The 54,154-nt window shown below is 43.5% G+C and overlaps 1 protein-coding gene across 3 annotated transcripts; it reads left to right on the top strand.

Moving 5' to 3' along the window:
- The first annotated feature begins 4,449 nt into the window (after positions 1–4,449).
- On the top strand, positions 4,450–35,111 carry nadka (NAD kinase a). Of its 3 annotated transcripts, none has more exons than XM_041856226.1 (12): positions 4,450–4,792; positions 11,348–11,509; positions 20,784–20,867; positions 29,633–29,762; positions 30,038–30,143; positions 30,726–30,811; positions 30,977–31,079; positions 31,236–31,360; positions 31,965–32,064; positions 32,551–32,708; positions 33,068–33,150; positions 33,565–35,111. In XM_041856226.1, exons 2-12 carry the CDS (start codon positions 11,361–11,363, stop codon positions 33,710–33,712), a joined length of 1,272 nt encoding a protein of 423 aa, XP_041712160.1. In that variant the 5' UTR covers positions 4,450–4,792; positions 11,348–11,360; the 3' UTR covers positions 33,713–35,111. The 3 variants fall into 3 exon arrangements, with proteins under 3 accessions (XP_041712160.1, XP_041712159.1, XP_041712161.1); XM_041856225.1 differs by having other exon boundaries at positions 30,035–30,143; XM_041856227.2 differs by lacking the exons at positions 4,450–4,792; positions 11,348–11,509; positions 20,784–20,867 and adding an exon at positions 26,530–26,892 and having other exon boundaries at positions 30,035–30,143.
- The last annotated feature ends 19,043 nt before the right edge of the window (positions 35,112–54,154 follow it).

Raw genomic sequence — 54,154 nt, 5'->3', positions numbered from 1 at the left:
GAAACAGCCCTTATTTAAAGTGTTTCTAAAATCCCCTATGGGAAAAAAAAAACATTTACCGGTTTGACCGCTAGGTTTTATGGGTATTATGACACCTCCACTGTGGGGCTCTATAGGGATTAACCATAGCCAGGCGCCTGGATAGCCCAGGCCCTGAGATTGTGTGTGTTTGCCTTCAGGACGACACCGGTTGAGGCATTGCAGGTGGATAGTGGGGAACTATGGGTGAGGACGTGAGACGGTGTGTTTGGAGAGATGTATAGATACTCGGTTTTATTCGTTTTTAAGGATAAATAGGCCTCAGATGGTTCAAAGGATCCAGGCAGTGGTAAGGTGGGGTCAGGGAAGTATATAGAAAAACAAAAAGGTGTAATGGGTTCGATGTTAACTATTGGACCCGCTATATAGACGATTGCTTTATGATCTGGACGGGTTCCTAAATTAAATGAATTTCTTAATTACATTAACTCTAGAGTACAATCAATTTCCTTAACTATGGAAAATAACTAACTCTACATTTCTTAGATGTACTTGTTACAAAGAAGGGACAATCTCTAAGTACTACAGTTTACAGAAAACCTACAGATAACTATCAGCTGTCAACAGTATTTTTATCACCCTCTCCCCCTAAAAATTGGTTTACCAGTAAACCAACTTCATAGACTGCGTCGCATCTGTGACACAGAGCAAGAATATGATAGACAATCAAATTCTCTCCTTGAGCGTTTTCGCTTGAAAGGATACCCCGATACCTGGCTTGATAATCCTCAAAAACAAGTTAAGCTTGAACAGATGCCAGTTACTTAATAAATCCCAACAAAAACAGAATAAACTGTTTTCTGTAAACTATATACTTACTTTCAATGATAGCCATCATGGCATTAAGTCTATTGTCAATAAACATCGGCACATATCATCAGACTCCTCTTTAAATTCTGCCCCAAGTCCAATGGGTATATCCTCTGGCGTGTTGATGTTCTCCTTATCAATAGCCAGAATGATTTTGCAGTGCATGGTGATCGAACAGGTTTCCTGTTATATTCATCAGAGGTGTAGGGAGGGTGAAGTCTGTGAATCCCAAAAATAGTAATTATATAGATAATTAACAAAACATGCACATGACAGAATTCAAACCTTGGTTTATGTGGTGAATGTGAATGAAAAAAACTGTTTTGATAATAGTTTTCATACACATACCTTGTCCATAATGTAGAGGCCTATGAGATACTAATTGAGCAGGATGGTAAATGTGATCTGCATAACATACCAATAAAAATGGCTTTGTATGCCTCCTCTCTGTATACCTGCAGACACAAAAGTGAGATCAGATTTTGCATATCGTTTATGAGTTGGCCCCACATATTTATGAACGGCTGTGCCTGTCCTTTGTGGTGGGCTACCTCATGAATTGATATGATGTATTTGGGTGAGCGAACAACTGGGGCGGTTGATTTGTGAGTTGCCCTTCGTGCCCGCTCCCATACCCTATAATTATTTTTTTCTTTGTGACTCATTTGTATACAGGTAGACCAGAAAAGCCACATCCCTGATTGGCAGATGAGTGGCAACCCTGATTAGAAGCTCATCTGTTCTTTACAAATGTGGTTTTGTATTCAAATAAAATTGTACTTACACACTGAAGAAGTCTGTAAAGGCGAAACGTCTGTGTACGCTATCCCTGGTGCAGTGAAAATAATTAATGCGACATCTTTTTTGAGTGCGAACCCATTACACCTTTTTGTTTATCTGAATTTGCGGGTTTTACACACCAGCCAAGGTTCTTGGAGAGCGCGATAGTTCTCTTTTGATTAGGCAGGGGTGTATATCCCAGATTTCAATGTTAGATTATGTGTCGGTGTATGCAGCAGAGTTGATGGCTGTGATTATAGGTCTGAGATGGGTGGAGGTGAAACCACTCAGAGTGGTGATCTGCTCTGATTCCGCTGCAGTGTTGAGTAGTGTGAAGACGGGCAGGTCGGATAGGGGGGACTTGTTTGTGGAGATGATGGTGCTGTTAATGGGATTGGAGAGGATGGTAGTGGTGGGAAGCTTTTGCTGGGTTCCCGCCCATGTCGGTGTGGAGGTAAAGGAGAAGGCCCATGTGGTGGGTAAGAGTGCTGTAAGGAGAGGGAGGGGTAGATATTCAGGTCCGGCTGGGCCGCAGGGAAGTCAAGTCCTTTATCCGGGCAGAAGGGCTCTATCTTTGGCAAACGGAGTGAGATGCTAGTAGTAAGGGGAGGCAATTTTATAATGTGCACTGGTCAGTAAAGGAGAAGGTGGGGAGTATGGGATGTAGGAGAGAGGAAGTTCTGTGGACTAGACTACGGTTTGGGCACACAGGTTTGAATGGCACGTTGTGGATGATAAGGAGACATGAAACATGTCTGTGTGATGAGTGTTTAGTGGAGGAAACAGTGGAGCATGTGTTGATATTTTGTGAACTGTATGACATGGATAGGGAGATATTGTGTGAAAGGGTTTGAGAGGCTGGTTTGGGTGGTGTAGTGGGGGAGGGAAGAGGCGTCTAGGGCTCTATTTCACTTAGAGGAACAGGACTAATGAAGATAATTTAATGTAGGTAGGCTGTAACTGGCCTCACACTCCAGTACAGTAGGTGGCAGTGTATGCACCTTAAAAGTTGGATGAGATCCACCAACCAAATCCCGAAGAAGAACCACGGCCAGTAGATGGCGATAGGATTGGTGTTAGTGACAGGCAAGTTTTAGTCACAGGCTGGTAGAACAGACAGCTGTTGTAAAGATGGCAGATGGTGTTGGAGAGGTTGCAGAGGGATAAATGTTTGGAGAATGGGAGTGATTGGAGAAGGTGGAGGAAAAGGAAATAAGGAAGAAAGTGGAGCATATTATGAGTAAACATGGAGTGGGGGATTACACAGGCCTTCTGAAAGATCAGGTGAAGGAGAAGATGATGGACAAGAAAAAAAAGGAGTACAGTGGAAATGGGTATGAGGGAATTTTGAATGAGGAATTTCACAGAACTTTTGGAAGAACTTGAGGAAATTGAATGACGAGAGTGAGGCTGAATTAGATGTGGTGGCAGGTGCAATGATGACTGTTGAGAAGAAGATGAGTGTAGAGGGAAGCAGTGTGGCGAGGAAGGTTGGCGTCAAGTGCAAAAAGAGGGATACGTGTTCCAGTAGCTCAGCGATGGAACCTGACGAGAGTGTGGATGAAGTTCCTGCAGTGTGGACCACTGAGTTCGGGCCTCAGTCCGAGGATGTAAAGGATGATTCTGGCCCAGTGGGAGTAAGATTTGTGGAGAGAATGGATCCTTGCATTTTGGCTGATCCATATGTGGTAGTAGATTGGGTGGAGAAGAGGTTGGGGACTGTTGAGTTGGTGAGGGTAACTAGGAGTGGACTAGTGATGATTTATTGTGTTTCTTCAGCCCAGAGGGAGCGGGCGCTCCGGATCACACGATTAGGGACAAGAAATGTGACTTGCTTTGCTCTCCGGAGCAGGGCACCATTGAAAGGAGTGATAACGGGGGTGGCATTAAATGTTAAGGAAGATCAGTTGAAAGTGAAGATTGCCGGTGTCTGTGACGCTCGCTGTTTGGTCCGGTGTAGAGCGTGGGGAAACGGAGAAGACGTTGTCTGTCCTGTTGAGTTTTGATGTAGAGTCTTTGCCAGATAAGGTTAAGGTAGGAAGTGTTATCCCGTGAGAGCGTTTGTTCGTAAAATACTTATGTGTTTTAGGTGTCAGATTTATGGGCATGTTGCAGCAGTATGTAGGAGGGAGAATCCTAGATGTGTGCAGGAGGGCATGAGACAAAGAAATGTGTAGTTTCGGTGGAGAAAGGTATATGTGTTAGTTGTAGGGGTGAACATGGGGCTGGAGATGGAGGTGTCCTGTGAGAGAAAGGCAGGTTGAGGTTGCTACGGTCAGAGTAGTACAGAAAGTGTTGTATACTGAAGCAGTGAAGAGAGTGGTAGAGGAAGATGGGTACAGGGTGAGGGATCCTGAGAGGATTCCTGTGAGTAGGCAGAGATTAATAGAGAGTGATGGGAAGAATATGTGCTTCAGTAAGGTAGGTTTCTTGGCATTCATAGCTATGGTTGTCAATTGCACTGCAGAAGTGGATCGAAAGTCACTGAAAATAGAGGTTGTGATGGCAGCGGCAGAGAAATACTTGGGATTGCGACGTTTTACTTCAGAACAGTTGCAGGAGGTGTTGAGTGGTAGTGTTCTGTCCTCCCAGACCGTTGGTCTGGAGTAGGATTAGATAGGGTAAATAGTGGAATGGGGTGTTGTTGTTTTTTGAGAGGGCTGATAGTTGGCAGGGTAACCTTTCCTTTTCCCCAATTGTATAGTACCATATCATAAATAATTTAATATAGGTAGGCCGTAAATGGCCTCACACTCCAGTACAGTAGGTGGCATTGTATGCACGTTAAATAGGATGCGATCAGCCAACACAATCCCGAAGAAGAAGTCACAGGCTGCTGCGGGGATGCAGCTTGATACTATTGAACGTTAGACAGTTTGAAAGTCTGTCTGACAGTCAGGAAGACGAAGGCTGTCTATCTAGTTATATAGCGAAACTGGTTATCTAGCTGACCGTATTTGTAGCTTGGCAAGTCATATACCGTATAAGTGAAGTACTAGAGGCAGTTCGAGGGAACACTAATGGAGAAGCTGTGATCCAACGGGACACACTCTTCCCACGCCACTTCGATACAAAGTGATTTTCGTAGCAGGTTAAGAGAGCATTTTCTGCAGTGCGGCCCCAATTCTTCGTGGCAAATCATAACGGCTTGCTAGCGCATACGGTGAGCTACATTGAAGGCGTTGATGTAAAGTAGCTAGCGTGTTTGCTGGCTAGTCATCAGATACGCTAGCTAGCGCTTAAAAGTTAGCTTGGACAGCTAGTCCGGCTTTCTCTGTTGTGTTGAAGCTGATTAGCTAGCTAGCTAGCTAGCTAGCAAAAATGTTTAGCCTGACATATCACTAGATAGTTAGCTTGATGGCTAGTTAGGTAGCATGCTTCGCTAGCTAGCATACGTAGCTAGCTAGCTACTTGTTGTGTTGCTGTTAATTGAACTAACGTTTAGCTGACTAGGGGTTGTGGGCCGACGCCGAAAACAGTGGTTGCTCGATCTACGTCGAAGATTATTGTTTTGTAATTGACAATTAAATATTCTTATGATTACTGTACAATTTGTTGCCACCTTCAATTCTTGCACATTTTCTCAGAAAAAGTAGCTATATTTCAACACTGTCCGCTCAGGCAAAAACGTGCAAACTGCTAAACTTGAAACCAATCAGAACTCCCGTACGTACCTCTGATGATGAAGGCAGCCAATGGCCTGCTTCTATCTAGCTAAGACGTAAATACAGTCTCGCATGAAATCGTGATCCGTATGTCTGCGGTCAGTGTGTTAAGTCAGAGGAACTAACTACTATAGTAACTAAAGCTCCCAAAGACTGAAGTAAGATAAATATCAGTTTGAGTGCACTTGAAATATTCAGCATGCAATACGAATGGTCTTGATGTGCCTGCTTAGGAAGCTTGTGTTTCATTAGCTATCTCTCTCAGTGAATTCCATTTTGAATCATGTTTTGGCATGATTGTTTCATTTTACATTTTACATTTACGTCATTTAGCAGACACTCTTATCCAGAGCAACTTACAGTTAGTGAGTGCATACATTTTTTTTCTCCAATTAACTAGTTGCAGGCTTAAAGAAACGTTAAATCATATAATTTTCATAAGTCCAAACAATAATGTAGGGGGGGGGTGGGGGAAGAAGGATTACTTTTATACTATTCCAGGTATTCCTTACAGGTAGGGTTTCAAGTGTCTCCAGGAAGGTGGTCAGTGACTCCGCTGTCGTGGGGGAGCTTGTTCCACCATTGGGGTGCCAGAGCAGCGAATAGCTTTGACTGGGCTGAGCGGGAACTGTGCTTCCGTAGAGGTAGGGGAGCTAGCAGGCCAGAGGTGGATGAACGTAGTGCCCTTGTTTGGGTGTAGGGTCTGATCCTGAAGGTAAGGAGGTGCCGTTCCCCTCACAGCTCCGTAGGCAAGCACCATGGTCTTGTAGTAGAGCCTCAACTGGAAGCCAGTGGCGTGTGCGGAGGAGCGGGGTGACATGAGAGAACTTGGGAAGGTTGAACACCAGACGGGCTGCAGCGTTCTGGATAAGTTGTAGGAGTTTAATGGCACAGGCAGGGAGCCCAGCCAACAGCGAGTTGCAGTAATCCAGACGGGAGATGACAAGTGCCTGGATTAGGACCTGTGCCGCTTTCTGTGTAAGGTAGGGTCGTACTCTGCGAATGTTGTAGAGCATGAACCTGCAGGATCGGGTCACCGCTTTGATGTTAGCGGAGAACGACATGGTGTTGTCCAGGGTCACGCCAAGGTTCTTTGCACTCTGCGAGGAGGACACAATGGAGTTGTCAACCGTGATGGCGAGATCATGGAGCGGGCAGTCCTTCCCCGGGAGGAAGAGCAGCTCCGTCTTGCCGAGGTTCAGCTTGAGGTGGTGATCCGTCATCCACACTGATATGTCTGCCAGACATGCAGAGATGCGATTCGCCACCTGGTTATCAGAAGGGGGAAAGGAGAAAATAAATGAATTGTGTGTCGTCTGCGTAGCAATGATAGGAGAGACCATGTGAGGATATGACAGAGCCAAGTGACTTGGTGTATAGAGAATAGGAGAGGGCCTAGAACTGAGCCCTGGGGGACACCAGTGGTGAGAGCACGTGGTGCGGACACAGATTCTCGCCACGCCACCTGGTAGGAGCGACCTGTCAAGTAGGACGCAATCCAAGAGTGAGCAGCGCCGGAGAGGGTGGAGAGGAGAATCTGATGGTTCACAGTATCAAAGGCAGCGGATAGGTCTAGAAGGATAAGAGCAGAGGAGAGCGTTAGCTTTAGCAGTGTGGAGAGCCTCCGTGACACAGAGAAGAGCAGTCTCAGTTGAATGACCAGTCTTGAAACCTGACTGGTTTGGATCAAGAAGGTCATTCTGAGAGAGATTGCACGCTCAAGAGTTTTGGAGAGAAAAGAAAGAAGGGATACTGGTCTGTAGTTGTTGACATCTGAGGGATCGAGTGTAGGTTTTTTGAGGAGGGGTGCAACTCTCGCTCTCTTGAAGACGCAAGGGACATGGCCAGCGGTCAAGGATGAGTTGATGAGCGAGGTGAGGTAAGGGAGAAGCTCTCCGGAAATGGTCTGGAGAAGAGAGGAGGGGATAGGGTCAAGCGGGCAGGTTGTTGGGCGGCCGGCCGTCACAAGTTGTAAGATTTCATCTGGAGAGAGAGGGGAGAAAGAAGTCAAAGCATAGGGTAGGGCAGTGTGAGCAGGACCAGCGGTGTCATTTGACTTAATAAATGAGGATCGGATGTCGTCAACCTTCTTTTCAAAATGGTTGACGAAGTCATCCACAGAGAGGGAGGAGGGAGGGGGAGGAGGATTCAGCAGGGAGGAGAAGGTGGCAAAGAGCTTCCTAGGGTTAGAGGCAGAGGCTTGAAATTTATTGGTAGAAAGTGGCTTTAGCAGCGGAAACAGAGGAAGAGAATGTAGAGAGGAGGGAGTGAAAAGATGACAGGTCCGCAGGGAGTCTAGTTTTCCTCCATTTCCGCTCTGCTGCAGAGAGACGAGAGCCATGAGAAAATGAGTTCTGATCAGTCATGTAAATATAAGTCCTGAAAACAAATCTGCTCCCTATTTTTTAAAAAATAAAGGGAAAAAAAGATGGATAACAAGCTACGAAGGAAAAATAATGGAGTTTTGGTGCAGGGTACAGCCAACTAGCGCAAAAATAATATATTATATATCGTACTGTTGCGATTAGTTATTTTTGAAGTCTGTTCGATTATTTAAAAACAAATCACTGTTTTCGATTTTCGGTTTCGGTCATAAAAAAATAAAAAAACATTAAATGCACTATGCATTATGTGGGTTGGACGCTGTAACACAAAATAAATCAAAAGTCCAATGATGGTAGTGACTGCCCATTTCTGCATATCACTTATTAACCATTTATTTATTCACATTACTTTAATAAAATATTTCAGCTGTGTATATTACATTTGTTTTATTTGATGACTTTATTATTTAATTCCACTAATATAGCACTAATATATCATAAAAAATTATATCCCGATATGTAACTATAGATTTTTTATATCACTACCCAATACCATGGTGGGCATGCATAATGTTGGATGCATTGGAATATAAGGTATGGAGAATGTTAAAGAGCCAATAGAATTATAGAAAAAGCAGTTGGGAAATGAATGTTTGACATTTGGTTTTACTTTAACTTTTCTACTAACCTTCTAAGAGTTGATGGTGCCAAAATCTTGCCAATCCATTCATTATTCTACTAACTATGACTGAGCGTGAGACAAGATTTATACAGATACATTCAAAGGAAGAACAAAATCACAAATAGTGTTTCACCATTTATTGAATATGGAGACAAATAGCAAAGGTGTCTCAGGCAGCATTTGAAATATGTAAATATAGTGTAATCTACCAATCAATGTATAACAAGTGCAGTGGAGGGCACAATCTTACAATGTTGCAGTCCAGAAATGAGTGTAACCATCTATGCCAAAAGCCTGCGTCGCTGATGGAGACTGTAGAACTGTCATCTTTAGGAGTGTTTGTACATTTGTTTTAGTAAATTTTAGTCATTTAGCAGACGCTCTTATCCAGAGCGACTTACAGGAGCAATTAGGGTTAAGTGCCTTGCTCAAGGGCACATCGACAGATTTTTCACCTAGTTGGCTCGGGGATTAGAACCAGCGACCTTTCGGTTACTGGCACAACGCTCTTAACCACTAAGCTACCTGCCGCCCTAGTGTGCCTAGGCCCCATAGGCATATCGAAATGAACCCACCCTGGTCACCGATGTAGCTGGTAGATGTAGAGAGAGACAAGTTCCTTAGCAGAATGCAATCTAAAACTTGTGTGGTCCAAAGACGAAAACTCTACCATCTATGACAAAAGCCTGGGGGGGACAATATAATTCTCACCACTGCGTGTAACAATAGTAAAATCTGTTTGTCACCTGTCAGACTGATTCTACATTGAATTCGAGATGCTCAAAAACAAGCTTGTATATCTGTAGTTTGTGTTCAACTCTAAAATGCACTATACTGTGTAAGACAAAACCCACAAAGAAAGACAACCGGCAAATGCATATGTGGTCCCAATGTCTAAATGGGGATGGCAGAGTTAGTTCAAACTGCAGTAGGATGGTTCCCCTCACAGGTGAATGAATCAGCCCATGCTTGATGAATAGCACTTGGTTGATCTCTGGGAGCAGGACACAGGAGAGCTGAATAGATGATGTGAGACAAGAATAATTCAAAGAAATCATCACAGCAAAGGAATGTAGTTTGTGAGCTAGAAAATGTACATCCTGACAGTCTGAGGCAGGGTGCTCTGCAATCATCCTCCAACTATTGACTGGGATAATGTGGCATTTCTTATTTGTCAGTATGAATGAAATTAGTGGGTCCTGTCTTGATGACCGTATTAGCTTTACCTTACTTGTCCTATAGATTTTTGTAGTCTTAAATTATTACTTGGAATAAACTGATAGCTAAAATGCTCCTTGTTCCGGAATGACATGATAGCTAGTGATAAAGCTATCTGCTCCTGCTAGCTAGCAACAGATCTACTTGTTGTAATTAGCTAGCTAACTAGCAAGCTAGCTATGTTACTAAGGTTGCTGCGTTCTAAGTTGGGAGTCATTTTACAGCTTGCGTTAATGGTATCACGATTCTGTAACTACAACTAAATAAAATACTTTACCTGATAGCAGTTTGTTGGACGGATATCTCTCGAGCCGTCACCAGCTATCTACTGCCTTAGGTACGGATAACGTGATTGGTAGACATGATCAGCAGCAATAGGACCATGGATAGTACACAAGTTGTGATTGGTTTACAGTTTAGTACTCGGCAGTGTTTGTCTGTCCATTTAGCAAACATAAAAGTTAAGTATTGCAAGATTTGACATTGCCAACCAACAGAAGTGTTCATTTACATTTACATTTTTGTCATTTAGCAGACGCTCTTATCCAGAGCGACTTACAGTTAGTGAGTGCATACATTTTTCATACTGGCCCCCCGTGGGAAATGAACCCACAACCCATGTGGTTCCCATGACGAGCTGCACTAGTACTAACCAAGCTACTTGTCAGACCAGCAGTGGTTACTCTTTTGGAAAAGCGAGCTAGCTAACTTAGCTATAACAGCTAGCTAGTTAGTTAGCAAGGTAGCTATATCTCGCTGTTAGTACATCAGTAGCTAGCTAGCAAGTAAACAACGATGAGTTGACTGTCTTGCAATCACACTTCGTGTTATATGTAACTAGCTAGCTATCTAGCTAATGTAATGCTGAAAGAATGATAAACACAATATGATATGTAGCTAGTTAGCTAGTAATACTTCATGGGTAATGTAATCTGCACAGTCAGTGTTTCTATGCAATTTCTTGAGCCTCCATACATACAGATGCAAGTCCAAGGTCTTTTCAAAAGTTTGTCATATGAGGGCCTCCCGAGTGGCACAGCATTGCAGTGCTTGAGGCGTCACTACAGACCTGGATTCGATCCCAGGCTGTGTCACAGCCGGCCGTGACCGGGAGACCCATGAGGTGGCGCACAATTGGCCCAGCGTCATCCGGGATAGGGGAGGGTTTGGCCGGCTGGGATTTCCTTGTCCCATCGCGCTCTAGTGACTCCTTGTGGCGGGCCGGGTGCCTGCAAGCTGACTTCGGTCGTCAGCTGGACAGTGTTTCCTCCGACACATTGGTGCGGCTGGCCTCCGGGTTAAGTGAGTAGTGTGTCAAGAAGCAGTGCGGCTTGGCAGGGTCGTGTTTCGGAGGACGCATGGCTCTCGACCTTTGCCTCTCCCGAGTCCGTAGGGGAGTTGCAGCGATGGGACAAGACTGTAACTACCAATTTGGATTTCACGAAATTGGGGAGAAAAAGGGGTAAAAGTAAAAAATAAACAAGTTTGTCATATGCCACTGACTAGCTAGATACTTTGTAGGCTAAATATTGCACATACATACTTTAATGTTACCAAAAATACGAAATGCATAAGTTTATCTTGCATGAGTACCAGGTACTCTAACCTTGCATTCTAAGTTAGCCACTGTATCATTTGGAGTTTATGTAAACAGTAGCCCAAAGCTGAACCTTAAAGACTCATATCATATAAGGTTAAACTCTGGGCTATGTAAACGGTTAAAGAGACACTCTTCAGCTTTTGAAGGCAACCTGTGACCCTGCCTTGTTGACTTTGTAGACCCGAAGCCTCCATTTTTGTCCCCTCTTGGCCTTTGTGTTTCCTATCAGACTGTGAGCTGAGATGGAAACTGGAGAGCAGGTTGGAGTGGAGGCTGTCCCCTACTGCTGTTCTGACTTCGATGGTGGGGAGACCCCCGCCCGTGGCCTGGCCATCCGCACCAAAAAGACCCGCAGCCTGAGCACCTCGTCTGCCACTGCTTGCGACTACAGGTACCGTATTATTACCCCGTTTTCAAATAATGTAACTGTGGCACTATGCCACCTTGTGGATTGGCTGCGCCACTATGTAATAAAAAAAACAATATATACTAAACAAAAATATAATCGCAACATGTAAATTGTTGGTCCCATGTTTCATGAGCTGAAATAAAAGATCCCAGAAATGTTCCATATGCACAAAAAGCTTATTTCTCTCAAATTTTGTGCACAAATTTGTTTACATCCCTGTTAGTGAGATTTTCTCCTTTGCCAAGATAATCCATACACCTGACAGGTGTGGCATATGAAGAAGCTGATTAAACAGCATGCTCATTACACAGGTGCACCTTGTGCTGGGGACAATAAAAGGCCACTCTAAAATGTCCAGTTTTGTCAAACAACACGATGCCACAGATGTCTCAAGTTTTGAGGGAGAGTGCAATTGGCATTCTGACTGCAGGAACGTCCACCAGAGCTGTTGCCAGAGAATTGAATGTTCATTTCTCTACCATAAGCCACCTCCAACGTTGTTTTAGAGAATTTGGCAGTACGTCCAACCGGCCTCACAACCGCAGATCACGCCAGCCCAGGACCTCCACATCCGGCTTCTTCGCCTGCGAGATCGTCTGAGACCAGCCTACCGGACAGCTGATGAAACTGAGGAGTATTTCTGTCTGAAATAAAGCCCTTTTGTGGGGAAAAACTAATTATGATTGGCTGGGCCTGGCTCCCCAGTGGGTGGGCCTATGCCCCCCCAGGCCCACCCATGGCTGCACCCCTCCCTAGTCATGTGAAATCCATAGATTAGGGCCTAATTTATTTATTTCAATTGACTGATTTCCTTATATGAACTGTAACTCAGTAAAATCGTTGAAATTGTTGCATGTTGCGTTTATATTTTTGTTCTGTGTATATATATTTTTGCACGTTTTGTTATAATTTTAGGCCAGGCACCACATCCCTATATATATGTGTGTGTGTGTGTGTGTGTGTGTGTGTATACAGTGGGGGAAAAAGTATTTAGTCAGCCACCAATTGTGCAAGTTCTCCCACTTAAAAAGAAGAGAGAGGCCTGTAATTTTCATCATAGGTACACATCAACTATGACAGACAAAATGAGAATTTTTTTTCCAGAAAATCACATTGTAGGATTTTTAATGAATTTATTTGCAAATTATGGTGGAAAATAAGTATTTGGTCAATAACAAAAGTTTCTCAATACTTTGTTATATACCCTTTGTTGGCAATGACACAGGTCAAATGTTTTCTGTAAGTCTTCACAAGGTTTTCACACACTGTTGCTGGTATTTTGGCCCATTCCTCCATGCAGATCTCCTCTAGAGCAGTGATGTTTTGGGGCTGTCGCTGGGCAACACGGACTTTCAACTCCCTCCAAAGATTTTCTATGGGGTTGAGATCTGGAGACTGGCTAGGCCACTCCAGGACCTTGAAATGCTTCTTACGAAGCCACTCCTTCGTTGCCTGGGCGGTGTGTTTGGTATCATTGTCATGCTGAAAGACCCAGCCACGTTTAATCTTCAATGCCCTTGCTGATGGAAGGAGGTTTTCACTCAAAATCTCACGATACATGGCCCCATTCATTCTTTCCTTTACACGGATCAGTCGTCCTGGTCCCTTTGCAGAAAAACAGCCCCAAAGCATGATGTTTCCACCCCCATGCTTCACAGTAGGTATGGTGTTCTTTGGATGCAACTCAGCATTATTTGTGCTCCAAACACGACGAGTTGAGTTTTTACCAAAAAGTTATATTTTGGTTTCATCTGACCATATGACATTCTCCCAATCCTCTTCTGGGTCATCCAAATGCACTCTAGCAAACTTCAGACGGGCCTGGACATGTACTGGCTTAATCAGGGGACACGTCTGGCACTGCAGGATTTGAGTCCCTGGCGGCGTAGTGTGTTACTGATGGTAGGCTTTGTTACTTTGGTCCCAGCGGGGTGAGATCTTGCGTGGAGCCCCAGATCGAGGGAGATTATCAGTGGTCTTGTATGTCTTCCATTTCCTAATAATTGCTCCCACAGTTGATTTCTTCAAACCAAGCTGCTTACCTATTGCAGATTCAGTCTTCCCAGTCTGGTGCAGGTCTACAATTTTGTTTCTGGTGTCCTTTGACAGCTCTTTGGTCTTGGCCATAGTGGAGTTTGGAGTGTGACTGTTTGAGGTTGTGGACAGGTGTCTTTTATACTGATAACAAGTTCAAACAGGTTCCATTAATACAGGTAACGAGTGGAGGACAGAGGAGCCTCTTAAAGAAGAAGTTACAGGTCTGTGAGAGCCAGAAATCTTGCTTGTTTGTAGGTGACCAAATACTTATTTTCCACCATAATTTGCAAATAAATTCATAAAAAATCCTATCCAAAAATTTTTTTTTCTCAATTTGTCTGTCATAGTTGACGTGTACCTATGATGAAAATTACAGGCCTCTCTCGTCTTTTTAAGTGGGAGAACTTGCACAATTGGTGGCTGACTAAATACTTTGTTTCCCCACTGTATGTGTGTGTGTGTATATATATTATGTATGTATGTATGTATGTGTGTAGACACAGTGGGGGGGAAAAGTATTTGATCCCCTGCTGATTTTGTAATTTTGCCCACTGACAAAGAAATGATCAGTCTATAATTTTATTGGTAGGTTTATTTGAACAGTGAGAGACAGAATAACAACAACAAAATCCAGAAAAATGCATGTCAAAAATGTTATAACTTGATTTGAATTTTAATGAGGGAAATAAGTATTTGACCCCCTCTCAATCAGAAAGATTTCTGGCTCCCAGGTGTCTTTTATACAGGTAACGAGCTGAGATTAGGAGCACACTTTTAAAGGGATTCCAAACTCTCCACCATGGCCAAGACCAAAGAGCTCTCCAAGGATGTCGGGGCCGAGATTGTAGACCTACACAAGGCTGGAATGGGCTACAAGACCATCGCCAAGCAGCTTGGTGAGAAGGTGACAACAGTTTATTCGCAACTGGAAGAAACACAAAATAACTGTCAATCTCCCTCGGCCTGGGGCTCCATGCAAGATCTCACCTTGTGGAGTTGCAATGATCATGAGAACGGTGAGGAATCAGCCCAGAACTACACGGGAGGATCTTGTCAATGATCTCAATGCAGCTGGAACCATAGTCACCAAGAAAACAATTGGTAACACACTACGCCGTGAAGGACTGAAATCCTGCTGTGCCCGCAAGGTCCCCCTGCTCAAGAAAGAACATATACAGGGCCGTCTGAAGTTTGCCAATGAACATCTGAATGATTCAGAGGAGAACTAGGTGAAAGTGTTGTGGTCAGATGAGACCAAAATGGAGCTCTTTGGCATCAACTCAACTCGCCATGTTTGGAGGAGGAGGAATGCTGCCTATGACCCCAAGAACACCATCCCCACCGTCAAACATGGAGGTGGAAACATTATGCTTTGGGGGTGTTTTTCTGCTAAGGGGACAGGACAACTTCACCACATCAAAGGGACGATGGACGGGGCCATGTACCGTCAAATCTTGGGTGAGAACCTCCTTCCCTCAGCCAGGGCATTGAAAATGGGTCGTGGATGGGTATTCCAGCATGACAATGACCCAAAACACACGGCCAAGGCAACAAAGGAGTGGCTCAAGAAGAAGCACGTTAAGGTCCTGGAGTGGCCTAGCCAGTCTCCAGACCTTAATCCCATAGGGAGCTGAAGGGTAGAGTTGCCAAACGTCAGCCTCGAAACCTTAATGACATGGAGAAGATCTGCAAAGAGGAGTGGAACAAAATCCCTCCTGAGATGTGTGCAAACCTGGTGGCCAACTACAAGAAACGTCTGACCTGTGATTGCCAACAAGGGTTTTGCCACCAAGTACTAAGTCATGTTTTGGTGAGGGGTCAAATACTTATTTCCCTCATTAAAATGCAAATCAATTTATAACATTTTTGATATGTGTTTTTCTGGATTTTTTTGTTGTTATTCTGTCTCTCGCTGTTCAAATAAACCTACCATTAAAATTATAGACTGATCATGTCTTTGTCAGTGAGCAAACATACAAAATCAGCAGGGGATCAAATACTTTTTTCCCTCACTGTATGTGTGTGTGTGTGTATATATATATATATATATATGTGTGTATATACACTGCTCAAAAAATTGAAGGGAACACTAAAATAACATGAACATGAATGAATGAAATAATCTTTTTAAATACTTTTTTTCTTTACATAGTTGAATGTGCTGACAACAAAATCACACAAATTATCAATGGAAGGTCAAATTTATCAACCCATGGAGGTCTGGATTTGGAGTCACCCTCAAAATTAAAGTGGAAAACCACACTACAGGCTGATCCAACTTTTGATGTAATGTCCTTAAAACAAGTCAAAATGAGGCTCAGTAGTGTGTGTGGCCTCCACGTGCCTGTATGACCTCCCTACAACGCCTGGGCATGCTCCTGATGAGGTGGCGGATGGTCTCCTGAGGGATCTCCTCCCAGACCTGGACTAAAGCATCTGCCAACTCCTGGACAGTCTGTGGTGCAACGTGGCGTTGCTGGATGGAGCGAGATATGTCCCAGATGTGCTCAATTGGATTCAGGTCTGGGGAACGGGCGGGCCAGTCCATAGCATCAATGCCTTCCTCTTGCAGGAACTGCTGACACACTCCAGCCACATGAGGTCTTGCATTAGGAGGAACCCAGGGCCAACCGCACCAGCATATGGTCTCACAAGGGGTCTGAGGATCTCATCTCGGTACCTAATGGCAGTCAGGCTACCTCTGGCGAACACATGGAGGGCTGTGCGGCCCCCCAAAGAAATGCCACCCCACACCATGACTGACCCACCGCCAAACCGGTCATGCTGGAGGATGTTTCAGGCAGCAGAACGTTCTCCACGGCGTCTCCAGACTCTGTCACGTCTGTCACATGTGCTCAGTGTGAACCTGCTTTCATCTGTGAAGATCACAGGGCGCCAGTGGCGAATTTGCCAATCTTGGTGTTCTCTGGCAAATGCCAAACGTCCTGCACGGTGTTGGGCTGTAAGCACAACCCCCACCTGTGGACGTCGGGCCCTCATACCACCCTCATGGAGTCTGTTTCTGACCGTTTGAGCAGACACATGCACATTTGTGGCCTGCTGGAGGTCATTTTGCAGGGCTCTGGCAGTGCTCCTCCTGCTCCTCCTTGCACAAAGGCAGAGGTAGCAGTCCTGCTGCTGGGTTGTTGCCCTCCTACGGCCTCCTCCACGTCTCCTGATGTACTGGCCTGTCTCTTGGTAGCGCCTCCATGCTCTGGACACTACGCTGACAGACACAGCAAACCTTCTTGCCACAGCTCGCATTGATGTGCCGTCCTGGATGAGCTGCACTACCTGTGCCACTTGTGTGGGTTGTAGACTCCGTCTCATGCTACCACTAGAGTGAAAGCACCGCCAGCATTCAAAAGTGACCAAAACATCAGCCAGGAAGCATAGGAACTGAAAAGTGGTCTGTGGTCACCACCTGCAAAACCAGTCCTTTATTGTGGGTGTCTTGCTAATTGCCTATAATTTCCACCTGTTGTCTATTCCATTTGCACAACAGCATGTGAAATGTATTGTCAATCAGTGTTGCTTCCTAAGTGGACAGTTTGATTTCACAGAAGTGTGATTGACTTGGAGTTACATTGTGTTTAAGTGTTCCCTTAATTTTTTTGAGCAGTGTATTGTTAAGAGAATTTCTATCTCTAATTCAACCTAAGCTTGAATCATTACCAGAGGTTGTAAGGCTCTGGTTTTAATCATAAATGATTCAAGGTCCACAACCAGCAAGAAGGATCTGTATTTTTATTCATGGAATGCTCTGGCGCCAAAACCCATACACTCCTGTTTTATACCTCTTGACACACAAAGGCACTTTGCTCCGCCCACCTTTAGGAGGCTTTCTTAAACAGTTTCCACCTTTCTCCTTCACCCTGGAATGTTTAGTCCCGCCCCCCTCTGTTAGTGGGTTGATAATTCTAACACAGTTTACACATTTATACTGTATTTGGGGTGAAATCCTTTAGTCATTATTCTTAAAATACAAATTAATCTAACATGTATATATATGTGTATGTATATATGTGTGTGTGTGTAATATAAATATATATATATTTACTTACAAAGCATGTAGAGGTCTGTAATTTATCATAGGTACACTTCAACTGTGAGAGACGGAATCTAAAACAAAAATCCAGAAAATCACATTGTAGGATTTTTAAGTAATTAATTTGTATTTTATTGCATGACATAAGTATTTGATACATCAGAAAAGCAGAACTTAATATTTGGTACAGAAACCTTTGTTTGCAATTACAGAGACCATACGTTTCCTGTAGGTCTTGACCAGGTTTGCACACACTGCAGCAGGGATTTTGGCCCACTCCTCCATACAGACCTTCTCCAGATCCTTCAGGTTTCGGGGCTGTCGCTGGGCAATACAGACTTTCAGCTCCCTCCAAAGATTTTCTATTGGGTTCAGGTCTGGAGACTGGCTAGGCCACTCCAGGACCTTGAGATGTCTCTTACGGAGCCACTCCTTAGTTGCCCTGGCTGTGTGTTTCGGGTCGTTGTCATGCTGGAAGACCCAGCCACGACCCATCTTCAATGCTCTTACTGAGGGAAGGAGGTTGTTGGCCAAGATCTCGCGATACATGGCCCCATCCATCCTCCCCTCAATACGGTGCAGTCGTCCTGTCCCCTTTGCAGAAAAGCATCCCCAAAGAATGATGTTTCCACCTCCATGCTTCACGGTTGGGATGGTGTTCTTGGGGTTGTACTCATCCTTATTCTTCCTCCAAACACAGCGAGTGGAGTTGAGACAAAAATATAGCTTTTTGGTCTAATCAGACCACATGACCTTCTTCTATTCCTCCTCTGGATCATCCAGATGGTCATTGGCAAACTTCAGACGGGCCTGGACATGCGCTGGCTTGAGCAGGTGGACCTTGCGTGCGCTGCAGGATTTTAATCCATGGCGGCGTAGTGTGTTACTAATGATTTTCTTTGAGACTGTGGTCCCAGCTCTCTTCAGGTCATTGACCAGGTCCTGCCGTGTAGTTCTGGGCTGATCCCTCACCTTCCTCATGATCATTGATGCCCCACAAGGTGAGATCTTGCATGGAGCCCCAGACTTAGGGTGATTGACCGTCATCTTGAACTTCTTCCATTTTCTAATAATTGCGCCAACAGTTGTTGCCTTCTCACCAAGCTGCTTGCCTATTGTCCTGTAGCCCATCCCAGCCTTGTACAGGTCTACAATTTTATCCCTGATGTCCTTACACATCTCTCTGGTCTTGGCCATTGTGGAGAGGTTGGAGTCTGTTTGATTGAGTGTGTGGACAGGTGTCTTTTATACAGGTAACGAGTTCAAACAGGTGCAGTTAATACAGGTAATGAGTGGAGAACAGGAGGGCTTCATAAAGAAAAACTAACAGGTCTGTGAGTGCCGGTAGGTGATCAAATACTTATGTCATGCAATAAAATGCAAATTAATTACTTAAAAATCATACAATGTAATTTTCTGGATTTTTTAGATTCCGTCTCTCACAGTTGAAGTGTACCTATGATAAAAATGACAGACCACATGCTTTGTAAGTAGGAAAACCTGTAAAATCGGCAGTGTATCAAATACTTGTTCTCCCCACTGTGTGTGTGTGTGTATGTGTGTATATAGATATTTTTTTGCTCTAGATTGCACGAAATGGCAGTTACACTTTTAGTCGTCCCCCCCTGCCATACTCAGCAGCACCACCACCTTGTAAAAATTCCTGGGGAGAATCCTGCATGCTACAACCATGACTATGAACATCTGGTGTTGACAAAAGGTTACTGTGTGTTAGTGTTTTAGCGACTGAGAATGAGGCATCTGTCGTATGGTAGTGAGTATGACAGTTGAATCAACTTTTAAAAAATAAAAAACTTACGGTGCTTTTTATTTGAGAGATTTCCTGGTGAGCAATGATTTTCAGGTAACACAGACCCATAATTGCCACTCTCACATTTCATTTATTCCATCTTGGTAGGCCTAAATGTGCTAGCTTCTCCTTTGCAGTGTGGTTTGAGGTTGACTGCGAGAGTACATGGACGCAGCCCATTACGACATGTCAGTGGTTTGCAATTGCACCACCCCAAACGTGAAAGACTGTACAGTCCCTCAAGCCACCAGAAAATAGGTTTCCAGGAAACGGCACACGGTGGATGATGGCAGCTAACGTTACAAGCTGAGCCCGCTATGTGAATTATCATCGGCTTAAGCATCACACACACAGTGTGTTTGTCTGCAGCCTGTAGTGTAGTAACAGATAGTGAACCTTTAGAACCAGACAACTAATAGGATTTGATAACCTGAGTCACGTGACCTGACTGACCAGAGGGCCCCCTGAGAGGGGAGGAGAGGCAGCCATCAGAGCAGGTGGACTCATTCAGACCAATTGGAAATGGCCTTTCACCCCTAATACAATCTAAGTTCTAATACAATTACTGGTATTTTAATGAAGTTTAGAAAATATGAGTTCAGGAATGTTCCACTGCTATGCTCTTGCAGCTGGCTGGTCTATCTGTATTTGAGAATTTAGAAGACAAAAGGTCACTGTGTGTGAAACGGTGAATGTTTCTTTGGTTGCAGCCCAATTTATTATGTTCTTATTTCCAAAGCTGAGGTTGGACATTGATTAAAATGTTTTATCAGTGTTTAAGATTAATAGTATTTCTCAATTGGTTAAGATTAGACATTTCACAGATGGGAGATAAGAGGTTGTTTCATAATATCAGATTTAATTTGACTTCCTTCCAAACTCATTTGTAATACCAGCCCTAGAAATTAATCATACCTGTATCTGAAGACTGTAATAGCTTCCAACATCTCCTGAAAATTGACCCCTTTTTAACAACACAAAATGGCAGTAGAATTGTCCAAATATAATACTTATAGCGGCAATTAGTTTGCAACTTCTCATTGTAAATGAGAGGATGGGTACTTTATTGTTGCATAACAAACTTGTTTTGAAAAAGGACCCAGGGCTGAGTATGCCTTCTTCTCATAGTTTAAGAGGTTTGATTTAAATTATTTTGAAAGGGTATCCTGAGGTGTCTCGACGCATTTATATGTATTACTTTCTGAAATTTTTTAAGTAGCTATTTTCACCTAAACACAGGGGAGGAACCAGAAGGATTACATTTGAGAAAGACCGAACTACTGGAATTCTTTGCATTTTGGTTATCAGTATTATTTAAAAAATCACCTGCCTTTTTTCTCTTTGTCATTCAAATGTTTCAGGAGAAATCAGTCTCTACATGGACCTAGTCCTGTGACCACTTTTGGACCGAAAGCATGTATGCTGCAGAATCCACACGCAGTCATGTAAGTCACAATCAAAGTTTTTAAATTACACATGGTGCATGCGATTCTAACCAACTGTTGGGGGAAAGTAACTTATTTTCTACACTCATTTATTTAGTATTTATTGAATAATTGTTTAGTGCATGCTTTTACGTGCAGTAGTTAGTATTAGTCATAAAAATCTAAAATTGACTTCACTCCACCCTGACTTGATATCTCAATAAGGATATTTTATATATTCTGGATAAAATCGTTTCCTGCTAAATAGTTATTGTAGTAAACCTCATTTTGTTAACATCACCTTAGAAGGAAGTCAGAACCATGCCACGCTTTTCAGTCTGCTGCTATTGATTGGCGCAAGTTCCTGTGCTTAAGATTTTTGATGTGTAACATAATATCATTGAATCCAGAGCTGGCACTAAACCATACAGTGAATATAAACTCCCTGAGGTAGGAAACTTGGATCACTTTCACTGAGGGCCAAAATAGTTTGAACCTCCACATGGTATGTAGACCCATGTGGAAACCTGTTTCATTTGTAATTACACTGAACCAGACAGACAACATGGACTGTTCACCTGCATCCAATAAGTAAAGTCTTCTCCATTCCATTGGGGTCAAGCTTGGCTTTGTTTGTCAACCAACATGACATGGTTAAGGTTATACTCTGCAGCTTTCCCATGCTGAAGAGGGATCTATGACTGAACAGAAAGCTGTTGAAGTGATTTGCATGGTTCTGGGGCCGTATCCATAAAGCGTCTCAGAAAAGGTCCTATGAATCCTGCTGAAACCTGTTATAAGACAAAAAGAACTGCGAGCTCAGAGTAGGTTTTAGGATGACGTTAAAGGTCCAATGCAGCTGCATCTCAATATCAAATATTTTCTGGGTAACAAGTACCTTACTGTGATTGTTTTCAATTAAAGTTGAAAAGAAACAAAAATAGCTTCTTAGGGAAAGGACTGTTTGGGAGTGGTCTGAGTGGGGACGGGAAAACTGAAAACTAGCTGTTACTGGCAGAGAGGTTTGGAATTCTCTTTCTTATTGGTCTATTAACTAATTTATCGCCTAGTGATGTCACCAGACAGGCAAAAATTATTCCCACCACAACAGGCTGAAATGTGAGGCGGTCTTTTCAAACAACTCTTACACAAAGGGCATTATAATTTTCACAATTTCACAGTATTATTCCAACCTCATATTGTGGAAATATACACTGAACAAAAATATAAACGCAACATGTAACGTGTTGGTCCCATGTTTCATGAGCCATAATAAAAGATCCATGGAAGTTTTCCATACGCACAAAAAGCGGATTTCTTTTAAATTTTGTGCACTAATTTGTTTACATCCCTGTTAGTGAGCTTTTCTCCTTTTCCAAGATAATCCATCCACCTTACAGGTGTGGCTTATCAAGAAGCTGATTAAACAGCATGATCATTACACAGGTGCAACTTGTGCTGGGGACAATAAAAGGCCACTCAAAAATGTACAGTTTTCACACAACACAATGCCACAGATGTCTCAAGTTTTGTGGGAGCGTGCAATTGGCATGCTGGCTGCAGGAATGTCCACTAGAACTGTTGCCAGATAATTTCATGTTCATGTCTCTACCATGTGCCGCCACCAATGTTGTTTTAGAGAATTTGGCAGTACCTCCAACCGGCCTCACAACCACAGACCACCTGTGTGGCGTCGTGTGGGCGAGTGGTTTGCTAATGTCAACGTTGGGAACAGAGTGCCCCAAGGTGGCGATGGGGTTATGGTATGGGCAGGCATAAGCTACGGACAACAAACACAATTGCATTTTATCGATGGCAATTTGAATGCACAGAGATACTGTGACGAGATCCTGAGGCCCATTGTTAGGCCCTTTTTTTCTTTCTTTAAAAAAAGTATTATTATTATACGGTATCTGTGACCAACAGATGCATATCTGTATTCCCAGTCGTGAAATCTATAAATTAGGGCCTAATAAATCTATTTCAATTGACTGATTTTCCTGGTAAGAACTGTAACTCAGTAAAATCAAAAACATTGTTGCATGTTGGTTTATATTTTTGTTCAGTGTGTGTGTGTGGGTATGTGAATATATACACCTATATATACAAAAGTATGTGGACAACCCTTCAAATTAGTGTATTCGGCTATTTCAGCCACACCCGTTGCTAACAAGTGTATAGAATCGAGCACACAGCCATGCAATCTCTTTAGACAAACATTGGCAGTAGAATGGCCTCACTGAAGAGCTTAGTGACTTTCAACGTGGCACCATCATAGGATGCCACCATTTCAACAAGTCAGTTCGTCAAATTTCTGTCCTGCTAGAGCTGCCCCGGTCAGCTTCATGAAATGGGTTTCCATGGCCGAGCAGCAGCACACAAGCCTAAGATCACCATGCGCAATTCCAAGCGTCGGCTGGAGTGGTGTAAAGCTCGCTGCCATTGGACTCTGGAGCAGTGGAAATGCGTTCTCTGGAGTGATGAATCATGCTTCACCATCTGGCAGTCCGACGGACAAATCTGGGTTTAGCGGATGCCAGGAGAACGCTACCTGCCCCAATGCATAGTGCCAACTGTGAAGTTTGGTGGAGGAGGAATAATGGTCTGCGGCTGTTTTTCATGGTTCGGGCTAGGCCCCTTAGTTCCAGTGAAGGGAAATCTTAAGGCTACAGCATACAACTACATTCTAGACGATTCAGTGCTTCCAACTTTGTGGCAACAGTTTGGGGAAGGCCATTTCCTGTTTCAGCATGACCATGCCCCCGTGCACAAAGCGAGGTTCATACAGAAATGGTTTGTCGAAATCGGTGTAGAAGAACTTGACTGGTCTGCACAGAGCCCTGACCTCAACTTCATCGAACACCTTTGGGATGAATTGGAACGCCGACTGCGAGCCAGGCTGAATTGCCCCCAACATCAGTGCTCGACCTCACTAATGCTTTTGTGACCGAATGGAAGCAGGTCCCCTCAGCAATGTTCCAACATCTAGTGGAAAGCCTTCCCAGAAGAGTGGAGGCTGTTATAGCAGTAAAGGGGGGACCAACTCCATATTAATGCCCATGATTTTGGAATGAGATGTTCAACGAGCAAGTCTCCACATACTTTTGGTCATGTAGTGTAGAACACAGGAAAATCACTTTTTTGACTGCACTGGGCCTTTAAGAGACTGGTCAGACACTGAGCCAGGAGTAAAATCAAGTCATAAAAGTTTATCTCAGCTGGTGATCAAGACAATTTGAGATTATAGAAAATATTGTGATTGTGACATTGTTGCAAATTATGGGTGTAGTGTAGATTAAATAATCGAAACAAAAGTGTAATATGTGATGGTATATCATGTGAAATAGGCCTTCAAATCATTGTCAAAAGCGCAGGATATAATGTTGCATGTAGGCATAGATTATTTATGGATTGATCATACATAAATATACAAATATTATTTCAACAATTCCAAATCAATTGACTGTCTATGGTGTGGGAAACGCTGACTTTTTCTATAATCAAGACACCTGCTGGTAACTCTTAATGTGGTTAGGACAGCTCATGAGGTTTTCTCCTAAATATCTGCCGAATATGCTTCATGCATAGTTTTTATTTTTACCCATAAGAGTATAAGTAAAATATCTCATCGCAGCACTTTCGACTAATTTTCTACTCTAAGGCGCTTTGTGGATACAGGCCGAGATCACACATTGTGGGATAGTCTGCGTACAGTGCATGAAAGACTCTTACCAAAGCAGTTTGGCTGCCCCTTTTCTTAGAGATTGGCCAGAGCTTTCCTTGGCCCATCATATAACTTGGTTATTATACTGTCTGCTTTAAGCAGCAATAATAGATGGATTATGACTACATACGCTCACACACACACATGCATATTGACTCCACACATAGACACACTTTCACGCTCCTTACATACGCTGCTACTACTCCGTTTATCTATCCTGATTGCCTAGTCACTTTTACCCCTACCTACATGTACATATTACCTCAACTACCTCGTACCACTTCATATTGACTTGGTACCGGTACTCATTGTATATAGCCTCGTTATTGTTCTTTTGTGTTACTATTGACTTTTAAATTTTTTAGCACATTTGTCTAAATGTGCTTAGCTCTGCATTGTTGGGAAAGGGCTCATAAGTAAGCGTTTCACAATAAAGTCTACACCTGTTGTATTCGGGGCATGTGACAAATAAAATTAGATTTGATCAGCATCCTCAGGTGCAAAGCCTCTGGGCTGGCTATAAGTAGCAAATATAGTTTTATATGCTATGATACAGCCTTCCTACCAATACTCCCTGATAAATATATAACGGAGTAGCAGTGTAGGTTGATGGTGTGCTTTTAGAGGGAAGACCTACAAACATGAACATCAACCATGCGCGGGTGGTCATCTTATCGCCTCTGACCACAGAACCTGCATTTTCTATTAATTTCCCGGCGATTCTACATGTTGATTAAACTCAAAATGCTATTCTGATCTTTTGAAATACATTTTCTTAGCATCATAATGTTTCTTACCTTGCGATGGTGTAGGCCTATATTTAAATTGATTTTTAAGACGCTCCAAGGGTGTGGCTATGGAACTCGTTTAGGCCTGGCTATTCTAGTGTTAATTGGTTCTTCAGCCATGACTGGAAATGAGTTGGAGTCTTGGACTGAAGAAAGGGGGAATTTCTCTGTTAGAGGTGAACACAGGTGTTTGTGGTCTCTTCATTCACTATTTGACAATTTATAATATTGTCACCCGTCAGACTATTGTCAATTTAATCTTGTCTTTAGGCAACATCTGTTATGTGTGAAATTAGTTTAGATATAGTTTAAGTTTTAGTTTTGAGGGGCCATTATCAGCTGGGCAGGCAACTGACATGTCCTCCTAAAACTGCTTATAACACATTCTGTTTGTGTTATTGAAATTCTTACAATGTCAGTGTGTTAAATTGACTTATTTAGGAAAGGTCAAGGACTGGGGGGAGACATGACTTAAAAAATGGCAGAGCTATTACAATTTTAAATTCACATGAAGTTCAAAAGATGTTGGCGGTTCTAGGATTAATTAGTTGGTTCATGACTCAATGCTATAAGCAATAACACCTTTACAACCTTTTCCAGGTAAGCCACTGGTAAGCCATTTCCTTGTCTGTGGGTGGGTGTGTTCACTAAAATACCCAAGCCTAATAGGGAGGGCCTTTTTCTTTGTTTCTTTGTGTGTGTGTGAGAGAGAGAGACACAGACAGACACACTGGGGACTGTGGAGTGATGGACTATAGAGAGAACCAAACCCTTAATATATCTGGTATGACAAAGAAGAGCAGTCTTTGACAGGCACTTGTTTTAGGATTGCCCTTTTTTCTGTTACGTAACACAATATTTGTTTACAATTTGTTTAACCCTTCTAAAATGTGACTATTTCAATACATTGCTTAAATTGAGAGGATGTTTTTTTTCTTCGACAAGGCAGTATGTGGTAGGTGAAAGTATTTTGCTCTTACTGTATATGCCCTAGGAAACCTTTTTAGGTAGGCCTAACCTGGGAAAATCCACTTGAACATTGTTCTATATCATCATAACACAGCCAGCCAATGAGAGTAGTCTTCCCTTAAAGGGGCTGGTCTGTAGTGGCTGTGGGCGGGACTTGCGGTGATGTCATCCATTTCAGGTCTGTCTTAAGATGAGTGAGCGGTTTGGGTCACTGGCAGAATAGAGATTTAGCTTTAAGACTTTGTTGCGTGGACAAATATACACACGGCAATCCAGGAGGAATTAGTGACTAATGTGGCTTTCGTGGTGGTTTTATGAGGGAGATATATTGAAGACAGCTCATGGGAAGACTACACAGAGATTGAACAGAGCAGAATGAGTTGTTTTGCTTTAGATAGTGGAATCGGTAGACTGAAGAGCAGGTAGCTAGGCAAAACCAAGCAGTCAGTGCCCTCTCCACCCATCTCCGCTAGAAGAAGCCTCATCACATGCAGACAGACATGAAATTCAACCAGTGTGTGCAACAGCAAGCTCTGGAGAACAGTTACAAAGAAGTGTGGAAATGGTAAGAATATTCTCGTTCCTCTCTCTCTGCTGACAGGGTTTCTCAATAGGAACATGGTGGTGCCAGTAATGTTTGATAAGTGAAGTATTAACCTGCATTGTCCTCTATTGTAAGCAGTAAGTTTAAAAGATTGTGGCAGTCACAAAGACAGTGTGATTTTTGTTTTTTTTAAATCTCCTTTTGCGTATGGTGTAATTAGGTGACAGTAAGGACCTGAGAGACTGGTATACCTGTGTATTATTATCTATGGTATCTACAGATAGTATCCACTTTAGAGTATCTATTGTCCTATGGGAATGGGTTAACTCTCATTTGTAAACATTGGCATTCAAAATGAGAAGTACTATTCATTTATGACTGGATGTAGGTTGAGGTTATGAGTGACTATGCCATTTACTAAACTAAATGAACCATAGCACTGACAAACACAGGCACAGGGTGTGGGTGAGGGCTTGGCTGCTTCGATATTGGGTTATATCCCCAAGAGCAATAATGACTGCAGTGCACTGCACACAACCTCTATGGCTAACATAGAGGACTCGGTCGTTGGCAATCATCGGACACACATTGAGGGAGGCAGAAATTGCATATTGAAACATTGATTACAATGAAAAATGATGCTCCACGCACACATACTGTAGAGTACCACTAACAGAAATCAATAATGACTAATCTCAGCAACCAAGAACCGTAAATATCACGTACACTACTCAGTTCCATTTTAGTCTTTGCAGTCTGTCCATGAGAGATTAATAATGACTAACATCCTCAAGATATTGATGGTTATGCTGCCAGACGGTACATTTGCGTACGACCCTACCGCAGAAGAGATGATGGGGAATATGAAGGCTGTTTCTCTCTGTACAATATGTTGGAGTTCATGGCTCTGGCAACCCAAGTTGATGTTATGTCCGTGTTTTACATGCAGTAGACCCATTTCAAGGATATGGCAACCCAAGTTGATGTTATGTCTGTCTTTTACTGTGGCAGTCTTATGGTACCGGAAGCTAAACAACAATTGATGAAGCATTGTAGTGTAATGTAGTAAGCTGGTGTCATCATGTGTGGTCCTGTCCCTCTCTTGGATTTGTACTGTTGTCACTGTTTTAACACATGTTCTATGTGAAACAAATCTCTGTTTCAACAGCAGAGTATCTCATCCAAACAGTATCTCAAAATAACACGTTGATCTTGCACAAGGTCTATAGACCACAGAGAGAATAATGAGACAGAAATTTCACCGGATGTATAATTGTGAAGTATCCGCTTGGCGTTTCCACTCACTACCAAATATGGTAGTGAGAGGAAGCCCAGTGGCCGGCAGTGGTAGAAACTGGAAGGAGATGGATTTTGGCCGACATTCTGCAAATTTTCTCATAGATGAAACATTTTATCTTAATACAGTTTTCTGTTCCCAAAACTATAATCTGATATGAAAAGAGTGGACTAATTTTTGTAGACTTTACCCTTTGCCAAAGTTTTTAAAAATTGCGTTGTTTAAAAGGAGTGCAAAGGCGAATTGAGTTATTGCAGACGCGCACATCAGAGTAGGCGTTCCCTAACGGAAATATGCAGATGCATGCTAGAACAGGCCAATAGGATCTCGCTAGCTCATCCACCTCCTTGCTTGTTCTGCCCACTATGACTAATTTGTTTTCATTGGAAACCACAGGCTGTGGTCTATCTTGGTTTAGTTATAAAAATATTTGTCTTCACTCTGGTTATGACTAAATTAGGCTACTTTGTATAGCCTATAGATTAGTTAGGGTTTTTGTTTGAATCGGCCATTTGAATTTCCAGTTAAGGTAATGTCTAACCAGCTCACAAAGTCAACATCGACTGATAAAGCCAAGTGTAATGATAAATTACAAGTCCTTTGAATGAATGATGGCAAGTGCAAGTTGTACCGCTTAACAATTGATATAGAAGTATTTGAGTGTATCTGTAGGCTGTGTCAACAAATACATTTCCCCAAACTCTTAAAATGTAAAACAAATACAACAGTGGAAGTTGACAAGAAAAATACTTCCTTATTATGTAGTGATGGGGGGGGGGGGAAATCAATACAGTTACATATCGGGATATTATTTTTGACAATATAACAATATTATTTTTGTGCTTTTTGGCTGTACCTGCACCAAAACTACAGTATTTTTCCTTCATAGCTTGTTCTTCCTCTTATTTTTAAATAAGGAACCAATTTGTTTTCTGTCTTGACCCTGTTGAACTCTGATGCTGCCGATGTTACTAGACTAAGTCCCGGCCAATAATAGGATAGGGGTTAAGCAGCCCTGCCTCTTATCCAACTGGGCAAAAACAAACCGTATGAAGTAACACTGAGCCAACAACAAGAGCTCAAAACATGGCTACTGAGAGCTCACCGTGCCCAAACCAGAAATGTTCCACAGCCGCAAAGCTTACAGGCTACAGTAGTGAGCAACCATGCGATAATTACAAACGTGTTAACTATGTTTATATACTGTACCTCAAGATGTCAAGGTGAACAATGTCTCATGTCAAACTACTGCTCTTAGCTGTAGGTTTACAAATGGTGCTCCACCAAAATTGAATAACTTTGGAAAGCCCCATTTGGTCAAGGAGTCATACATGTCTCTATATTAAGGAACAACATTTCAATGTTGCTCTTTATTGCTGCAATCCCTTTGATCAAATTGTGCAGTCAATTATTAGCATTAGAAAAGGGATTGATTACCCGTGGTCTTTCTTTCTCACCATCCAGGCACATTCAGGACCCAGCCAGTCAGAGACTGACGTGGAACAAGCCTCCCAAAAGTGTCCTTGTCATCAAGAAGATCCAGGATGCCAGTCTACTGCAGCCTTTCAAAGAGCTATGTGTGTTCCTCACAGAGGTAGGACATTTGCACCTTTTTGCAGAGGCTCTCTAGTCTCATATTATAGCTTCCTGCACCTTAGTGGCCTTAACAGGGTGTGTGGTATATTACTTCAGTTTCATTAGAAATTCTGCCATTAAGTCCCTAAACAGAAATATTAATGACTGAGAATTTGTACACTTTTATACCCCACTAGAAAGTAAAGCTGCTTGTAAACTGTAGAGACGGAATAGCCTTTCGACCCAAAAGGGTGATTACATGTGCATGTTGCTACTTGTGCGTTGTTCTAGCAGAAAAACATGATTGTTTACGTGGAGAGGAAGGTTCTGGCGGACCCAGCCATCGCGGGCGATGAGAGCTTTGGGGCCGTCATCCAGAAGTTCTGTACCTTCAGAGAAGGTGAGGAGACCACCAGCCATTATCAGAGGACTGGGTCGTATTGATTAGTGCACACCATAGCACTTTTTTTTTTACAACAGAAAACGAATACGCGTTATCTTATGGGAGAAGTTTAGGGGCGGCAGGTAGCCTAGCGGTTAAGAGCTTTGGGCCAGTAACCAAAAGGTCGCTGGTTCGAATCCCCGAGCCGGCAAGGTGGAAAAATCTGCCGTTCTGCCCTTGAGCAAGGCTGTTAACCCCCAACAACAACTGCTTCCTGGTTGCCGGTGACGTGGATGTAAGGCAGGCCCCCCACCTCTCTGATTCAGAGGGGTTGGGTTAAACGCGGAAGACACATTTCGGTTGAATGCATTCAGTTCTGCAACTGACTAGGTATCCCCTTTACCTAGTTCCTCCCTATTTTAGTCAGTTTTCTTCCATTTGGTGCCTAGTGAATACGATCCTGATTGATGATAGATTGGTCTGTATGATTCTAGCTAGTGATGTAGTGTCAATGTCAGGATTGTCTATGAAACTCTCACTTTAAGTAGTATAGCTTTCTCTTACAGACATGATCCTAATGTGTTTGTATGCACCGTGCAGATCTCGATGACATTTCCAATCGAGTGGATTTCATCATCTGTCTTGGTGGAGATGGGACCTTACTTTACGCATCGTCACTCTTCCAGGTATACATTTACTATATAATTAACATCTTGTGGTATAGTAAACACACTAATTTGTCAATTTTTGAATATACTGTATGTGAATTGTAGTAAAATAATTCAGCAACTTGGTTGTGTATTGATTTGTATCAATGTAGCTTATTCCATAGCATGCGCATGTGTTTTCAGGAGAGCGTTCCACCTGTTATGGCCTTCCACCTGGGTTCTCTGGGCTTCCTCACACCTTTCAACTTTGACACCTACCAGTCTCAGGTCACCCAAATCATTGAGGGTACGTTCAGTGTTACTTTCTTTAGCCTCTGCCTTATCCAATTTCAACAGCAGGAGCCGTACTCTCTTAGCATTTCTAGCAGCTAGGTTAACCTCTTTGTGCTACTCTAGGTTTAACAAAAGTGTGTGTTTCTCTTTCGGTGTGTCTGCTGAGCAGGTAACACCGCCATCATCCTGCGCAGTCGCCTGCGGGTGAGAGTGTTGAAGGAGAGCCAAGAGAAGAAGGGCATCATCATGACCAACGGTGACAGTGAGGGCAGCCGCAAAGCCATGCAGTACCAGGTGAGCTCTACACAATACACCTGGCTGGTATGATGTCACCCCAGTATTATGGTTCGTACCACAATAGGTTCCAAGCATCATGATGACTTGGCACATCTCATGCTTATTGTCTTTACTCTGTGGTCACTGGGTGTTCACCTATTGTTGCAACGTGTTGAACAAACATGCAGTCATTGGGTACGTAGAAAGGAGGCTACATGTAGTGGACATGAGGCGTTTTCGCTGGTAATGTTCCCACTGCCACAGGCCTGACCACAGATCCCAGTGCATGATAAAACACCAGGAAGGTTGAAATGTACCACCTGTTCTGGGTCATGTTTCACTTCCTCCTTATTTGTTTGAGGTAGTCTGTCACAAGGATTTGTTTCCCCTATGTGCTTCCATTTTGGCCAATGGTGCTATCACACATCATGGGGTTAATGTACGTGGGCTACGTGGGATGTTTTGAGTCGTGCCATTGTATACATAGTCCCTACTTCCTACTGAGTTGGATTTGACAAGTCATAACATAGGGCTGGGTTCAAAAAGGGTTCCCAAAGTGACTAACAACTTGGTTAGTGCAGTATCTCTGGTTAACATGGCTCTGGGTTTCCTGGTCCAACAGGTGCTGAATGAGGTGGTGGTGGACCGAGGCCCGTCGTCCTACCTTTCCAACGTGGACCTCTTCCTAGACGGACACCTCATCACCACGGTACAGGGAGACGGTGAGCAACCTGCTGCTACTGGGTTAAAGGACATGTTTTACCCCATCTGTTTTAGCTGCCTCACTTTTATTTCCCACTTTACTTAGATGTTTCACTAATATAATACACTGTTTCGTTGTTAATGCAGCTCTGATTTAAAGTTGTACCAGAGTTCGTGCTACTGCTTACCGCCTGTGTACAAGCCCAGAGTGCAAACAAGCAGCAATGCTACTGATGGTCTATTAGTGATGCAGACTGTTGCAGCTCGCCTTGTTGGTAGATTTGGTTGGTAGAGTTTAGTCTTTGCTCTATCTGTCCTTCACTACTGCCTATTAACTCCCTTTCTGGAAGCCTCTCAGGGTCTGACGTCAGAACTATTTTCCTTGTCTTCGGGACGGTTTATGGAGTTTTGGAACTGCTTTCACCTCGTTGGTGTTTTTAGGCTTGTGTCTCTTGAGTGTTTTTGGTGGTATGCTCAAAGTAGTGTCTGTGTGTGTGTTGTCTCAGGTGTGATAGTGTCCACTCCCACGGGCAGCACGGCGTACGCGGTGGCGGCCGGAGCCTCCATGATCCACCCCAACGTGCCAGCCATCATGATCACCCCCATCTGCCCACACTCACTGTCCTTCAGACCCATCGTGGTGCCTGCTGGGGTGGAACTCAAGGTAAACACACACACATACATACACACAAATGCACATACATACATACAAATGCACATTCATACACACACATGCATTCACCATACAGACATTATCTATTTACCGCTCCTTTCCACAAGCCATTAGCATTTACTGCGCCTCCCCAGAACACATTTGCGTCAGACAGCACAGGCAATGACGACCAGTCTGACACACAGCTAGCACAATGCGTACCCTTCAGTTGTCACAGGTTATGCATGGGAATGAGGGAATTGCTTGTAATACACACACTTTCACAGAGCATTTTCTGTTGAATACTTTTTGTTGTCTTTGACTGGTCATTCACCTGGATTCCTTTCTTCTGCTCCGTCTGTCACACTCAGATCATGCTGTCACGTGACGCCAGGAATACGGCCTGGGTGTCGTTTGACGGGAGGAAGAGACAAGAGATCTGCCATGGAGACAGGTGGGCGACCTTTTGACCCCTCAGTCACTGCAACCTCCCACTAAACAAAGCACCACCGAACATCAAACAAAAGCTGATAAACATGGGAGATAGCCTGACAAACTCTATCCAAAGTGTATCCAACTCCTGCAAGTCGCCTGAATACACAGACAGTTATATAATTGTTGACCCGTTTCATGGACTCGAGCAAAGAATGCATGTCACATGATGTTCAGTACAGGTTTTCCATTATGCAAGCAGAGATAATTCTTCCTTTTTGCTGAAATGCATTGATATACCAGTAACGGTGTCAGTCCGCAATTTTCAAGTGACTCTCGTAATTATGTAGGTGTTTGTGAATACCTGGCATGCCTCCCACTCATACTTGACTGACTGTGTTTGCTCTTTATCTCCATATTGTTTTTTTATCTCCAGCATTACCATCACTACTTCCTGCTTCCCTGTTCCCTCCATTTGTTTCCGGGACCCCGTGAACGACTGGTTTGAGAGCCTGAGCCAATGTTTACACTGGAACGTGAGGAAGAAGCAGAACTACCTCAGCTCAGAGGAGGAAGAGTTCTGAGGCCAACAAACTCGCTTCCCGGTGACGCCATGTTGACGTTTTGGGTGCGTTCCAGATGCACAGATTCTGCACAATTCTTCACGGATGAAATCCGATCTTTACAATACCTGGACAAGTGTTTAACATACTAGGATACCACATCAACATGATATAGATATCCTATGTCTGGAATGCACCCATTGACTTCAGTTGGATTCCATCAGGTAAATTTGCAACTAACATCCTCCGGTGATGATTTGCATTATTTTGTTTTGGTTCTAGAATGGATCATCCCTTACTGTTAAGAATTTCATGCCCTTTGAAAAAGATTGTCGAATTGGCCATTTTTATGCCAACAACCAGATAGTCTCACAGGTTAACTTAAACCTGGATTGCTTTCAGTCAGACATGAGACAAAGTAATACTGAGCTAGGGATCAAAACCATGATATCAATCCTCCTGATAATGATTGTTGCAGTTGACCCATGAGATATAATGTGGTCTGTTTTAGCACTTTGTCCATTGTTGTGTGGCATGTACAGGCTATCAGGGACAAACCTCTGCTCCTCTTAAACCATGAACGCTGTTTTGTTTAGCTTGAGAGATGTGAATACTAAGGGGCTCCCAAGCTCCTCAACATATAAAACCAATATCATGACTATTGTCAGTGGGGACGTTCATCAAGATCCAATGTTCTTGGGGATAATATGGATAAGGAGTTAAATGTATTTGTTTTTTATAAATCCCTAACAGAACATTTTGTATTATTATTACTTCAGGAATAGCAGAAGAATTGCGTCTACTCTGCAATAATGAAGTAAATGTATAGATTGTGCCTTAAACTCATAAATATTACATAGATCATAATTGCTTATTAAGGTTTACATAACTTTAATTTTCTTAATCGTATTTACATCTTAGTGCAGGTGTAGCATAACCATATCTTCAGTATTCCTCTCTGCAGTTTTTCTGCAGTACAAGCCATTTGAGAAGCTTGAATACATGTTCATCTTACGTTAACTACTCTTTGTCTACAACAACGTTGTAGTGTCTGACCATGTAAAATGTCAGAACAGTATGGAACAAACATTAAGAACTAAAGTCCATTCCAGGTGAGATGAGACCACAACGTGATGTCTTCAAATCCTTTCACTGTAAAGCCATAGATCTACTATGTAATTCATTTCAGAGTCGAGGTAATTCCATTGTTCACAATAAAAGCAATTGTGATTCTACAGGGTTTTACCACCCAAGGCAGGGGTAGGGAAACCCTGGTCCCGGAGTGCCGTGAGTACTTCAGGTTTTTTAGTTTTTGTATTTATTATTTTTGCTTTAGACTTGGGAGGACAGGTACAGTGCCTTGCAAAAGTATTCATCCCCCTTGGCATTTTTCCTATTTTGTTGCATTACGAACCTGTAATTTAAATGGATTTTTATTTGGATTTCATGTAATGGACATACACAAAATAGTCCAAATTGGTGAAGTGAAATGAAAAAAATAACTTGTTTCAAAAAATTCTAAAAAAATAAATAACGGAAAAGTGGTGCATGCATATGTATTCACCCCCTTTGCTATGAAGCCCCTAAATAAGATCTGGTGCAACCAATTACCTTCAGAAGCACATGATCTGTCACATGATCTCTGTATATATACACCTGTTCTGAAAGGCCCCAGAGTCTGCAACACCACTAAGCAAGGGGCACCACCAAGCAAGTGGCACCATGAAGACGAAGGAGCTCTCCAAACAGGTCAGGGACAAAGTTGTGAAGAAGTACAGATCAGGGTTGGGTTATAAAAAAATATCCCAAACTTTGAACATCCCATGGAACACCATTTTAAATACATTATAAAAAAATGGAAAGACAACAACAAAATGGTAACACAACAAACCTGCCAAGAGAGGGCCGCCCACCAAAACTCACGGACCAGGCAAGGATGGCATTAATTAGAGAGGAAACAAAGAGACCAAAGATAACGCTGAAGGAGCTGCAAATCTCCACCGCGGAGATTGGAGTATCTGTCCATAGGACCACTTTAAGCTGTACACTCCACAGAGCTGGGCTTTACGGAAGAGTGGCCAGAAAAAAGTCATTGCTTAAAGAAAAAAATAAGCGAACACCGCCAAAAGGCATGTGGGAGACTCCCCAAACATATGGAAGAAGGTACTCTGGTCAGATGAGACTAAAATTGAGCTTTTTGGCCATCAAGGAAAACGCTATGTCTGGCGCAAACCCAACACCTCTCATCACCCGAGAACACCATCCCCACAGTGAAGCATGGTGGTTGCAGCATCATGCTGTGTGGATGTTTTCCATCAGCAGGGACTGGGAAACTGGTCAGGGGGGGTGAATAGTTATGCACGCTCAAGTTTTCTGTTTTTTTGTCTTATTTCTTGTTTGTTTCACAATAAAAAATATTTTCCATCTTCAAAGTGTTACAAACCCCCCAAAAATCCATTTTAATTCCAGGTTGTAAGGCAACAAAATAGGAAATGCCAAGGGGGTGAATACTTTCGCAAACCACTGTAGATGTAATTTAGCCCATCATTGATATTGAATAATTAGCTCAGTTGGTGAGGTGATGAGTAGAGTCTGGTGTGGTGACTGGATAGAACTAAACCCTGCTGTGCCTGTGGCACTCCAGGACCAGGGTTGTCCACCCCTGACCTATGGTGTCAGACTGTTATTGCAGTATGATGAGAGATTGAAGGCATTCAGATACCAGTTGTAGGTAGTGGCCTACCTTACCAAATGAGACTGCAATACTCACCCCCTCTGACTGACCAGCTCTGAAATACTGACTTGATAATATAATAAAATATGATATGATGGTTTGAGGGTTTTTCTTCTATCCTAATTGGCTTTTTGGGGGGTAGTAAACGGTCAATTTTATCACATTGTATATGTTTTTCATATAACATGGCTTATTTTATCAAGGAGTATTAATATAATCTCGAACTATCAGATGTTCATTTTAGAGACAACTAATTATAGTGTATATGAATTTAATACATTATGAATTTGCGTGTTAAATGTACTTGTTTGATGGGCAAGTGACATTTCCCCCAATGGAAAAACTGGTTTAAGCTCTGTGGATAACAGCGCACCACACTCTGCAAGAGGACCAGCTCACTCTAACTAGTCAATCAATCATTCCTTTATTTTCTAATTTATGATGCTTGAATAAGATGTTTTTTTATATAGGCTATATGTTTATTAACCAGTTTACACTGTATCATTGCTGAAATATAAATATCTTTGGTACTTTTTCTATATTGATATTATTGTCTTAAGGCTTCAGTGCAGGTTAGTTTCACTATCCTCTCAAAGTAGAAAAATATTAATTTCCTCTTACAATGGAATTTGGAGTGGAGTCTGTTCATCAATATTTAATGACAGTCCCTTCAGTTGTTAGGGGATATCGTTTATAAAAGGAAACATTTGCTACTATACTGAAGTAATGGCAGTCGTGGACTTTGCCTTACAAACCAGCCGATAGATAACGAAGGAACCATGGTTTTTACACTGAAATCATTTAAGCTTCTCCAAAGTGATATCTTTTGTGGGTCCTTTTGGATGAAGGACCTAATTCCTTTGATGCATTCTGTCAAGTTTAATCTTCAAGTGCTTCTCACTTAACTTTGTTTTGTAGACTTCTTCTGTATCTCTGAGGTCCTATAACTCTTTTGTAATGGTACGTTTTGTAAATATTGTTTCTGAAATGAATTCTGCTATTTTTCCAGAGCACTTTAATAAACAAAGAGAGCCAATGAATTGTCGGAACGTGTGCATTTTGTATTTGTTTGGTATTATTGGTGAGCCTTGTTGAGACATTAATTTGCTGCATGTTGGTTTCATCTGATGAATTTGAACCCTTTTTTGTAAGTGTCCAGGAACAAGGAAATAGACAACATAACCCACTTTATTACCCATTGAATATTTGAGGAAGTAATCTCTTTCCCAACAGTGCACTCCTCTTCTTGCATTTATTTAAAAGATTAAGCAACAAAGGAGTTTACTGCAATGGTTTTGTTTTGTAATTTTGAGAACCTGTAGTTTACAAGAACACAATGGGTTGTCAACCAAATTATTATTAAAGTGCAGCAAAAAACCTAAATAAATAATCATTTTAACTGGCTATCAACAATGTGAACAACTTTTAATCGATATGATAAAGATTAATCAACTTAAATCTAAGATATTTCCTTCAGTGCGTAGAAAATGGAAATGTAAAATAGTTAATACATAGGAATGTATTAATGTATATAAAAGGATAGATCTTATTCACAAACGGATACATCTCAAAAATGTAAAAATGCTAATAAGTTGGCATCATAAAACTTTTCTCAAACAATCCATTTCATAGATAGGGCTCAATTTCCAATGGCTGTATTACAATACCACTCTGAATACTTTTTTGATTTATATTACAAAAAGGTAAAACTGATAATCTGCTAAAAGGATTATGGTAAAAGCAGCAGTGACCCTAAAAATAAAATCATTGTGCTGAATATCTGCATTGATTTAGACATGCTGTAATTCTTTCAGTGATCAGAAATTGGATTGTGCATGCTGTGGCCTAACATCTCACTCTGTGTTGTAGGCACACTGAAGGGTAAGCATCAGCCACAGTCCTCCAGAAGTAGGAAACATTTGATGAAAAAGTAACCGTGTGTAGAACACATTTGATTTACGTAGTAAATTATAACCAGTGGTGATGCTCATCAGCTATTATAAAATAATCTGTTTACAATGTTTTCAAATCAAATCAAATTGTATTGGTCACATGCGCCGAATACAACAGGTGCAGACATTACAGTGAAATGCTTACTTACAGCCCTTAACCAACAGTGCATTTATTTTTTTACAAAAAAAGTAAAAATAAAACAACAAAAAAAGTGTTGAGAGAAAAAAGAGCAGAAGTAAAATAAAGTGACAGTAGGGAGGCTATCGGTACAGGGGGGTACCGTTGCAGAGTCAATGTGCGGGGGCACCAGGTAGTTGAGGTAATATGTACATGTGGGTAGAGTTAAAGTGACTATGCATAAATAATTAACAGAGTAGCAGCAGCGTAAAAAGGATGGGGTGGGGGGGCAGTGCAAATAGTCCGGGTAGCCATGATTAGCTGTTCAGGAGTCTTATGGCTTGGGGGTAGAAGCTGTTAAGAAGTCTTTTGGACCTAGACTTGGCACTCCGGTACCGCTTGCCGTGCGGTAGCAGAGAGAACATTCTATGACTAGGGTGGCTGGAGTCTTTGACAATTTTGAGGGCCTTCCTCTGACACCGCCTGGTATAGAGGTCCTGGATGGCAGGAAGCTTGGCCCCAGTGATGTACTGGGCCGTACGCACTACCCTCTGTAGTGCCTTGCGGTCGGAGGCCAAGCAGTTGCCATACCAGTCGGTGATGCAACCAGTCAGGATGCTCTCGATGGTGCAGCTGTAGAATTTTTTGAGGATCTGAGGACCCATGCCAAATCTTTTCAGTCTCCTGAGGGGGAATAGGCTTTGTCGTGCCCTCTTCACGACTGTCTTGGTGTGTTTGGACCATGATAGTTCGTTGGTGATGTGGACACCAAGGAACTTGAAGCTCTCAACCTGTTCCACTACAGCCCCGTCGATGAGAATGGGGGCGTGCTCAGTCCTCTTTTTTTTCCTGTAGTCCACAATCATCTCCTTTGTCTTGGTCACGTTGAGGAAGAGGTTGTTGTCCTGGCACCACACGGCCAGGTCTCTGACCTCCTCCCTATAGGCTGTCTCATCGTTGTCGGTGATCAGGCCTACCACTGTTGTGTCGTCGGCAAACTTAATGATGGTGTTGGAGTCGTGCCTGGCCATGCAGTCATGGGTGAACAGAGAGTACAGGAGGGGACTGAGCACGCACCCCTGAGGGGCCCCCGTGTTGAGGATCAGTGTGGCAGATGTGTTGTTACCTACCCTTACCACCTGGGGCGGCCCGTCAGGAAGTCCAGGATCCAGTTGCAGAGGGAGGTGTTTAGTCCCAGGATCCTTAGCTTAGTGATGAGCTTAGAGGGCACTATGGTGTTGAATGCTGAGCTGTAGTCAATGAATAGCATTCTCACGTAGGTGTTCCTCTTGTCCAGGTGGGAAAGGGCGGTGTGGAGTGCAATAGAGATTGCATCATCTGTGGATCTGTTGGGGCGGTATGCAAATTGGAGTGGGTCTAGGGTTTCTGGGATAATGCTGTTGATGTGAGCCATGACCAGCCTTTCAAAGCACTTCATGGCTACAGACGTCAGTGCTACGGGTCGGTAGTCATTTAGGCAGGTTATCTTAGAGTCCTTGGGCACGGGGACTATAGTGGGCTGCTAGAAACATGTTGGTATTACAGACTCAGTCAGGGACATGTTGAAAATGTCAGTGAAGACACTTGCCAGTTGGTCAGCACATGCTCGGAGTACACGTCCTGGTAATCCGTCTGGCCCTGCGGCCTTGTGAATGTTGACCTGCTTAAAAGTCTTACTCACATCGGCTACGGAGAGCGTGATCACATAGTCATCCGGAACAGCTGGTGCTCTCATGCATGCTTCAGTGTTGCTTGCCTCGAAGCGAGCATAGAAGTGGTTTAGCTCGTCTGGTAGGCTTGTGTCACTGGGCAGCTCGCGGCTGTGCTTCCCTTTGTAGTCTGTAATCGTTTTCAAGCCCTGCCACATCCGACGAGCGTCAGAGCCAGTGTAGTACGATTCAATCTTAGTCCTGTATTGACTCTTTGCCTGTTTGATGGTTCGTCGGAGGTCATAGCGGGATTTCTTATAAGCGTCCGGGTTAGAGTCCCGTTCCTTGAAAGCGGCAGCTCTACCCTTTAGCTCAGTGCGGATGTTTCCTGTAATCCATGGCTTCTGGTTGGGGTATGTACGTACGGTCACTGTGGGGACGACATCATCGATGCACTTATTGATGAAGCCAGTGACTGATGTGGTGTACTCCTCAATGCTGTCTGAAGAATCCCGGAACATGTTCCAGTCTGTGCTAGCAAAACAGTCCTGTAGCTTAGCATCTGCGTCATCTGACCACTTTTTTATTAACCGAGTCACTGGTGCTTCCTGCTTTAGTTTTTGCTTATAATCAGGAATCAGGAGGATAGAGTTATGGTCAGATTTGCCAAATGGAGGGCGAGGGAGAGCTTTGTATGCGTCTCTGTGTGTGGAGTAAAGGTGGTCTAGAGTTTTTTTTTTCCTCTGGTTGCACATTTAACATGCTGGTAGAAATTAGGTAGAACGGATTTAAGTTTCCCTGCATTAAAGTCCCCGGCCACTAGGAGCGCTGCATCTGGATGAGCGTTTTCCTGTTGATTTATGGCCTTGTACAACTCATTCAGTGCAATCTTAATGCCAGCATTGGTTTGTGGTGGTAAATAGACAGCTATGAAAAATGCATGACAGATACTGTAATTTATGTTTGTCATGTGCAGTGGAATCATCCAGTAAAAACAGACCAGTCAGATGGCCATTTGAGTGCATTTCCCTCCAGTTCCTAACTTCAAACATTGGTCAGAACCAGAGTTGTTACAAAATGATTGAGAAATTGTTACAAACAGCTAATCCGTCCTGTGTAACCGTAGCCATTTCCTTCTCACAAAGGCAATTTTACTGCTTGTCTGATGAAAACACTAGAGAGAGAAACATAAGTACCCTGATTAGCTAGTCTCACAAACCACGTTTTTATCCAGTTTTCATACCGTATATAAAAAAATATATAAAAAATTCACGACATCTGTGAAGGAAACAGTACGTGTCGGTAAAATGTCTAAATGTCGACAGAATTTGTTCGTTTGACATGGTGGGATCTTTGTGTCGGTAAAATTTAATCATGCAACAAATTGCAGTGGAAACTTTATTGCGCAATTGTTGATAGAATAACCAGGTCGAGGTAAAATTGCAGTCACGTGATGCTACGTTGTGTGGACCTCCCACTACGATTTGAAAAAGCATGCACAGTTTATTAGGCTACAGATTAAATAAATTATGATTTCACAGGGCAGTGAAAGTGCACAGTGATGAGCTTCATGCTACTTTCCAATAAATATTGAGGGTCTTAATTTGAATGCTATGCCATGATGATCGGTGATTCGCTGACAATGAACAGATAAAAAATGATCTTGTTTTCATCCATCTCATCATAATAACCTAACCTGTCCACTTTTATCATTGAACTGTTGTCTTGAGAGCATGCTCGAAAACCAGATTGGGCAAATTTGCCATTTATTGCAACAGTTTGTCTGACAACCGTCAGTAGAGTGGAAAATGCAATGGAAACATTGAATTCGGTTTTTTATTAGTTAAATGAGAACTTAAAGAGGGTGTCTGTGTGTGTGTGTGTGTGTGTGTGTGTTCGCACATGGCAAGCAATTGTACATTCACTCTGCCAAAACAATACACAGTCACTCACCCTTCTAGATAACTTCCTTCTAACCCCCCCAAATTGTAAAGTGGTTATCCCACTGGCTATAGGGTGAACGCACCAATTTGTGAGTCGCTCTGGCTAAGAGCGTCTGCTAAATGACGTTAATGTGCCCTTGAGCAAGGCACTTAACCCTAATTGCTCCTGTAAGTCGCTCTGGATAAGAGCGTCTGCTAAATGACTAAAATGTAAATGTAATAACTTGAAAGACCTGTGTCTTGAAGTCGCCTAGGCTAGCTAGTGCTAGCCAGTTTATTTCGTCAATTAGCTTCAGCCAGCTAGTGTTCGACTGGCATAGTCGGTTTGACATAGGCTATCCAATCTCTGGGGCTAGTTGGGGAACGTCAATAAATTACACAATGTAAATGGGACAATGTTTTCATGTTGCACACCTTTTAGTTATTGTTAAATGCTTTCAATATTTGTATATTAATTAATACAGTTTATAGTTTGAGGTTAATACATTTAAATTTGGAGCTATTTACTTTTTTAAATATTGTCCCATGTACATTGTGTAATTTACTGATAGTAACTAACCCCATAGGGTTATCGAATGTCAAACCAAATTGACCATGGGCATTACGACAGGATTGCGTGCAGCTGCGCTCCGAATTGATGATTACTTGGGAGCTGCCAGCTGTGGGCAGGATTGAAATAAACTCAACCCAAGGAAAACTGTTACTTTACCCTTCATTCCGGTGACAATAGTTTTTCCTATCATCTCGAAGAGAAGAGCACGCCCTTGATCACCTCTCCTGTCATAGCAGCGGCCTCCAGTGTGTACTTCTTGTCCTGCCCCTAATGTGTACTGATATGAAACCAGAAGACTGGTCATATTTTACATTTTAGTCATTTAGCAGACGCTCTTAACCAGAGCGACTTACAGTTAGTGTGTACATTTTCATACTGGCCCCCCGTGGGAAACGAACCCACAACCCTGGCGTTGCAAGCGCCATGCTCTACCAACTGAGCTACACATGAAGTGGATCTCTGAGCTAACCACCCACCACACTTTCTCCAAAGACCTGATTTGGTATCAGTTCAACCATTGGCTTTCACAGCTCACCCTGTAAATCAGGTACAGAAAGTAGACCACCTCTGGCACATTCTGAAGGACGAAGACCCAAACCAGCTGCTTGGCTTCTTTTAAAACCTGGAACAAAGGACGGATAAACCTGTTATTGTGCCAAGCCTGTTTTGCATGAAATATGCGCTTCATAAATGGAACTCCAGTCTCCTTTCACCTCATTTAACACCTGATTTACTTAACAAAAGGTACATCTTAATAGGTGGTCCGGGAAGTCATGACATAGCACAAGTGTGGGGGGTGGGGCTTTCCTCTTTTGTTCTCTATTGCGCCTCTATTGTTCCCCAAGCAAGGGGGGAGGCATATGACATCACGGATTCCGATCAGACCAACTCCTTGAAGTTTGCAGTTGTCTAAAAAACACTAGCTCAAAATGTATTTTTTTACCCTTTAGTGTGTGTACTTTACTGTATTTATACTTGGGATATCGCTGGAGGACGTCTTTGAAGGTTAACATAATAATTTCCACCACCCTTCCTTCTATTGATTAATATAATATGCCATTTAGCAGACGCTTTATCCTAAGCGACTTACAGTCATGTGTGCATACATTTTAACGTATGGGTGGTCCCGGGGATCGAACCCACTACCCTGGCGTTACAGATCCACCTCTACGCAGACGACACCATTTTGTATACATCTGGCCCTTCATTGGACACTGTGTTAACAAACCTCCAAACGAGCTTCAATTCCATACAACACTCCTTCAGTAGCCTCCAACTGCTCTTAAACACTAGTAAAACTAAATGCATGCTCTTCAACCGAACGCTGCTTGCACCCGCCCACCCGACTAGAATCACTACTCTCAACGGGTCTGACCTAGAGTATGTGGACAACTACAAATATCTAGGTGTCTGGTTAGACTGTAAACTCTCCTTCCAGACTCACATTAAGAATCTCCAATCCAAAGTTAAATCTAGAATCGGTTTCCTATTTCGCAACAAAGCCTCCTTCACTCATGCTGCCAAACATGCCCTCGTAAAACTGACTATCCTACCGATCCTTGACTTCGGCGATGTCATTTACAAAATAGCCTCCAACACTCTACTCAGCAAATTGGATGTAGTCTATCACAGTGCCATCCGTTTTGTCTCCAAAGCCCCATATAATACCCACCACTGTGACCTGTACGCTCTTGTTGGCTGGTCCTCACTACATATTCGTCGCCAAACCCACTGGCTCCAGGCCATCTATAAATCACTGCTAGGCAAATCCCCGCCTTATCTTAGCTCATTGGTCACCATAGCAACACCCACCCGTAGTCTGCGCTCCAGCGGGTATATCTCACTGGTCATCCCCAAAGCCAACACCTCCTTTGGCCGCAATTCCTTCCAGTTCTCTGCTGCCAATGACTGGAACAAATTGCAAAAATCTCTGAAGCTGGAGACACTTATCTCCCTCACTAACTTTAAGCATCAGCTGTCAGAGCACCTTACCGATCACTGCACCTGTACACAGCCCATCTGAAATTAGCCCGCCCAACTACCTCATCCCTATATTGTTATCTATTTTGCTCATTTGTACCCCAGTATCTCTATTTGCACATCATCTCTTGCACATCTATCATTCCAGTGTTAATACTAATTGTAATTATTTTGCACTATGGCCTATTTTATTGCCTTACCTCCATAACTTGCTAAATTTGCACACTGTATATTATATGTATTTCTGTTGTATTTTTGACTTTGTTTTGTTTTACCCCATATGTAACTCTGTGTTTGTTTTTATCGCACTGCTATGCTTTATCTTGGCCAGGTCGCAGTTGTAAATGAGAACTTGTTCTCAACTGGTTTACCTGGTTAAATAAAGGTGAAATAAATAAAAATAAATAAAGTGCCATGCTCTACCAATTGAGCTACAGAGGACCACACTTTGTGGTCAATTTTGACACTATTAAATGTTTCTGACTCCTATTGATGCCACATTATCCGCAACAAGTCAGTTTGATGGAAATAAACCTCTAGTGGGAAAAATGTATATTGTAATCTTGTATTGTGAGTTATTTCTGTACTATTCTTTACGTACTCATACTGTTTATGCACAGGTTGAGCCGGAAGTACTGCTCCTGGATGGTCTCCAGCGCTCCGCCCACCCGGAAGGCCATCATGTTGGGCCCCTGGATGGTCTCCAGCGCTCCGCCCACCCGGAAGGCCATCATGTTGGGCCCCTGGATGGTCTCCAGCGCTCCGCCCACCCGGAAGGCCATCATGTTGGGCCCCTGGATGGTCTCCAGCGCTCCGCCCACCCGGAAGGCCATCATGTTGGGCCCCTGGATGGTCTCCAGCGCTCCGCCCACCCGGAAGGCCATCATGTTGGGCCCCTGGATGGTCTCCAGCGCTCCGCCCACCCGGAAGGCCATCATGTTGGGCCCCTGGATGGTCTCCAGCGCTCCGCCCACCCGGAAGGCCATCATGTTGGGCCCCTGGATGGTCTCCAGCGCTCCGCCCACCCGGAAGGCCATCATGTTGGGCCCCTGGATGAGCAGCGTGGCGCACAGGACACACCCACACACAGCATGCATACAAACCGCACCTGCCACACAAGCGCACACACAAAGGCCTTTTCTTAATCGCATACTCCTTGCGTCCTCACTCCTCGTCTCCTTCTCAAAACCCATTGGAGGAGAAGGTAAGAGGGGCGGGACCTCTGGCTTTCTATTTACATTTTAGTCATTTAGCAGACGCTCTTATCCAGAGTGACTTACAGTTAGTGAGTGCATACACCAATGGGATTTTCAGAAGGAGATGAGAGAGTCCACCAAGTCACTACTGCCGCTACCAAAACAGCACCTGTGGCATAAGCACATGCACAGTCATATATCTGCTCACAATTGAGCCGTGTTCAGTAGGGAGAAACGTTTTGAAATGAGGAGGTACTACCTGAACTAGTCCAATGAGAGCTCAGATTGTTATGTTCTGTTGCAAAACGTTTTGCTACAGTGTACCCTGCTGAACATGACCCTAAAAAAGACAGAGGTTGGTTTAATTTTGTAGGTCCACATGCAGCATACCAGAAGCAAGTCCTTTCTATCCTGGAATGGAAGCACAATAAAGTTTTTTAAAAAGTCATTTAGCAGACGCTCTTATCCAGAGCAATTAGGGTTAAGTGCCTTGCTCAAGGGCACATCGACAGATCCTTCACCTAGTAGGCTCGGGGATTAGAACTAGCAACCTTTCAGTTACTGGCACAAGGCTCTTAACCACTAAGCTACCTGCCGCCCCAAGTTGACCACAGAGCGCATCATGACCACCAACACACTTACGACAAACACTATCAGCTCCTGCCTGTTCTTCTGCAGGATGCCCCTGGTAATGTAGTATATGCAGAACACTGGAGGAACAGAAAGAAGACTGTGATACAGTCTTTGGTGTAGGTGGCATAATCAGGATTTCACCATAGCACACAATGTTGACATGGGGAATGATCTGAGTCGGGGGTTGCATTTCTTTTCTCTGGACTTTTCATCATGTGTTCATGTCTGGACACTTCTGCTTTCAGGAGTGGCGGAGGTGGCTGAGGATTAAGGAGTTGGCGCTCTGTTGGTCATAAATTTCGAATCTGTTGCTATTGCCACTAATTTAAGTCAGGGCATTTACGAATTCCAACCAGTTGGATGAGGGATACAGTGAAGTCGTCCTCATAGCTGTACGTTGCCATGATTTGCCTGTAGATGTTTGTCAGTGTGAGGGCCTGAAGTGCCAGTAAAGAGGCGATAATGAAGCAGAAGTAAAACTTCACCAAGCATGACAGCTCTGACCAAGGCTTTCTCTGTGGGGCAAGAGAAAGCATATGAGCTTTAGTCACAGACACCTAGGGCCCAATTCAATCAAAACGGGGGAAATTCCTGAGTAAGACAAAGTCATTCATGTTGTGCTACGAACGTTTACCTTGCATTCTGATTCATGTGATAATAGAAAAATGTTCCAGTGTGGCACAAAAAGGAACTTATCTCGATATGAATCCAAAGCTTTTCTTGCAGTGCAGGAAGAACGTTGAACTGAATAGATAAATGTGACAAAGAGATCTCTCTACTTTGTGTATCAGGAGAACAATTGGGACATATACTGGCCGGGCCACATGGTGTTCAAATCAAATCAAATCAAATTTTATTGGCCACATGCGCCGAATACAACAGGTGCAGACATTACAGTGAAATGCTTACTTACAGCCCTTAACCAACAGTGCATTTATTTTTAACAAAAAAGTAAAAATAAAACAACAACAAAAAAAGTGTAGAAGTAAAATAAAAGAACAGTAGGGAGGCTATATATACAGGGGGTACCGGTGCAGAGTCAATGTGCGGGGGCACCGGCTAGTTGAGGTAGTTGAAGTAATATGTACATGTGGGTAGAGTTAAAGTGACTATGCATAAATAATTAACAGAGTAGCAGCAGCGTAAAAGGATGGGGTGGGGGAGCAGTGCAAATAGTCCGGGTAGCCATGATTAGCTGTTCAGGAGTCTTATGGCTTGGGGGTAGAAGCTGTTGAGAAGTCTTTTGGACCTAGACTTGGCACTCCGGTACCGCTTGCCGTGCGGTAGCAGAGAGAACAGTCTATGACTAGGGTGGCTGGAGTCTTTGACAATTTTGAGGGCCTTCCTCTGACACCGCCTGGTACAGAGGTCCTGGATGGCAGGAAGCTTGGCCCCAGTGATGTACTGGGCCGTACGCACTACCCTCTGTAGTGCCTTGCGGTTGGAGGCCAAGCAGTTGCCATACCAGGCGGTGATGCAACCAGTCAGGATGCTCTCGATGGTGCAGCTGTAGAATTTTTTGAGGATCTGAGGACCCATGCCAAATCTTTTCAGTCTCCTGAGGGGAAATAGGCTTTGTCGTGCCCTCTCCACGACTGTCTTGGTGTGTTTGGACCATGATAGTTCGTTGGTGATGTGGACACCAAGGAACTTGAAGCTCTCAACCTGTTCCACTACAGCCCCGTCGATGAGAATGGGGGCATGCTCAGTCCTCATTTTTTTCCTGTAGTCCACAATCATCTTCTTTGTCTTGGTCACGTTGAGGAAGAGGTTGTTATCCTGGCACCACACGGCCAGGTCTCTGACCTTCTCCCTATAGGCTGTCTCATCGTTGTCGGTGATCAGGCCTACCACTGTTGTGTCGTCGGCAAACTTAATGATGGTGTTGGAGTCGTGCCTGGCCATGCAGTCATGGGTGAACAGGGAGTACAGGAGGGGACTGAGCACGCACCCCTGAGGGGCCCCCGTGTTGAGGATAAGTGTGGCAGATGTGTTGTTACCTACCCTTACCACCTGGGAGTGGCCCGTCAGGAAGTCCAGGATCCAGTTGCAGAGGGAAGTGTTTAGTCCCAGGATCCTTAGCTTAGTGATGAGCTTTGAGGGCACGATGATGTTGAATGCTGAGCTGTAGTCAATGAATAGCATTCTCACGTAGGTGTTCCTCTTGTCCAGGTGGGAAAGGGCAGTGTGGAGTGCAATAGAGATTGCATCATCTGTGGATCTGTTGGGGCGGTATGCAAATTGGAGTGGGTCTAGGGTTTCTGGGATAATGCTGTTGATGTGAGCCATGACCAGCCTTTCAAAGCACTTCATGGCTACAGACGTCAGTGCTACGGGTCGGTAGTCATTTAGGCAGGTTATCTTAGAGTCCTTGGGCAAGGGGACTATGGTGGTCTGCTTGAAACATGTTGGTATTACAGACTCAGTCAGGGCTCTGTCGCAGCCGGCCGCGACCGGGAGACTCATGGGCGGCGCACAATTGGCCCAGCGTCGTCCAGGGTAGGGGAGGGAATGGCCGGCAGGGATGTAGCTCAATTGATAGAGCATGGTGTTTGCAACGCCAGGGTTGTGGGTTCGTTTCCCACGGGGGGCCAGTATAAAAAAAAAAGATATGTATTCACTAACTGTAAGTCGCTCTGGATAAGAGCGTCTGCTAAATGACTAAAATGTAAAAAATGTTGAAAATGTCAGTGAAGACACTTGCCAGTTGGTCAGCACATGCTCGGAGTACACGTCCTGGTAATCCGTCTGGCCCTGCGGCCTTGTGAATGTTGACCTGCTTAAAAGTCTTACTCACATCGGCTACGGAGAGCGTGATCACATAGTCATCCGGAACAGCTGGTGCTCTCATGCATGCTTCAGTGTTGCTTGCCTCGAAGCGAGCATAGAAGTGGTTTAGCTCGTGTTGGGATCAGTTCCTGGTGCCCTCCCACGGCTGATTGCTAAACAGTGGACTGAAATAGGAATATACAGTATGTGGGTATTAGTTACAGTACAAGATGGTAATAAATTCACATGTATATTGTATGGCTGATGCATAATATTATATTCATTGAACTATGATATTACTTAAATAAACAAACGTATGCTTTTATTCTGGGCTTGGAGAAATGTGCATTGCTTTGCCCATAATGTGTTGCGAAATACACCTTCAATGCCTTGATTACACAGAAATCGTCACTGCGCAAAATAGTATTCAGAATCATCTGGATATGTGTGCAACAAAAGTTCAACATTCACCTTCTGCTACCATTTCTGTCAAGCTGTCTACGCATACAGTTTGACGCATTCGTTCGATAAATCCAACGCATGCACCACACAGAACGCACTGCAACTGCCTCTGCAACGCAATGCTGCAAGGCTAACGTTGCGTTCCATTGGAAATTAATGTACTTCTGGTGTACCAAAATGCAATTTACATTTTCATTTACATCATTTAGCAGACGCTCTTATCCAGAGCGACTTACAAATTGGTGCATTCAACTTATGATAGCACTTATGGGACAACCACTTTTTAAAAAAACAAAAAAAGAGGTAGGGTTTCAAGTGTCTCCAGAAGGTGGTCAGTGACTCTGCTGTCCTGGCGTCGTGGGGGAGCTTGTTCCACCATTGGGGTGCCAGAGCAGCGAATAGCTTTGACTGGGCTGAGCGGGAACTGTGCTTCCGTAGAGGTAGGGGAGCTAGCAGGCCAGAGGTGGATGAACGTAGTGCCCTCGTTTGGGTGTAGGGTCTGATCAGAGCCTGAAGGTAAGGAGGTGCCGTTCCCCTCACAGCTCCGTAGGCAAGCACCATGGTCTTGTAGTAGATGCGAGCCTCAACTGGAAGCCAGTGGAGTGTGCGGAGGAGCGGGGTGACATGAGAGAACTTGGGAAGGTTGAACACCAGACGGGCTGCAGTGTTCTGGATAAATTGAAGGGGTTTAATGGCACAGGCAGGGAGCCCAGCCAACAGCGAGTTGCAGTAATCCAGACGGGAGATGACAAGTGCCTGGATTAAGACCTGTGCCGCTTTCTGTGTAAGGTAGGGTCGTACTCTGCGAATGTTGTAGAGCATGAACCTGCAGGATCGGGTCACTGCTTTGATGTTAGCGGAGAACGACAGGGTATTGTCCAGGGTCACGCCAAGGTTCTTTGCACTCTGGGAGGAGGACACAATGGAGATGTCAACCGTGATGGCGGGATCATGGAGCGGGCAGTCCTTCCCCGGGAGGAAGAGCAGCTCCGTCTTGCCGAGGTTCAGCTTGAAGTGGTGATCCGACATCCACACTGATATGTCTGCCAGACATGCAGAGATGCGATTCGCCACCTGGTTATCAGAAGGAGGAAAGGAGAAAATTAATTGTGTGTCGTCTGCGTAGCAATGATAGGAGAGACCATGTGAGGATATGACAGAGCCAAGTGACTTGGTGTATAGAGAGAATAGGAGAGGGCCTAGAACTGAGCCCTGGGGGACACCAGTGGTGAGAGCATGTGGTGCGGAGACAGATTCTCGCCACGCCACCTGGTAGGAGCGACCTGTCAGGTAGGACGCAATCCAAGAGTGAGCAGCGCTGGAGATGCCCAACTCGGTGAGGGTGGAGAGGAGGATCTGATGGTTCACAGTATCAAAGGCAGCGGATAGGTCTAGAAGGATAAGAGCAGAGGAGAGAGAGTTAGCTTTAGCAGTGCGGAAAGCCTCCGTGACACAGAGAAGAGCAGTCTCAGTTGAATGACCAGTCTTGAAACCTGACTGGTTTGGATCAAGAAGGTCATTCTGAGAGAGATAGCAGGAGAGTTGGCTAGAGACAGCACGCTCAAGAGTTTTGGAGAGAAAAGAAAGAAGGGATACTGGTCTGTAGTTGTTGACATCGGAGGGATCGAGTGTAGGTTTTTTGAGGAGGGGTGCAACTCTCGCGCTCTTTTTTTTTTACGCTGTCTGTGTGATCGAGGCGTAACTCCCGTGAAGCTCAGTCGGTAGAGCATGGTGTTTGCAACGCGAGAGTTGTGGGTTCGATTCCCACAGGGGGCCAGTATGAAAAAAAAAAATGTATGCACTCACTAACTGTAAGTCGCTCTGGATAAGAGCGTCTGCTAAATGACTAAAATGTAAAAATGGGTACGTGCCTTGTAAATCAAGCACACCTGTGTGAACATGACTGCAGTACTGTATGGAGGCGTATGCTCTATCAAAGATGGTGGATAAATGAAGGCCATTTACCGTTGGGGAAAAAATGCAGTTCCGGTCTGCTTAAGGGGGCACTAATGCATTAGCAGCTGGGTCTGGTCTGCTTAGTTCATTGACTGTATATGAACCACAGAGATAGTTAGTGGATGCAACATTGTATCTGTCCCATTATGGTGCGCATGGGCATCATTGAGGCCATCTCCGTTTTGAAGTAGTCCATTTTCTTCTTTTACTACTTCTATCAGTTGGTAAACAAACTGATACCTGGAGTGTTGTTGGAACAGGTATGAAGCCAAGGTTGGCGATTTACTGCCACATGCAGTTATGGAATGTTTGCTCACGAGTATAATTCATTGGCTGAGCCCTCCTGATGACCTGGATGGAATTATGTGATACTTTTTTAACCCATAGGAAGTCCCACCCAGTTGACTACTTCAAAATGGTGAAAATCCTCAATGGTGCTGCCCATGCTAAAACAGGCTTTTGGGCACTAGAATCCTTTATCTATCTCTATGATATGAACCAGAAAAAAATGAGGGAGTGGGTTGTGTGGCTTCCTCTTCCGTCTCTGGCTCTGTCACCATTTATTGACAGAGAGGAAATCGCCAAACTATCTTATGACTTGAGGACACTGGACACATAAAACAAAAGAATGTTGGAAACTTAACTAAAATCACATCTCACATGCTTTCACTGAACTAACATCACATCTATGAAATTATGTTGATAACAAGACAAGAGCTCGTCAATTCACTGTATCTCATCCATTTTTAAGTGAAACAGCATCTAGAGAATCTTATCTTGTTCTTGATGTTTCTATATCTCAGCAAGCACGTAGGCCCTGCAGCACCCTCAGCACCCCTAGTTCCCGCGGCTATGGGTGGGGACCACAAAAAAATGTGAACTCATCATGGGGGGCTGCAGTGGATCGCAGGTCTGCATACCCACAACCATACCCACACATGCAGTCAGAGATGGCCTATAGCCTTTTGGTGGTCTTAAGCGAAATTTGAAGTTTTAGAGTTAATTTCCTGCAATTCTATACATTTTGCCTTGGGGCGGAGAACAGATATAGCAATTTTTAACTAATTTCATGCAGTTCTACAAATGTTGCCATAGGGTGGAGAGAAATGTTTTATTATGATATCTGACTGAGAGTGACTAACAAAATCAATAGGGGGGCCCCCCCGGTTGATAACTCGACCATGATTACAGCAAATTTAGATAGCTGGCTGCAAGATTAATTTACAATCTAAAAAATGTTAGCTGACTTGTGTTAATTGAGTGACTGTCATTGACTGACATAAGAGGAAAAACTGCTGATGCACAACCAAATTTCGAAATTGCTCCTTGTGTATTCTTCTATTCTAACTCTCAACAAGTTAAAATAAAAACTCCACTTTGTCCATGACAGCCAACAGACGCTCATCATAACACACCCCTTAATACATTTCCCACAAGCATTTCGCTACACCCGCTATAACATCTGCTAAACACGTGTATGTGACAAATAACATTTGATTTGATTTGATGTGTCTCATGGACATTGATCAGCGGGCCTACAAAATGGGGGTCGGCCGCCAGTTGCCCATCCCTGTTTTAGAAGGAGAACAGTGCAGAACACTGTACAAATAATTACTATTTTTTTGCTTCAAAAGATTGAACTTTATCTTATAATACCCATATCATACAAATTGAAAATATACAGTGCATTCGGAAAGTATTCAGACCCTTGACTTTTTCCACATTTTATTACGTTACAGCCTTATTCTAAAATTGATTAAATTGTTGTTACTTTCTCATCAATTTACACACAATACCCCATAATGACAAATAAAAAACTGTTTTTTTAGACACTGAAATATCACATTTACATAAGTATTCAGACCCTTTACTCAGTACTCTGTTGAAGCACCTTTGGCAGTGATTACAGCCTTGAGTCTTCTTGGGTATGACGCTACAAGCTTGGCGCACCTGTATTTGGGGAGTTTCTCTCATTCTTCTCTGCAGATCCTCTCAAGCTCTGTCAGGTTGGATGGGGAGTGTCGCTGCACAGCTATTTTCAGGTCTCTCCAGAGATGTTCGATCGGGTTCAAGTCCGGTTTCTGGCTGGGCCACTCAAGGACATTCAGAGACTTGCCCCAAAGCCACTCCTGTGTTGTCTTGGCTGTGTGCTTAGGGTTGTTGTCCTGTTGGAAGGTGAACCTTCGCCCCAGCCTGAGTTCCTGAGAGCTCTGGAGCAGGTTTCCATCAAGGATCTCTCTGTACTTTTCTTTGTTAATCTTTCCCTCGATCCTGACTAGTCTCCCAGTCCCTGCCACTGAAAAACATCCCCACAGCATGATGCTGCCATCACCATGCTTCACTGTAGGGATGGTGCCAGGTTTCCTCCAGACGTGACGCTTGGCATTCAGGCCAAAGAGTTCAATCTTGGTTTCATCAGACCAGATAATCTTGTTTCTCATGGTCTGAGAGTCCTTTAGGTGCCTTTTGGCAAACTCCAAGTGGGCTGTCATGTGCTTTTTAGTTAGAAGTTGCTTCC

Source organism: Coregonus clupeaformis, chromosome 30, assembly GCF_020615455.1.
Source record: "Coregonus clupeaformis isolate EN_2021a chromosome 30, ASM2061545v1, whole genome shotgun sequence".
NCBI classification, from domain to species: Eukaryota; Metazoa; Chordata; class Actinopteri; order Salmoniformes; family Salmonidae; genus Coregonus; species Coregonus clupeaformis.
This window is presented reverse-complemented; position numbering and strand designations above follow the sequence as displayed.

What these genes read in the sequence shown, in the direction of transcription:
- nadka (XM_041856225.1), top strand. Translation starts at nt 11,361, where the DNA reads ATGGAAACTGGAGAGCAGGTTGGAGTGGAGGCTGTCCCCTACTGCTGT. An exon ending in CAGAATCCACACGCAGTCAT is followed by an intron (nt 20,868 to 29,632) that starts GTAAGTCACAAT and finishes CTCACCATCCAG; the next exon opens with GCACATTCAGGACCCAGCCA. An exon ending in GCAAAGCCATGCAGTACCAG is followed by an intron (nt 31,361 to 31,964) that starts GTGAGCTCTACA and finishes CTGGTCCAACAG; the next exon opens with GTGCTGAATGAGGTGGTGGT.